Source organism: Chenopodium album, chromosome 16, assembly GCF_948465745.1.
Source record: "Chenopodium album chromosome 16, dcCheAlbu1.1, whole genome shotgun sequence".
Taxonomy (NCBI): Eukaryota; Viridiplantae; Streptophyta; class Magnoliopsida; order Caryophyllales; family Amaranthaceae; genus Chenopodium; species Chenopodium album.
In genome coordinates this window covers 14,198,847-14,270,935 of record NC_137849.1, presented here as the reverse complement: position 1 = coordinate 14,270,935, position 72,089 = coordinate 14,198,847, and the positions used below count along the sequence as shown (strand labels likewise).

The 72,089-nt window shown below is 36.5% G+C and overlaps 2 protein-coding genes across 5 annotated transcripts; one reads left to right on the top strand and one right to left on the bottom strand.

The window, feature by feature from the left end:
• Positions 1–34,039: 34,039 nt before the first annotated feature.
• On the top strand, positions 34,040–44,323 carry LOC145586252 (cystinosin homolog). Its single transcript, XM_081643036.1, has 8 exons — positions 34,040–34,236; positions 34,364–34,496; positions 37,863–37,952; positions 38,067–38,191; positions 42,681–42,723; positions 43,331–43,448; positions 43,548–43,597; positions 43,684–44,323. Exons 1-8 carry the CDS (start codon positions 34,121–34,123, stop codon positions 43,828–43,830), a joined length of 822 nt encoding a protein of 273 aa, XP_081499162.1. The 5' UTR covers positions 34,040–34,120; the 3' UTR covers positions 43,831–44,323.
• Positions 44,324–62,911: 18,588 nt separating this feature from the next.
• Positions 62,912–68,177, bottom strand: LOC145586251 (nudix hydrolase 10-like). Of its 4 annotated transcripts, none has more exons than XM_081643033.1 (5): positions 67,759–68,177; positions 66,409–66,476; positions 66,268–66,318; positions 66,150–66,184; positions 62,912–63,157 (listed from the first exon to the last, which is right to left on the bottom strand). In XM_081643033.1, the coding sequence occupies exons 1-5, from the start codon at positions 67,844–67,846 to the stop codon at positions 63,121–63,123; spliced, it is 279 nt and encodes a 92-aa protein (XP_081499159.1). In that variant the 5' UTR covers positions 67,847–68,177; the 3' UTR covers positions 62,912–63,120. The 4 variants fall into 4 exon arrangements, 3 of the variants coding, with proteins under 3 accessions (XP_081499159.1, XP_081499161.1, XP_081499160.1); XR_014100860.1 differs by lacking the exon at positions 62,912–63,157 and adding an exon at positions 63,829–64,280 and having other exon boundaries at positions 66,409–66,471; XM_081643035.1 differs by lacking the exon at positions 62,912–63,157 and adding an exon at positions 63,829–64,280.
• Positions 68,178–72,089: the final 3,912 nt, after the last annotated feature.

Below are 72,089 nucleotides of genomic sequence, written 5' to 3'. Positions count from 1 at the left end.
TTTATTCATACGGGTCGAAAGTCTTTCAAAGTCCTTCAATTCATGTTTAACACGGTAAATTCCTTTACACGTTCAAACATTTTATTAAGTCTATACAACAGATCTTAATACCCAATATGTACTAAGTATCGTCTTTTTCTTATTCCATTGTCGAAAATACTTTCAAATCTAAGAATTTAGCATTTGATAGTTAATTTACAACAGAGTTCGTAAACTTCTTGTTGGACCTTACAAGATTGACTCTTGCTCCCACTAAACTTCTTATTCATAAGAATTTTTGTGTTTCTTCATAAGCCAATCCTTTTATTAACATTATGAGAAAACACGTTCCAATTCCATTATACAATGCTTCCTTCAATCCCATAATGGATTTCTTGAGCATTCTGATTAGTGAATATGTTTTTATTAAAATCAACTCCGTGAATTTAATTACATCCTTTTCAACCAATCTAGCTATGTATGCATATACATTTCTACATTTGTTAGTTTTCTCCTTGAAAACTTATTTGCAATCGATGGATGTTTCACCCCTCATGCAAATTAATCAAGTTTTAAACATGATTTTCAAACATGGAGTCTATTTCGGATCTTATGGCCTTTAACCATTATTTGGAATTTGGATTTGTCGTAGCTATCTAACAAGGCATTATTCCCTTACTATCTAATAGTAAATAGTATGCTTGTAAGTCTTAGGTATATTTCTAGACTTAATAGAAAATTTATAAGATTCAATCCAAAACTTTGGTGAATTCCATACCTATATGGGGTTATTGCATCAAACACTGAGTTTCAAGGCGCTTCCAAAGCCGTTACATTATGTTGATCTTACTCCAACTTATCAGTAGTTTTGTGAGTAATGAATTCTCTTTTAAGGCACTTGTAAAGTCATTTTGAGTATTCTTGATCAATCATTCTCATGAAGCCCTTTTGAGTCTTTCGAGATTCTCAGTTCTAGTTTGTTGCTAAGCTCGATAGTCATCGAGTTCATTTTCCTCCCACTTGTCGTTTTGGAAATGTGTTACTTTCCAGAAAGACACCACTTAGAGAAACAAATATTATGTTCTCATTTAGGTTGTGGAGGTAATGCCCATAGTCTCACTTGAATGCTTACAAAGAGACATGTATATTTTCTTTGGGTAAAAGTTCATTGTGAAACAAACAGTTAGCTCCCACTTGAGCTATCTTAGCCTTTAATGAGCAATTAAGCTCCCACTGAACCACCTAGCTCTTGCTAAGTCGGTAAGCTCCCACTGAGTCACTTTGCTCCCGCTGAGCTAGTGAGCTCCCATTGAGGCTAAGAGTTTTAGACATATACTTGAAAAGACGTTTAGAAGTTAATTCTATCCATAACTGAATATGGTGTCCTTTCTTTGCTCCGACATTTTGTTTAGTGTAACATTAGTCATTTGTGCAAATCTTTAAGAACTTTATAGGAAGGGATGTGATCCATTATTGTTCGAGTCATTTTTAAATGGCATCGAGGTCTCCGTAAAGACACACTATGTTCTTTGTGGAGATGTTTATGAAAATTTCAATTTCATAACTTTATGATGGTCACGCTTGGCTCAAGCAAACATTGCTCGATCTAATCTAGACGTTTTGATATCTTGCCAAGTCGATTCTGTACTTCATTGAACTCTTGAACTATTCAAGGTCAAGTTTGTTCACATTTGATGAATATAGCCATATTCTTTCAAATTCTTCGTGAAACGTTGAAGTAATTGAATCCTCTTTAGCTTTCGGAGTCAATTGTCTATACCAAGAACAATAGCTCTTTACTTTGTCGGTTTTTAACAAGTAAGACTTTTTTATCTTAGAACAATTCCGAATCGATCAACTGTCAAGAGCCTATATAGCTTTGAGTACGTTCTTGTTAATGTGACATTACTAATGATGTCCAGAACACAAATCATGTCTGTGATTTGAACTTAATGAGTTTTCATGTTAGGGAAATGTTTGTTTATAATCAAGCATTCTTGACTCATGGTTTAGACAACCATGCCATTCAAATAAATTTGCAACTATTGCTCTTTACTTTGAATGTGAGTCTTTTCATGTGTTAATGGATTGTTCGGTGATTATGAAACACAATAACCATTTATTTGTTCCAGCCTTAGCTTAAAAGGTCTTTAAACAAAGCATACGACCTTACAACTGATGTAGCTCTTCTTGCTTCATTCTAAGCTTGTAAGTCAATAACTTAGCTTATCTTCAATAGTTTGAGGTCACTTTCAAAGTGTAACACTCAAGCAGTATCTGATACTTGTGAAGATAATGACTTGCTAAGTTAACATGAATTCTTTAGTAGAAATGGAATCTAATTTCTTTTCTTTGTTCCTTGTTTCCTATATTTCTTATCATACTTCATCTCATAATCCTTAAGAACCATTTCTTTAAGAGTCTTTGACTTTTATACTTTGGTAGGCATGACTAAGTGTAGACACCCAAATGTGTCTCCCCAAAACCAAACCCGGTGATGAATACTTTTCACGTCGAATCATAATCGAATGAAGTGAAAGTGTGGAAAATCTAGTGTTGCGGTTAGTTTTTTATTTCTCTTCTTTCTCTTTGTTTTCGAAAACCTATTTTATGAAAATAGCCAATACATTTTAGTTTGGTTCATGGCAAGAGTCCAATAATAGTGTAGTTGGATTGGGCTCAAAAAGAGCTTTCCAACAATATATTATAAGCCCAATTCCGATGAATAATGAGGAAGTTATGGCCAAAATACTAAACTGAGCCCGGTTTGACCTTTACATGCGGCCCAATGATATAGAGGAGGGCCTATTATGATTCCTAATGCAATTAGGATTGATTATAGTCTTCTAGAATCTTCTAGAAGGTTCTTTTGAATCTTAATGTGATTAGCATTGATAATTGAGTCTTTTGAGTTTTATTTAAAATAAAGAAGTGTTTTAAATAAAATCACGGTTTTACCCCTCGTACGCTTAATTTTATCAAAAAATATGAAAATGTGTGGAAAACCTGCCTACAGCGCCGCACCACAGGCTGTCGCCTGGCGACAGGCCTGTCGCGCGGCGACACGACTATCGCTGGGCGACAGAGGCTTGCGTGGCGACAACGTCGTGTTTTATTCTTCTTGAAACTCTAATTCTTTTTTTATCATATTCCGGCTGATTTTCGTTATAAATGGCCTCTTTTAACCTCCATTTTTAAGAATCAATTCTCACCAACTCTCATCAAGAATTTCTTGATTCTCTCTCTCTTTCTAAACCAACTTTTCACAAACTAAATTCTGCATTCACAAGATCTAGACACACCTAGCCAAGTTCGAAGTTGCCTTCGCCCTAGACGTGAAAGGTTTGATATTTCTGAGGGTTTGGTCCCAAATCTCTATTTCAATTATTTAATTTAATTGTTTAATTTTATATTTTCCTTGAAGTTACCAACGCGTGTATTTTGTTATTAGAAAGAGGTACGAGGCATCAAAGTATGTAGTCTTATGCTCTATGCTTGTAGATAGCATGTTTATTATTTATTAATTCCTAGCATCATGTTAGGATGTTATTATTGCTTTCTAGTATCATGTCTAGGGTGCTTCCTATGCTTTCTAATATAATATCAATAGCACGTTAGTATCATATTAGGGCTAAAGCTTTGATCTTTATTGTTTAGTGACATGCTAGGGTTTGTTATTAGTCTTGTTAGTATCATGCCTAGGATCTTGCTATTAATATTATGCTTTAGCATGATCATTATGATTGTTATAATGATTATTATTATGATGATTATTATTTTTATTATTATTATGTTGCTTGATATATTGTCATTGTTGTTGCTTGATCACGCCTTTTATGCATGTTTAAAGGGAATTTGTACTTGTAATCACGCTTAATAAGATAATTAATAATCTTGTTTAGGCTAATTTGATTATAATTCAAGTGATCGCCAATAATAGTTTTATTTGTGCATTAAATTCAACCAACATAGATAAATAGGTTTAGGGTAAACCTATTGATTGCATGTTAGTCAGAAAGCGCACATGAATACGAGAAGAATAGAGTAGAGGCCTATTATTTAGGGCAGGTTCAATCTCTTTTAGGTTGGATTTGTACCTTCATCCCCGAACACCAGTCACAGTGGGGTTCAAGTTTGGGATGGCTTGAAATATTCCCTACAGTTTTTGGCGACTACACTGGGGAGGATTTCTATTTTAATTCCTAAAATTTCTTTTGGCAATTATTTAGAATGAGTGGATGAGACTCGAAAAGTTCTAAGTATTTCATGTGCGTAATTTTGATTAACATTATTATCATATGCATAAAAAAGGTTCTCATTGGAAAGACCATCCGTAATGAGTAAAAAACATAGGATTTTTTACATGTAGGAAATTTGAGGAATATCTTTCACAACTAGAATCGAAATAATGCTACGAAAAACTGGAAAATTTTACGAACACAGAAAGCTGTTGAGGCATGTAGGAACTGACGTCTAGAAAACAGAGCATGTCGCCGAAGATATGGCTCTATCGCCGAGCGACAATTCTGTCGCCAGGCGACAGGGCTATATCACGGTGACAGTCTCTGTTGGCTGGCGCTGCGTTCTTCCAATACCAAGCCAGAAATATGAGTTCTAATTTCGACCAGTTCTAGCACTGTTGGCTCGATTCTACTTCCTGATTGAGTTTTTCTCACTTTTCTGAAACCCATATATGTTCTACATATGGACATAACCCTCTGGGAATTCATGCTCCATCTACCTGATTGAACGCTCTGAGCAACAAAGGGTACATCCGAGAATGTTGAATTCACCAAACCATGGAAGCGAGTTTAACTCGCGGGGTCCCATCCACACGCGCCAACCCTTCCAAAGGTAAGGCTTCCACGCGGTGCATCCGGACTCATAACCATGGACTCTCTTTGACTAACCCATATCCCGAACTTTAGAGAACTAAAGCCATGGTTATGTTGCAAACTCATTGCATCATATTATGCCTACTTGACTATTTGTGCATTATTTGTTGCGCATACTCTATATGTTTTTCCTAACTGTTTGTTTGACTTGTGTTTAAGTCTTAAATAAATTAATTAATGACTAAAAGGACTTTGCCTAATTAATTAATTAATTTAGGTAATTAAAGTTGAATAATTAATCAGAATTGACTTAGTACGACTTTAGGCCTGTCCTATAGAGTAAAAATACTAAAAGCAGTCCCAGATTAATGCTCCAGTAATGGCGCAAAAATGTGGGCTGCAGTGCCACATGCTGCTAAGCAGCGCCGAGCGACAACCCTGTCGTCTGGCGCTGCACTGTAGCGGGCGGCGACAGTCCTGTTGCTTTGGCGATAGTTCAGGATTTTGCTCGAGTCATCACGATGAGTCTAATTAAACAGTTTGCTAATCAGTTCGATTATTTTGTTAATAACAGTACCCTTGTCTAGGCACTTAGTCCCATGGTCTCACACAAGAGTCAAAGTATGTCATTCACATTCACCACTAAAAGCACACACCTAATATGTCACATTTTGACCATGTCTAGAGAGTCTCGTATGTGCGTCCTTTCTGTCATTTGAGTTGGGGTCCACTTTATTCCTAAATTCTTCCATATATTCCCATATACATCATTTTTTCACTCTCTACATACTTTTTTCATACCTATCATTCTCCCCTTTCTTCCATGATCTCTTCCCATCTATTGCATGTTGAATAGAGTTTGAGTCAAAAATGGAAAACTTACCCTTAACTCTCCTTCCCACAGCGCGTGGTTAAGAAAGGAAGGGCATTTAATCAAGGACAACCTCTTCGTTCAAGTTCAACTTTTTGATAAACCAGTCAGTCGGAAAAGAAAAGCTAAGAAGATAATGGCGAGTCAAGAAGAAGTCAATGAGCTTAAGAAACAAATGGCCAGCGTGACTGAGGTGTTAAAGGCCTTAACCCTTCAAATAAATGACCCTGTGAAGCAACAACAAATGGAGCTCATGCAAGAAAGCTTGAGCAAAATATCCAATGAATATAGATTCCAGGGCATTAGCTCGCAAGGGGTCTCGGTGGACAAGGAGCTTCTTTCGCATAAGTTCAATGCCAGTGACATCCCTAAGTTCAAGGCAACAGATAACCCTTATTTCCACTTAAGAGCGTTTAAAACAATAATGAATATTAAGGGGATAGATAAGAAAATCTTTCATACATTGTTTTCTTTATCACTCGAAACTGTGTGTCAACAATGGTTCTTTTCCCTTGACAAGGAGAAAACCTCTACTTGGGACGCCATTGTAAACGCTTTTATTGACAGGTACAAGTGTAATGTTCAAGTTGAAACTGATCATAGGGAACTTGAGATACTTAAACAAAAAGAAAATGAAGGTTTTAATTTTTTCTTTAATAAATGGAGGGAAACCTCTGCTAAGATGATTGAGGTACCGACTGAAAAAGAATCTGTGAGATTGTTTGTAAAGAACCTCTAAGAAAAATATTCTAAACATCTCAAGTATCAAAACTTGAATACCTTTAAGGCCGTCTATGACATTGGAATTAATATTGAAGACGACCTTACAAAGCAAAAAGCTACTAACAATAGCAACAATAGTGGCTGGAAAGGAAAGAAGAACGACAATCCTTCTTTTTCCGAAAACGCCCACTCTAGTAACAATGTTAGTACCTTTGATCTCAATGAAGTCTTAGCCATGTATAATCAAGGGTCTAAAAAACAACTAAGGAAAGATTTCACTCCTATTGGGATGAGCTATGATGCTGCGTTCGATCGACTCCATGCCAAGGGACTCATTACTCCTATTGGACGTATTCAAGATCCCGTGCCCGAAAAAAGATTGCCCAGTTGGAACCCAGATTCACATTGCAAGTACCATCAAGGTAGGGGTCATACTACTGAAAGCTGTTGGAAGCTACAAGAGGCTATCCAACATTTGATCGATAATAACAAGCTTCCCATACCTCCAGCTAGCAAGAAGATCGAGTGATGATAAAGCAAACGACACAAGACACAAGGCGAGCTTCAACACAAGATTTCATGACCTCTTTTTCTATTTCTTTTTCATTCTTCCCTTCCCCAATAAGTCTAGCATAGACACTTTCTATTTTCCTTAGATTTACTTTGTAAGACTTTTCTTTTTTCCTTTTAATAAAATGAGCATTTATTCTCTTGCATATGATCATTGCATTACATTGCATAAAAAAAATAAAAAAAAAATCATTGTCGAACTAAGCACAAGGTATACCAATGATTTGAGGCACCCCTTGTAGCCACATTATATCTCCTTTCACCCTTCAAATATGCAATCCTTTTTTGATAAACCACTTTGAGCCTCGTCTAACGATAGACCTTTATTTTTTCAACCCACATCTACCTAACCTTGGGATGGGATGGTGTGTAACTTATGCAATTTTCAAAGAACAAAAGCTTGAGTGATTCAAAAGATTAAAATAGCAAAATAGAAATAATAAAGTGTGCAAAAGGGCAAGTGTTCCAATGTCTTTGATATGAAAATATCTTTGATAAGAACACGTCTCAGATTGCGTTTCTTATCGAGCGCTCGGTACCGTGCCTGAGAAACATGAATGCCAAGTGAGTGATAGGTAGACCGCATGATCGGGATTGCCCACACTTATAGAAAAGATTCAAATATGAAAAAGAGCAAAAAGAAAAGAGAGCTAAAAAAAAGAGTTAAAAGCCTCAAGCATACAAATACAAAGATTCAAAAGCAAGGTTGCACACCTTGGGGGCTTATCTAGGGTCTTGAGCCTTTATCCCCTTCTTCTTTTAACCTTTAGCCAAACCACGTTACAACCCGCAAAAGACCTCTTTGAGGAATACACATACTTGTGCGAGGTTCGACTAGAGCTACGTTTGGCCTGATTCCTAACGGATACGTAGGCAACCTCACAAAGGGGTGCGGCCGTAATAAACATGCATTCATATTCACATTCACACACTCACACCATGATCATATCAAAGGATCTCCAACGCTTATCCCTATTCATTTAGAGCTAGACTTGGGGGCTTGATCCTTACATTATTAGCCTACCCAGCCTAAGAGTCACCACCATTTGACTCTTTTCAATATATTTTTCCACCGTTAGCCTTTGCAGCCTAACCTTAGTGTTACTTTCACACACATCACAGATACATGACCAAATAGTCCTTTCCTTAGGAACCCTTTGTCATGAAATCTTAACATAACATTGAAACATACTTTGTCATAACAAAATCACTCATCACTCATCATTGCATCACAAAGTATGAAGTGCTTAGCCTCCGTGCCTAAGTTACCCAAATACTTCATCATTGAGTTAACAATTGAGGTAGCTTAGGATGAGTTAATCCTTGCACCTTGAGAGATAGTATCAAACAACGTTTGACTAAGCTCATTCAACATGCACCATCAAAAACTTCTTCCTTTTTGCGTCTTTCGTTTTCGGGAGAAAGTCGGTACCCTCCACAAAAATGACGGAAATTTTTGTTTTATGCATTTCGAGTCATGTACATATCGAGCTTCATGAGTCAACACTATGCACATACGAGTCACACGAAGTGAGTCTCATTAAGTCAAGTTTATACCTTGAGTCATGTCAAGTCAATGAGTCAAGCAACACTAAGCCTTAGGTCAGCCCTAAGATAACTAAAAATATGAGCAAAGTCCTATAGTCCAAAATATAAATGCAGGTACATCCCAGCAAGCAAGAACATTCCCGGATTTTTTCGAAAAACTACGAATATGACACAAGAGATTCTTCCAAGATGAAAGGACTTTGAGCAAAATTACACGGATTAGTAAATTAGAGATGAAGAGCTTTAATTTACAAAATATTTGAGCGGATTTGGAAACGACCAAGTTCAAAGTTCGGAGCGAAACTGAGCAACGAACAGCAGCAGCAAAAGCAAAATAGGGAAGACCCGACTCCAGCGCCAGATGACAAGACTATCGCCTGGCGACAACATCTGTCGCCTAGCAACAGAAGCAAAGTGCGGCGACACATTTTCCAGCGGACGCTGGTGCGGCAACACAATGCGTGGCCCCCATATTAGATTATGCGAACCTAGTGCAGCAATTTCTGGGTTCCTTGGTACGCCAGTTAGCCCCTATAAGCAATTCGACATGATTAAGTAGTCGGCTTGATTACAATCGCAATAAGTGATCGACCTGACAAAAGATCGTCTCACTTAGCTTAAAGCGCCTAAGCATTGGCTCATCGCAAACACCGAAGTATTGGTTCACAAAGAATTCCTAGGATGGGAGATTTCCACAAACCAATTTGAAGCCTTTAAGAATCTTAGATATGGTTCTTAAGAAAGATTTTCCAAAGATGGAAGGGTCAATTTGAAGATTCAAGATGAAGAAGTCTTCAACAGGGGGACTTTAAGATTAAAGGGTCTCTCGCTTAGATTTGAGAAGATAGCACGAGATGGGCGGTCTTCGACAGCATTCGTTAAGATTGTGGAGGTTGTCACCAAGATTTGAGAAGATAGCACGAGATGGGCGGTCTTCGACAACATTCTCTAAGATTGTGGAGGTTGTCGCTTAGATTTGAGAAGATAGCACGAGATGAGCGGTCTTCGACAGCATTCGCTAAGATTGTGGAGGTTGTCACCAAGATTTGAGAAGATAGCACAAGATGGGCAGTCTTCGACAGCATTCGCTAAGATTACGGAGGTTGTCACCAAGATATGAGAAGATAGCACGAGATGGGCAGTCTTCGACAGCATTCGCTAAGATTGTGGAGGTTGTCACCAAGATTTGACAAGATAGCACGAGATGGGCGGTCTTCAACGACATTCGCTAAGATTGTGGAGGTTGTCACCAAGATTTGAGAAGAGCGGTTCGTGATAAGGCGGTCTTCGACGGCTTTTGCTATGATTGGGAAGGTTGTCACTATGATAAAAGAAAAAAGCTCGAGATGTAGCAGCAATGATAGACGATGTTCCCTAGGATGAGGAGAGTTGTCACAAAACTGAAGATGGCTACAAGCGGAGTTATCTTCAACGGCGTTCCCTAGGATGTGGAAGGTTGTTAGAAGAAGGAGGTGGCTTCAAGCGAAGTTATCTTTGATCATATTCCCTAGGATGTGGAAGATGGTCATAAAATAGCGGAAATTGAAGGCAGCTGCAAGCGTGGTAGTCTTCATGCGGTAGCCCCTAGCTTGAGGAAGATCGTCAAACAAAAAATTGGTTACTCCAGAGACGTGTGCTCGACGGTGCAAGATACACGTTTCTTAACTCTTTTATCTGTTTTAACTAACGCTAGTTTGCAGGTATTGGCGTTACAAGAATGATTTAGGATCGCAGAACGTCCTGAATCATTCTCCGTCCCTATCGCTACTTTGACTTTCGTTTTCGAAACATAAGTTTCTCCAAACTCAGTCAAAGTGAAGGCTTCTGTAAACACCCAAATGTGTCTCCCCAAAACCAAACCCGGTGATGAATACTTTTCACGTCGAATCATTATCGAATGAAGTGAAAGTGTGGAAAGTCTAGTGTTACGGTTAGTTTTTTATTTCTCTTCTTTCTCTCTGTTTTCGAAAACCTGCTTTATGAAAATAGCCAATACAGTTTAGTTTGGTCCATGGCAAGGGTCCAATAATAGTGCAGTTGGATTGGGCTCGAAAAGAGCTTTCCAACGATATATTAAAAGCCCAATTCCGATGAATAATGAGGAAGTTATGGACAAAATGCTAAACTGGGCCCGGTTTGACCTTTACATGCGGCCCAATGATCTAGAAGAAGGCCTATTATGATTCCTAATGCAATTAGGATTGATTATAGTCTTCTAGAATCTTCTAGACGGTTCTTTTGAATCCTAATGTGATTAGCGTTGAAATTGAGTCTTTTGAGTTTTATTTAAAATAAAAGAAGTGTTTTAAATAAAATCACGGTTTTACCCCTCGTACGCTTAATTTTATCAAAAAATATGAAAACGTGTGGAAAAACTGCCTGCAGCGCCGCACCACAGGCTGTCGCTCGGCGACAGAGGCTTGTGTGGCGACAACGTCGTGTTTTATTCTTCTTGAAACTCTGATTCTTTTTATCATATTCCGGCTGATTTTCGTTATAAATAGCCTCCTTTAACCTCCGTTTTTAAGAATCAATTCTCACCAACTCTCATCAAGAATTTCTTGATTCTCTCTCTCTCTTTCTAAACCAACTTTTCACAAACACAATTCCGCATTCACAAGATCTAGACACACCTAGCCAAGTTCGAAGTTGCCTTCACCCTAGACGTGAAAGGTTTGATATTTCTGAGGGTTTGGTCCTAAATCTCTATTTCAATTATTTAATTTAATTGTTTGATTTTATATTTTCCTTGAAGTTACTAACGCGTGTATTTTTTTATTAGAAAGAGGTACGATGCATCAAAGTATGTAGTCTTATTGCTCTATTCTTGTAGAAAGCATGTTTATTATTTATTAATTCCTAGCATCATGTTAGGGTGTTATTATTGTTTTCTAGTATCATGTCTAGGGTGCTTCTTATGCTTTCTAATATAATATCAATAGCATGTTAGTATCATGTTAGGGCTAAAGCTTTGATCTTTATTGTTTAATGACATGCTAGGGTTTGTTATTAATCTTGTTAGTATCATGCCTAGGATCTTGCTATTAATATTATGCTTTAACATGATTATTATTATTGTTATAATGATTATTATTATGATGATTATTATTTTTATTATTATTATTATGTTGCTTGATATATTGTCATTGTTGTTGCTTGATCACGCCTTTTATGCATGTTTAAAGCGAATTTGTACTTGTAATCACGCTTAATAAGATAATTAATAATCTTGTTTAGGCTAATTTGATTATAATTCAAGTGATTGCCAATAATAGTTTTATTTGTGCATTAAATTCAACTAACATAGATAAACAGGTTTAGGGTAAACCTATTGATTGCATGTTAGTCAGAAAGCGCACATGAATACGAGAAGAATAAAGTAGAGGCCTATTATTTAGGGCAGGTTCAATCTCTTTTAAGTTGGATTTGTACCTTCATCCCCGAACACCACTCATGGTTCCAGACGTATTGGAGTTGACGATATCATGGATCGTTAAGGGGTGTAACCTTCACCCTGTGAACGATTTACAAGTTCCTAAAACTTGTTGGCCACTCTTTTGCTCTAGCTTCCTTCCCTTTGGACGCCACCATGCTTAAGTGTATGATCACAGTGGGGTTCAAGTTTGGGATGGCTTAAAATATTCCCTACACTAAGCATCTTGTGCGCCGTATAACAAAGTTCCATCTTTTCCTTTAATTCGTACTTGAATTAATACATCAATGAGTTGTGCTCACCGGCGTATAAAGCGAAAAGATATGTTGGTTGTCAAGCATTGACAATTTTGAGTTTCCAACCCAATACTTCATGTTTATCAAAAATACCTAGTATTTTGAATACATGATGTCCAATCGTCCTTTCGGACTTATAAAAGTCATTTATGAGAATTGTATTTTAGAAATGCCTTTCCTTTCTTTGAGAACTATTCTCAAAGATTTCCTTTACCAATCACGGAAAAAAATATAGTTTGATTTGAAATTCTACAAATATAAGTGCAAAGTATAACCATTTATCAAGAAAATAACATAATAAGTTTGAAATTTAAAAGCATTCATGCAAATTTTCAATTATTAAACGACTTATCCACGCATTAAATTTGTCCCCATTTGGCGAGAATAAGGCGATTCCAAAATACAAAGAAACAATGAGTGGTTAAGCATGCTTTGGCTTGTCTTAACACTCAATCGTCTAAGGTAAGCAACTCTTTGCTAATGGCTCCAAGCCACTCTTGGTTGGATAAATCGTCGCATCTAATGCTCTCTCAACAACTTATCCACTTTGCCACGACATATTAGGACTCCATCACGCATATCGTTGAGTATAACCAAAACCAACATGTATGCGATGTCTTGCTTTGGCAAACCCATCATCATACCTTACGTATCCTAGGGAATAATAGTGATTCCTCGCTTTGGCGTAGCCCATCACTACTCTCAATAGGTCGATAAGTGTTGTTTTGGAATGGCAAGTTTTACTCAATATTTTAGGGATCTAGGGTTTCTATGTTAGTTGATTTAAGGGAACTTAATTAATCATCCCAACATTCGAAATCCTAAACATGCATCTAACATATGAATCACACACATATAAAATCATAAATATATATATCGAAAACATAAATAAAGATGCATTTGGCAACTAGCATGACCCCTTGAGTCTTCAAGTCTTCAAGGGACGGCTTTTGCAACTTCATGGCTTTGTCTTCCAAGAACCTCCGCCTTCAAGACATGACCATAATTATGCAAATACAAGTATCTACGATTAGGACTAATCTAAATATTAAGGTACAAAAATACTCAACGGTTCGCAGACCGTATTTAGATTTACAAAAATACATCGCAGTCCGTATTTTCTATCCTAATCGGGCCCTACTAGTTTCCACTATATAAAACCTGTGAGAGAATATACATTCCATTCATACATTCACTATTTGTGAATGGCCCATGAATTTTACAACGATAAACAAGTAACAATGCATAAAACACTCGTAAACTAGTAAGTAATTTAGATCGTTAATTCAATTATCATGTCTAATTAAAACTAGTCAAAGTTTGTTAAATAGATTATGTAATTTAGCGCAATTAATATTGAAGCTCCCACTAAATTCCGCATCCATATTAATTAATCCAATTAATTAAGTCGGTAAACCTAAACTTTTGTCAAAATTAAATTTTACCAATGCCGCTCAAAACCGAGGCCTAGCCTCAAAATTTTAATTGAAATATTTAAAACCAAATTAATTAAAATAATTAAAACGGCAAAGTTGCAAATAAACATAGCCTTAAAATGAGGCACAAGCGCTAAGTGAGGGGTTGTGCGCACACCTAGCCACACCAAGCAACGCATGCACCACAAGGCTCAACCACACACAAGAAACCACGGGCAGTCGAGCCTATGCACAGCAGCCCATATGGCCGGCGTTGCTACCGCACCATGGTGGTGCTGCTACTTTGGTTGGCAGTCATGCTTGCTGGCTCTGGAAGCAGCCACGCATGGGCTGCACCTTCGTCGAGGCTTCCCTTGGCAGCCACATGCAGCCCGGCTCGTCAAGGGGCATTTTGCCCTCGATTTTCGTGCAACACCCCAGGTTTTTAACCCCAATTTTGCGTGACTAATTAATTAACTCCAAATTAATTTTAGAATTAATAAAATGAGCCAAAATGAAAAATTAATACAAGTCCAACTTAAGTTAAAAATTCATCAAGGTGCACATAACAAATATTATTTCCAAGAACCATTATTTAATAAAATTGGTTTAACTTGGTGCAATAAAATGAATAAGGGTAATAACTCATTATTAATTTAATTAATTTAAATTAATCATGAGATTTTGACAAAATAAAGGGGAGTTAGAATTATGAACACAAATATTCAAATAAAGATTCCAATTTTAACTTGTGATTTTTTGAAAAATTATATCTTCCAACATGAAGATAAATCAAATTTCTATCACAAGATTCAAATTGTATGATTCCAATCAACTTAATACATGATTAAATCAAAAGTTCAACCAAAAAATCATGGAATTTAGTAAGTCAAAGTTTCAATCACTTAAAACAATTAAAGATTGAATCTTTAGTACTTAGAAGCCTCAAAGAACAAATTTTTTCACACTTAATGCAACGGATTTGCAATTATGTAAAAATATGAACCAACCTTTCAAGCACCAATTACTACAAAGTAACCATGCTTATAAAGGTTTAAAATTGCAGAAAAATTAAGGAAAGAACCAAATACATAACCACCATAAATATGCCATTAAGATTCAAGGTTAGAAAGACTTAAAATTTTTCGTCAAAACGAAAATTCCCTCGAAAAAGGCATTTCTGGTCAAATTTTGGCCAAAAACACAGACCTACAGGGGCATCATTTCCAGAACACGTTTTCCGCCCAAAATTCACTATTTTTGGGCGAAAATCTGGGTTATGGGCTGAAGACAGCTCTAATACGGGATTAAAAATAATAAAACCGAGCTACTAATCTAATTAGCAACTTAAAACAAGAAAAATTAAGCCGTAAAAACACCTTGAAAATTATGATTATAAAAATAAATGAGCAAGGCTACGATACCGCTGTTGGGTTTCGATGAGTATAACTCACCGCGGAAGAAAACCCAAGCCAAGACCACACTCACAATTAGTATAATCACAAAGCATAATTAACTTAAATAACAAGAATTAAGAAAAGATTAATACCTTTGACGTGTTCTTCGCTCTCGACAAGAGCTCTTACTTCGGAAAGCTTTTAGCTTCGCTCGCATGAAGACCTCCAATGGAAGTCCACCCACAACACCACCCCGACAAGGTCCAATGCTTAGAGGTTAGCTAAGCCCGACCTAAACTCGAGTAATTATATGTGTTTAAAGGTTTTCTCAATGGAGATACCTTTTCTAACACCTTACTCAAGTAAACAATCCCAAGGTATGCGTTGGCTATTTATAAGGAGTGCTTCCTTGTGAATTCCACTTATTTTTCAATATGGGACTTTTTCACAAAAAGATCCCACATGGAAAGAATGTTGAATTCAATCCTTAGTTAAATAAACCAAGGAATAACAAAGTAACAATGTCACATGGTTAGGTGAGGACCACTTCCTCACTTGCTCTCCAAGGCCACTCACATGCATTGTGATCTAACCATGTGGCACCCAACCTTGAGCCCCAAGTTGGGTTCAGTTGGGCCGCCACCTTTTGGCCCGCGTCCATGACCCGCCACCCGGGTCCGTGGCCCGTTGCCACATAGCATTGCCAACGTGGCACGCTGCCACGTGGCGCGTTGCCACTTAGTGGCTACCAACGTGGCATGCCGCCACCTAGGCATGCCGGCACGTGGCACGCTGCCACCATGTGGCTGCCACGTGTGCTGCCACGTGGCGCACTTCTATTTGGCGCGCTTCCCTAACCTTTCACGCGGCTAAGGTTTTTACTTGTTACTTGAAGCATTTTCCCGTCTCGCCAATTCCTAAATTTTGGCTCGACTTTTAAGATTCGGTTCCGATGCTCTAAGCTCGAAATCCGACGTCTTTGTTCACAATACTCGAGCGACTCATTAATTCCTTCCGAATTAATTCGTCTTGTCGGTCCGTTTGTTGCTTGGGTGTGACCCGAAGGGGTTAGTCAAGATTAAGCTGTAATATTAATTATACATTAATATTACTGATCGGAAGTGGCCTCCACTAGGCATTCCGATCACTTGACCTCACTGAATAATTAGCTTTCTAATAATTCCGAACCCTCTATCGGAATAATACACTTGTTCGAAGGACACCATTCCTATCAGGTTCGTGGTTAGTTCGTGTCTTTCTTCTCTATTGAAGGTTGATTGAAGTGTTCAATCACGACTAACTAGCATTAGTGGAGGTTTAACTTGTGCACGTGGACACCATTCCTATCAGGAATCACGCTTGGGGTTCTTTATCTCCCATTATCCTTGCTCGATCGCACGTGGAATCACGCTTCAAAGGTACAATATATTTTCTTTATGTGTTATGCAATGATCTTGGTTATTAGATACTTATGAATATGATTCATGAAATTCCGCTTAGAGTATCTAAAATCCTATAGGGCTCCGCTTCCCCCTCAACAAGGATATTGAAAGGGTAAGAGCTAGGCGTCTGGTAGCTCACCCCCAAGTCGTGGATAAATATATTAAGTTATATCGCCGCTTGCGAGTTTCAGAACATTGAACCAAGTTTTGAGGCTTTTGCTCACATGCACTACATAAGTCGGGCTCCAGGCGGATGGGGAGCGTGGTACACATTGACCACCCATCCGGAGTATATGATGACTCTAGATAAGCTATCTAAGTGGACAGGCTGGAAGGAGAAATTTTACTTAATCTCCTCTCCAAATTTAGCTCAAAACCAGTTTCTTCGCCGGTACAATAAAGACTCGGCTCTGCTAGAGAAGAAGTGCGCCCTTCCTCACATCCCTGAGAAGGCTTGGGCACAAATAATAAAGCCGAAGCTCTTCAAAATAACCACCGAACCCTTAGACGATGGAACTTAAATAATAGTTCCCAAGAACTAGGTACCCCATTCGGACTTTTTGAAGGATAAGGCGTTTCTCTCCGCCTGTGGTCTGAGTACCATGTTTGGGAGACGTATGTAGCTGTTCTTAGCAGACGTTGTTTTAATATTTGTTTTTAGTGTATCTTTATAACTTATCTAACCAACCGACTTCCTTTTGTAGAAGACTCTTTGAAAATGGTGAACCCTGACAAGACGCTTGCTAAATCGGTTGCTCAACTTAGAAGATAGCAGCTTCAAAAGAAGAAGGCAGCCCTGGATGTCAAAAATGATGAGGTAAGGCCCGCTTGCCCTTTGGCACTTGTTTCAAGTTTATTTAGCCTGTGTTGGCTGTAACCCTTTTGTCTCACTTGTAGAGTGGAAGCAAAACTATTCCCCGCTCCATCTCTAGGATATTCAAGCGGCCAAGGGATGAGCTAGGGAAAACCCTGTCTAAGATAGGGATGAAAAATCCTTCCCAGTCAACTTCAACTGCTAAGCCAAACCAAAAACGACCTATAACTGGCGGTAAAAGCCCGGGTGTGTTGAAGGATCTGAGCAAATACTTAGAGTTGGCCAGAAAGATGCCGGATGCTTCTATGGCGTCAAGGGTGGAGTGCCACTCGATGCTGCAACTTGCATTGCAGCGGCTGGGGATGGAGGGACTTCCTAGCCAAAACACCAAGGTATGGATGATTGCTTTGAACTCCCGTGGCCGCTTGACTATATGCGAGTCAAAACTCAAGCTAACCCATCGGGAGAGTGGCATGCCACTCGATGCTGCAACTGGCATTGCAGCGGCTGGGCATGGAGGGACTTCCTAGCCAAAACACCAAGGTATGGATGATTGCTTTGAACTCCCGTGGCCGCTTGACTATATGCGAGTCAAAACTCAAGCCAACCTATCGGGAGATTCGTCTAGCAACCGGCATAATATCAATGCCGCTTATGCTGCTTTCTCACCACATACTTCTTATGGTGTAGATGCCTCTCCAAGCCAACATAAAATCCAGTAGTATGCCAAACAGATGCTAAGGACTCTCACCAGGTCAAAAAAGACCAGGTGCTTGGGCTACAGACGGTCAATTTTGACCACATCCTTGCCGTGCTGGCTGAGGTAACTTAGAGTTTACTTTTAAGGATTTGATTTCTAAAATACCTCATCCCACCGTTCCCTTACCGTCTGCATTTTACAGGCGATACTGAGGGTAGACGGGCTCAAAACCCCGTTTAGAAAAAAGCAGGAGGAGGTAAATAATGCTAATCAGAGGGCTCTGAATGCTCTCAACTCTGCTCAATATCAAAATAACTTGAGTGAAATTGATATTAAAGCTCAAGAGTTGAAACAGTAGGAGCTGGTCAAGACATTGATGATTGTGGTGGAGGAGGCTAACAACAAGGTCAACCACCTTGAGCTGGAACTGAAAAATGCCAAGTCTGACCTTAAGGCTTTAAAGGCGACAGACAAGGAGAACACCCAGCTAAGGGCAGACAACAACCGGCTCAAGAACGAGATCATCCAACTGTAGAGCGATCACAAAGATCAACTTTCCAAGGAGCAAGACCGGCTGGTGGCTGAAAATGAGAAGGATTGTGAGGCCCGGATGGGTGAGGATCAATAGGACGACCATATCCCGACTAAGACCAACTAAGGCTCTACTCTAGCTGACCCCATTTAACCTCAAGCCCAGGGAGAGCCTACACCAGTCAAAGCCAGCAAGTGCCTTCGCCTCAGCAGACTTAGCTTCCAAGCATTCTATCTTTTTCTTTCAAGGCTGATTGCCGAGTACTTTGTATTTTTACCGATTGGAGAGTCGGGTAACTCAACAATCTTTTTTTCCCTTTTTATTTTGTCCGGATGAGTATCTAGTTGACATTATCTCTCGGCCTTTTGGTCGAATTAATTTTATGAAAAGTACCGTCTGAGTCGGTTTTGTTTAATTTGTTTCAGATTCTGCAATTTTTTGCATTTTTGAATTTTTACATATATATGTTTGAATTATTGCTAACTTATTAATAGCATGCGGCAACTAACAAGCCGGCTGTCCTTTGCCCTTGGGCGGCTGTGTGGTTGGTCTTAAACCTTAATTGAATGACTTGGGAATTTTTTATACTTTAACTAGTATGATATGTTCTTGAGTCAATCAATCACAGTAGTGATTGCCTCAAACCAAGTACACAGCCGTCCAATTTGCAGGCGGGTAGCCCGTGAGCCCAGGCGGTTTATGCAACTTTAATAAACTACTTTTCTTATCGTCTGGGGTGTTTGGAATCCAATTACATACTCTAGGTCTTGCCCCATTGGGAGGACTTTTTAGAGGTACATAATTTCAAGCTATAATCTAAGTAAGAACTACGCTTGATCTCATGCTGTGTCTTTAGACACACGGTTTCGTTATAAGCCCAGTTGCGTTCTTTTTTAGATTACTTAGGTCAGACAGCTATGAGTTGGCCAATTAGGCCGATCAATCTTGGTCGTTTGTATATGCTTATAGAGCTATGTGACACCCAAATGGGAGATGCTCTCTATAAACACCAAATTGTGTCTCCCCAAAAACCAAACCCAGTAATGAATACTTTTCACGTCATTGATATCAAGTAAGGTGAAATGTTGAAGAGTCTTGTGAATTCTTCTGTTTTCTAAAATGTTTTAATAAAAATATATCTTTCTGTTTTGGAAATCATTCATTTCGTATCCTATTTATGAAAAACATCCAATCCAGTTTATTATAATCCATAATCAGGGTTCAATAAATAATTAGTTGGATGGGGCTTGAAAAGACCTTTCCGACGATATATTATAAGCCCAATTCCGAATTATAACGAGGAAGTTATGGTCAAAATATTAAACTGGGCCTAAAATGATCAGTTTGATGTGCGGCCCAATGATCATGTGGAGGGTCCATTAATCTTAATTATATTCCTAAACTAATTAGAATTAATTAAAAGATTCTATGAGTTTCTAAAAGATCTTAATTATCCTTTTTGAAAAGATAAAATCAAAAAATTTGAAATTGAGTAAAACTTCTCTTTTTGAAAGTCCTAATTTTATTTGAAATGAAAGACGTTCAAAGATGATCAGATATTATTTTAGTGCCTCATAATTTTTATCCAAATCTTAGATATCTGGGTAGCTCTTGAAATTATCGTTCCAATGATATATCAAAATATTAATTACGAGTTATAACGAAAAAGATATGAAAGAAATATGAAACTCTATCCAAAACTGACACCCTTCCATTATTTCGGTCACATATTTTATTCTATCCGATTCCAATTGTGTTGTAAAGTAGATTTCAAGAGCTTTCCAACAACATATTATATGACTTATTTCGACTTCTGGATAAAAAGATATGATAAAAACAAAATCCGCAAAGGCGCGATGGGACCATCACGGCGCGATACTTTTTATCTTGCCGCGTCAAAAGGAATTTTATCCCGATTCGAATTCTAACTCTTTTCTAATCATTTACGGATGTTTTTACCTATAAATTAAATAGGGTCGTATTTCCCCGTTTTCAATCATCAACAATCATCTATTCTATTCTTTCTCTTTCTCAAAGCTAGAAGCTTATTCTTTCTCTCTCTTTCTAAGCCTTCCCTTTTCAAAAACACCATTCGTCCATCACGAAACTTAGACACACCTAGCCAAGCTCGAAGTTGCCTTCGCCCTAGACGTGAAAGATTGATAGTTATGAGGGTTTGGTCCCAAATCCCTATTTCAATTATTTAAATTAATTGTTTGATTTAATACTTTTATTAAAGTTACTAACGTGTGTATTGTTTTGATAGAAAGAGATACGAGGCGACAAAGTGAGTAATTTTATTGCTCTATATCTTTAGAAAGCATGCTTAGATTATTTTATTAATTCCTAGTATCATGTTAGGATGTTTTTATGATTCCTAGTATCATGTTAGGATTATTTTATTGCTTTCTAGTATAATGTTTAGGTTTCTTCCTATTTCTTCTATCATGTTAGGGTTAAAGCTTTGATTTTTATTGTTTAGTGGCATGCTAGGATTTGTTATTAATCATGTTAATATCATGCCTATGATCTTGCTAATAATATTATGCTTTGATGAGATTGAATATTATTTTGATGATGATGATTTGTTGCATCAATATTATTGTGTTGCTTGATATATTGTTGTATTGCTTGATCACGCTCTTTCTTGCAAGTTTAAAGGGAATTTGTACTTGAAATCACGCTTAATAAGATAATTAATAATTTTATTTAGGCTAAAATGATTTTAATTCAAGTGATCGCCAATAATAGGTTTTTTTTGCATTAATATTCAACAAACATAGATTAAACAGGTTTAGGATTAATATATAGATTGTATGTTACTTAGAAAACGCACATGAATATGAGAAGAACAAAGTAAAGGACTATTTAAGGCAGGTTCAATCTCTTTTAGGTTGGTTTTGTACCTTCATCCCCGAATATCCAGTTATGGTTCAGGACAACTATGGAGTTAGCGATCTCATGGATCGTGAAGGGGTGTAACCTTCACCCTGTGAACGGTTTACAAATTCCTAAAACTTGTTGGCGACTCTTTTGCTCTAGCTTCCTTCCCTTTGGACGCCACCATACTTAAGTATATGATTACAGTGGGGCTCAAGTGTGGGATGCTTGAAATAATTCCCTACACTCTCTAAGACGAATTCACTTGAAAAGGCGTCGCCGTACTCATGTTGGAACAGGCGGGTTTGTAATTTTTGATGTCATCCGGCCATTTGCCTCCTTTAAGTCAATAAGTTCTTAGACATAGCTTAAATTTGTTTCATGGGGTTTTTTTAGTCCTTCGGGAGAGTTATATCACTAAGTCTGTAGTCTTCTGTCTGTACCTGCAAAATAACGAAGACTCTAGGTGGTAGGAGCTCCGCCTCCAACGATCAAGTTAGAACGAGTTCGGAGAAAGGTAAAAAGTGCGAAAAAGGTAAAAGTGAGATATTCTCGGATTCCGGAATCAGGAGTTTTATCTGATGTGAGAGAATTCAAGTGTTTTTGTAATAAATGAACATGCCCCCAAAATGAGGGAAATCTCCCTATTTATAGGGTCGTTGGAAAATATACCCTCTCTTATGTCACTCTGACCTAGATTTGGTGGGTTACACCTTTCTTGGGAGTTGGGCCTTGAAGGCCGCAATTTCCTCTTGTCATCTGAGGATGACACGTGTTAGCTGGTGAGTGGTCCATGTTGGACTTGTCCAGGGATGACACGTGTCCCTCTCTGATTGGCCACGTGTCTAGGGTATTTTTACCCAGAACAGTACCTAAACCCTAGAATTAAAGGCGCTACGAAACGAAACCCTAGAAAATTGCCGTGTCACGGCAAAATTGCAGTGGCGCAGCAGATTTTGCTGTGTCGCGGCATTTGAGTTTTCTAGAATTTCGTCCAAGTTCATTTCTATCTTTTATTTTGCATTAAGCACGTGATAAATAGGCTTTGTTTCAGCTGTTGTTCCGGAATTATTTTTGGTTTAGGGTTGAATTATTTATTAATCGGGCTTAATTAATAAATAAAACGAAATGAATTCAAAAGGGTTTGGGCTAAAATGATGGTTGGATTGAGTTTGAATAAATGCTTGGACTGATTTGTGGATTGAATATGTTTGACTGAATATGGGTTTTAAGCATTCCCGATATCAAACACTCGACCCGACCAGTAATGGCGGTGAAATGTTGTTCATCATCGGGTTTGTTTTTGGGGAGACATTTTTAGGTGTCTACAATAGTCTTGTGGAGTTTTGGCCCTTGTGGGTACGACATCTTTGAATCGTCTCAATGAATAATTAATTTATTATAATTTTTTCTTTATAATAAGAATGTAATTGGTCAAAGTTTTGCATTGACATACGTGTCAAGGAAAAACATTTTACTTAACAAAATGGAGGGAGTATTAATAAAATATACAATGACATGTATATGACTAGATCCCACATAACTATATAATCTCTTATATATTAACAAGAATTTGTAGGCAAATATTTTGTAATTTGACCAAAAAATCTAAGCAATGAGGGGAAAAAATAGATGGAAGTAGTAATCATTATTTTCTTCGTTTTTTATAAGTGTAACAATTTGACTTTTGGTGAGAGTGAGGGATATATAGCCCAGGTAGTTAGAGCTTCCATCTCGTTTTCAAGAAATTCTAGGATCGATTCTCACCCTAACCCTTTGTGGTTTTCTAAACACAAAAAACAAAAATAAAATAAAATAAAAATAAAAATAATTGATTTTTGGTACTGTTCACCTAGTACACTTTGACTGATGTTAATGATTATAAAAAATATTTAGTCTTATGGGTACTTATTGAAATCTTCTCAGTGAAAAATTCATTAATTCAATTGTTATAATTTTTACTTATTGATAATTACAGATAATTCACTCCGGTTTTAAAAGCTTGAGTGTTTCCCTTTCCTGTTGTGCTCGTATTTTAATGAGTGTTTCCTTTCTGTTTTTGGAAAATTATTACAATAATTTGATAATTTCTTCCCCACTAGTGGTATACATATCATATTTTAATCTCTATAGATTCTCTCTCCTCCTCTCTACTCTTGTATTTTCAATTTTTTTAATTGGGAAATTCTCTCTGGTAACCACAAACTTTTATTTTTTTCTTAGTGGTAAAGTATGAAATTTTTTATCATCAATGGTAATCACGAATCTATATATATATATAAAAAGCGTTCCTAAAACTAAATATGTTCCATGTGTCACATTTTTCAAGTTCGACATATCAGCAATATGCGCCACGTGTGATTATAAACATGACATGTCACTTTCACATGTATTAGGTTTCCATCTAAAAAATGCTTATATCAAGACTTGAACTCAAGACCAATAAGTCTTAAGTTAAGAGTCTTACCATCTTAGCCATTTATTAATTGTTTTTTTTTTATCCAGCAAAATTATATTTAACTTAGATGATTTAATTTGTGTCTTATTATACTATTTGTTTCTATTAGGTAATGATTGACTTTGACAACTAAAAACTGTTTATAGCAAGACATAAACTCAAAACCAACAAGTCTTACTATCTAAACAGTTGAATTTGATTAGCAAATTAAACAAGTACAAACTAGAAACCCGGGGCATCGCTCGGGCCACACACTAGTTAATATTATAAAATCAATGGTAACTTAAGTTAAATAATTTGTTAACTTCTTAACCATGGTTTTAGCTATTGGATGCAAAAAGACACGGGTACACCCAAGCAATTCTTTCTTCTTCCTTTCTCTTTCCTCCTCCCCGCTACACCTCCCTTTCCAGCATCCTCTTCCCCCTATCGGCGTCCAACCTCCCCCACCTTTGGATGGCGACATCCAGCAAAACCCATTCCGGCCAACTAACCAGAAATTCTAGCACTACCTTGCTGTAATTCGAACCGTAAAACCCCAGCGAATTTAACAACAAAACTCCTACAAATTCGACCCAAAATAAAAAAATTCGACCCCAAATTTGACAAATATGAGAAATTTGACCCCAAAAATCAACAAATTCGGCCCCAAAATCAACAAATTTGACTACTAATTTGACCCCAAATTTGACATATTCGACCACTACTTCGACAAATTATACCCCAAAAAATTCACAAATTCAAACCCAAAATTAACAAATTCAATAAATTCGACCCCAAATCAACAAATTTGACCCCAATTTTGACATATTCGACCAATAATTCAACAAATTCGACCCCAAAAATCAACAAATTTGACCCAAAATCAACAAATTCGACTCCAAAGAGCAACAAATTCGACCCCCAAACTAAATCACCAAAAACCCTAGAAATATCAACCAAAAATCGGGGAAGGAGAAGGAATTGGGGAATGAGATCAGAGGGAATCAAGGAAGGGGGGAGGGTGGCTAATTCCGGCAAGGAAGGGTGGCTGATTTTGATTCTGGCATCTCCGAGAAGCGGTTTTTGTGGTGATGAGAGGAGATAGAGGGTGGGAGGGGTGCTCTCTTTGGGATTGGGGTGTCGGTGGCAGGGTCTCCGACGGAGAAGGAGTTGATGATAGGAATGGTGTCCTTCAAACAAGTGTATTTTTCCGATAAAGGGTTCGGACCTGTTGATAAGCTATTTATTCAGTAAGTTCAAGTGATCGAAATGCCTAGGTGGAGGCCGCTTTCGATCAGTAATATTAATGCATAATTAATATTACAGCTTAATCTTAACTGAACCCATACGCGAATAGCAGCGCGCTATGATAGTTGCTGCTACCGTGCTGGGCACCTAGCAGTGTTGCGTTGGGGTGGTGCGGGAGCACGCACTAAGCCGCATTTCCCGGGGCTGCTAGGTATCCTTGGCCAGCAATGGCGCGCGCCTAGCTAGTCTAGGTGCGCGAGCCACTTGCGTGCGGTTGGTTACGTGTTTGCAATTTTTGCCGTTATAATTATTCTAATTAATTTAATTATATTTGTTTTAAATATTTTAATTAAATTTTAGAGGCTAGGCCTCGGTTTTTTTAGCGGCATATGCAAAATTAATTTTGGCAAAATTTGGGTTTACCGGCTTAATTAATTTGATTAAGATGGATGCGAAATTTAGTGGGAGCTTCAATTTTAATTGCGCTAAATTACATAATCGGCTAAACAACTTTGACTAGTTTTAATTAGGCGCGTTAATCGGATTAACAACCTAAATTAGTCACTAGTTTATGCGTGTTTGTGCATTGTTACTTGTTTATCGTTGTAAAATGCATGGACCGTTCACAAATAGTGAATGGATGAGTGGAATGTATATTCTCCCGCAGGTTTTATAAAAATGGCAACTAGTGGGACGCGATTAGGATAGAAAATACGGACTGTGTTCCGTCTCGTATTTTTTAAATCTAAATACGGTTTGCGAACCGTTGAGTATTTTTGTACCTTACTATTTAGATTAGTCCTAATTGTAGATACTAGTATTTGCATTATTTTGAAGACGGAGGTTCTTGGAAGACGAAGCCATGAAGTTGCAAAAGACAACCCTTGAAGACTTGAAGACTTAAGGGGTCATGCTAGTTGCCAAATGCATCATTTATTTATGTTTTCGATATATATTTATGATTTTATATATGAATTATATGTTAGATGCATGTTTAGGATTTCGAATGTTGTGATGATTAATTAAGTTCACTTAAATCAACCAACATAGAAACCCTAGGTCCCTAAAATATTGAGTAAAAATTTGTCATTCCAAAACAACACTTACCGGCCTATTGAGAGTAGTCACGGGCTACGCCAAAGCGAGGCATCACTATTTCTCCCTAGGATACGTAAGGCATACCAGGTATGCAAGTTGGTTTTGATTATACTCAACGATACGAGTGACGGAGTCCTAACATGTCATGGTAAAGTGGATAAGTTGTTGAGAGAACATTAGATGCGACGATTTATCTAACCAAGAGTGGCTTGGAGCCATTAGTAAAGAGTTGCTTACCTTAGAATATTGAGTGTTAAGACAAGCCAAAGCATGCTTAACTACTCATTGTTTCTTTGGATCTTGGAATCGACTTATTCTCACCAAATAGGGACAATTTAATGTGTGAATAAGACGTCTAAATAAGTTTGATTAATATGCATGATTTGAATCTTATTTAAATATTATGAATGGTTTTTCATTTTAAATTCTTTCAATTGTAGAATCATGTCTTCAATTAACAATGACAACAACCTAATGTGCCCGGAACTTCCCAAAAACCATTTTGCTTGAACTTGGTGAACTTTAAGGAGTGGGAAGAAGAACTTTGAAAGACCCTCTGAAATTGCTAACTAGAGCACATTCTTGACATACCCATCCCGAGTTTCTACTCAAAAGGGGTTAAGAGCGATGAGGCTCATGAGGAGTGGAGTTATGATTGCAAGAGAGTCTCACGACTTATGGCAAACTCCATCCCTGAACAATGGAAGGGGAAGTTCTCCAACTATTTTCCGAACATGCTCCTCAAAGCTCTAGAGGATATAGTCAATTTGAGGGTCACCAAGAGCATCAATGGCAACTATGATGGTCTCGTAGAGGAAGTGGCTAGGTCACTCTCCAACATGAAGATCAAGCCACCGCAAGAGGGGTGCCTAGCCAAGGAGAGGCAAGAGGTATGGCACAAGTCTAGAATGCTAGACTAAGACCCGGAATGTCACTTCGAGCTCACGTGCTTCGAATGACACTCACTTAGCGCTCATTGGCAAGCCAGTGGAGGATGAGCAAGCTGCTCTCATGCTATTGAGTTCTCTCCACTCGGGCTATGTCGCATTGAAGATGCGGCTAACTGCCAATCGTGACAAACTCACTTTAATGGAGGTTATCAATGAGCTTCAAATGGCCGACCCTTGCGGAAGTGATAGACTCAAGCTTGCTCTAAAGGCAAAGAAGAAGGAGTTCAAGAACAAGGCAAAGATGCAATGCTTCTACTATAGTAGGCGGGGCCACTACAAGAGAGAATGCAACATGTACCTGGAAGATGAGGCAAAAGGAAGAGAAATCTCCACCTCAGGTATCTTCTTATAAACTACACTTGAATACAAGTAATTCATAAGGTATTAGATACCATTAATGACTCACTATATGCTCCTATTTCAGGAACCAAGTGAGAAGGGCTTACCAAGTGGATGTGGACATACAAGCGGAAGAAGAAGTTAATCTTTCCAGAAGGCTTGTAATCACATAGTTTTTTTGACATAGAACTTGTTTAAGTTTTTGTTATCAACCATACATTGATCTTTTGACGTTAGACGTCATGTTTTTGTTTTGATCACGAGACTATTGTTTTAAAAGTCTTGTTTATCTGTTTATGGTATGACATGTTTATCTAAAATGTGTGCTTTCATTAGACAAACAAGTTTATAATGTAAATAATACCGCTAAGAAAGCTAAGACCATTGAGTCAAATCAAACGTACTTGTGGCATTGTCGTCTTGGCCACATTAACATCAAACGCATCAAGAAACTAGTACAGGAAGGTGTTCTTGACTCATTCGATGTACAATTGTTTGAGAATTGCGAAGGATGTTTATTAGGCAAGATGATAAAGCAGCCATTCTCCAAATTGGGAAAAAGGGCAAGTGACTTGTTGAGCCTAATACACACCGATGTATGTGGACCAATGAGCTCCAGCACAAGAAACGACCATCGATATTTTATCACCTTCATAGACGAATATAGTAGATATGGCTATGTCTACCTCATGTCACATAAATCTGAATCATTTGAAAAGTTCAAAGAATTTCAGAGTGAAGTTGAAAATCATCTTGGCAAGAAAATCAAAGCCCTTTGATTGGATCGAGGTGGTAAATACTTGAGCCAAGAATTCGATGACTATCTGAAAGAAAAGGGTATACTTTCAAAATTGACACCTCTAGGAGCTCCACAATGGAACGGAGTATCCGAAAGGAGAAATCGAACCTTGTTGGACATGGTATGATAAACAATGGGTCTTAGTTCACGCACTTCTAACTGCGACACTAACACTGAACCGTGCTCCATCAAAAGCTGTAGAAAAGACTCCATACGGGTTGTGGACGAAGAAACCTCCCAAGTTGTCTTTTCTAAAGATATGGGGATGCGAAGTATATGTCAAGAAATTAATTTATGAAAAACTTCACCCCAAATCTGACAAGGTTTTTTTTGTGGGTTACCCAAAAGAAACCAAAGGGTATTACTTCTACAATAAATCTGAGAACAAAATGTTTGTTGCTTGTAATGGTGTCTTTTTGGAGAAGGAACACCTTTCCAAAATGACAAGTGGGAGGAAAATCAAACTCGATAAAGTTCGAGAGGACGAGCAACAAAATCAGATTGACAGTCAAAGTGCTCAAACAACATCTGTTGACGCTGGTCAAAATGTGCAAAGTCAAACCGATAATGCAAACGCCCAATCCGTTACCTTGTGTAGGTCGTAGAGGCCGAGGTCGTAACCTAATAGGTATCTTAGTATTATATTAACCGAGAATCAGGACATCTTGGTAATGGATGGAGACGAACCGACAACCTACAAGCAAGCGATGGTGAGCACCGACTCTGCTAAATGGCAAGAGGCCATGAGATCTGAAATGGATTCCATGTTTGAAAATCAAGTCTGGGACTTGGTTGACTTACCCGAGGGTTACACACCTATCGGATGTAAGTGGATTTTCAAATTGAAAACCGACAAATATGGAAATGTATTCATTTACAAAGCTAGATTGGTAGCAAAAGGTTACAGGAAAATTCATGGTATTGATTACAATGAAACCTTTTCTCTGGTCGCAATGCTTAAATCCGTTCGGATCCTCCTAGCAATTGCTGCATATTACAACTATGAAATATGGCAGATGGACGTCAAAACCGCCTTCCTCAATGGAATTTTGGAAGAAAGTGTGTACATGACACAGCCTGAAGGTTTTGTCGACCAAAACAATGATGGGAAAGTGTGTAAGCTTAAAAAGTCCATCTACGGGCTGAAGCAAGCTAGCAGAAGTTGGAATCTGCGATTCAATAAAGCCATCAGTAAATTTGGTTTTATCAAGAATCCAGATGAATCTTGTGTTTACCAGAAGGTTAGTGGGAGTGACATCGCCTTCCTAGTCTTATATGTCGATGACATATTGCTCATTGTGAATAGCATTCTGATGTTAGAGTTTGTAAAGGTCTGGCTTGTAAAATTTTTCTCAATGAAAGACTTGGGAGAGGCTCAGTACATATTGGGCATCAAGATCTATAGGGATAGATCTAAAAGGATGATTGGATTGAGCCAGAGTACTTATATTGATAAGGTACTGGCACGATTCAAGATAAAAGAGGCCAAGAGAGGTTGCTTGCCCATGTCACATGGCATAACCTTGAGCAAGAAGTAGTGTCCAAAGACACCTGATGAGCAAGAAAGGATTAATAAGATCCCATATGCTTTGCTAATTGGATCGATCATGTATGCCATGATGTGTACTAGGCCAGATGTATCGTATGCCTTGAGTGCTACGAGCCGATACCAATCAGACCTAGGAGAGGCGCATTGGACTACGTCCAAGAATATCCTGAAGTACATGAAAAGGAACAAGGATAAATTCCTAATATATGGTGGCTCAGCAGAGTTAGTTGTTGAAGGTTATACCGACGCAAGCTTCCAAACAGACAGAAACAATTTCAAATCACAATCTGGATATGTGTTCTGTCTAAATGAAGAAGCATTTAGTTGGAAGAGTGCCAAGCAGAGCACAACTGCAGATTCTACAATTGAAGTCGAATACTTGGCAGCTGCTGAAGCGGTTAAGGAGGCAGTTTTAATTCGCAAGTTTGTTGGTGAACTTGATGTTGTACCCTCTATTAAAGGTCCAACAGCCCTCTATTGTGACAACAATGGGGCTATTGCTCAGGACAAAGAGCCAAGGGAACATCAGAAGGTCAAACATGTTAAGCGGCGATTTCACATGATAAGAGAATGGAAATCAGAGGGTGAAATCAGAATTTTTAAAGTTGGAACGGATGACAATGTAGCCGATCCACTTACTAAAGCTCTGCCTCAAGTGAAGCACAACAAGTATGTTGAGGCAATGGGAATCAGGCACGTTGGAGATTGGCTTTGATTTCCCTGTTTAGTGTTTTAATTAATTTTGAACATTTCAATGTAAGACACTAAGATGAACCATTCAAGCTTTGGATTAATTTGATTTCATGCAAGTTTATCACTCCGTTTTCTATTTAATTGTGGTTTAGGATTAAATATTGAGTCCATTCGATTATGAGAATATTCAAAATAGGGTATCAAGACCAGTCTTGGATAAAGAAACACCTATAAGTGAACACTGAATATTATAATCGAGAATTATCCCTAATCGAGGTCATTTAAATGATGGACGATTAATGAACGCTTGAGATTAGTGTGTAGTTAGATTTATAACACCATTTCTTGTGCTACAAGGACATGATTGTCATAAATCATTTGCACTGGTATTGGCTTAGAACCATATTGGATCGACCTATGAGAATACTTTAAGAGATTTAAAAATCGTCATAAGTATACTTCTCATTATGACTATTGGAACCTCTTTCCTCGACCATGAGTATTGTGAGTTCTCTTGTTTGAGTACTAGTCCGTTTTGATGTTAGTCAAACGTCTGCCGTACATGAGATTATAATGGCAACACTCGGATGGCTAGGTCCTCTTAGTAAGAGAAGCTTACATTACAAGACTGGGAATGTTCCCTACTAATAATAGGGAACATGTCTTTGTTGTTTACAAGGCCTCTCGAAGAGCGAGACTGTGAAAATGCATGGTCGTGCTCGGATGGATTTTAGAAATCATCTGTTTATTGACAGTCAAACTCAAATTTCAAGAAACACTTCTGGACGTAATAAGGATGACGAATAATCTTAACTTATAGTTCATGAAGAGACATTAAGTGACATAGGAAAAAGGCTATACACTAAAAGCGCACTTGTCCGGAAGGACAAGTAGGAGATTGATAGGAATGGTGTCCTTCGAACAAGCGTATTATTCCGATAGAGGGTTCGGACCTATTGAAAAGCTATTTATTCAGTACGTTCAAGTGATCGGAATGCCTAGGTGGAGGCCGTTTCCGATCAGTAATATTGATGCATAATTAATATTACAGCTTAATCTTGACTGAACCCTTCGAGTCACACCGACGCAACTAACGATCCGACACGACGAATTAATTAAGAAGGAATTAATGAGTCACTGGAGTAATAAATATTTAGACCTCGAAAATCGAGCTAGGAGCATCAAAAGCGAGCGTCGCAAGTCGAGTCAAATTAATTAATGACGAGATGGTAAAATCACTAATTAATCAACAATTTACCGAAATACCCCTAGCATCAGAATGCCCCGAGTAAACTGAATGCTAGGGGAATTTGGTATAGCTAAGGTGGCTAGCATGCGCACCAAGCCGAGCCAAGGTTGGCTGGTGCGTGCTAGCACACCAAGGCTAGCATGGCATGCTCATAGCCGCAGCTGCTATGGCGCGCCAGCAAGCTAGCAAGGCACGCACATAGCAGCAGCAGCTATGGCGCGCCATGGTGCTAGCTATGCTTGTGGGGAGATGCGAGGAAGGCAGGCAGCAGCGCACAACAGCCCGCAGCTATGCGTGGCGTGCTGGCGCATGCTACTGGGCTATGCACACAGCTGGCGTGCCCAGCCAAGGGGCTAGGCAGCCTTGGCACCCAAGGCTGGTAGCGCCAGCTGACGCGCGTGGATTGGGCCATGTGGGTTCTGGCCGGTTTTTCTTGAAAGCCTTGGGGATCAAGTTTAGTCCCCCCCTTCCCTTGTGATCCTTACTTAACCACTCCTCCTAGTTTGCCACTTGTTGATTAATTAGGTGTTGGCTATTTTCTTTTGTTTTTGATTTAAAAATAAAAGGAGAAAATTGATTTTACCAACTCTCCCACATTGATGGGAGAGTGGATTTCTCACTTGAGTTTCCCTATAAATACCCCACTTGGGAATTGGGAAAACTCACTTGAGTAAGAGCTCAATTAGGCATCTCCACTTAAGAGAAAACCTATAAGCTCATTAATTACTCAGGTAGTCTTTTTGGTCGGACTTGGCTAACCTCCAAGTAGTAGACCAGTCGGGTCGAGTTGTGGATGGACTTTGTTGGAGGTACTTGCCATTTGTGAGGCTCGGCTTTTCACAAGTAAGAGCTCCATCTGGTTGAACGAAGCACGCTACAAGGGTAATTTAGTCTTTTCTCTATTCTTGTTATTTATGCATTTTGTTATATTAATTGTGAGTTTTTTCTTGGGCTCGGGTTTTATTTCCGCGGTGAGTCGGACTCATCGAAACCCAACAGTTGAGACGCTGTCAGTCGGGCCGAGTTGAGCGGTGGCGGGAGGGGGGGCTGGCAGTTGGCTGGTGGCTAGGGAAGGGTTTGGAGTTTTTTGTTTTTTTTTTAAAAAAAAATAATAATTTAAAGGGTACTAATGTTAATCTATTCATACTTAACCAAGATTTACCCTGATTAACTGTTTAAAGATGTTTTAGTATCATTAATGTTACCATTGACTTAATAATATTACCTCCTGATTACCATTGATAAGAAAAATAATTTAGATTTTACCACTGAGAAAATATAAAAGTTTCTGATTACTAGAGAGAATTTCCCTTTTTAATTTTTTAACGTACCCCACTTCACTCATAGATTTTGCTTTCAATAATGAACCTTTTAAAACATAGGAAGTACCATTATTATGTAATCCATCTGTTTTTAAATACTTGCTCTATTTTCTTTTTTCGGCCGTTTTTAAATACTTGCTTTATTTTCTTATTTGGAAAACTTTTACAATATTTAATTCATTGCTCTCACTTAGTGGACCAAACATAAATAATATTTTAATAATTTCACATTCTCTCTCTTTCAATTCTCTCAAATACTTTTGCTTTTTAGAATTTTTTATTCTTACTCTACCCCTACCTCCATATTTTATTAATTTATCTAATTTCTCTAAAAACTCCGCACATGAAAAAATGGAACAAGAATTTAAAATGGAGGGAGTATTACTAAGAAAGGAACACTTTTTAAAATACAAAAGAAGTACCGTTATTAAGAAACGTAGGTAGTTATCAAGTGCTCTGTATTGAGCGCTTCTTAAGGCCTCACAGTTAGGCACAAACAAATACATAACGACAATTTTGTAAATAATGACATTTTAAGAGTATTATTGAGAGAAAATATAGTACTACTAAACATTCTTTGTAATACTAAATATGATTTCAGTAGTACAAAATACATTCTAAGTAGTACTGAAAAAACATCTCACTAGTCATAAAAGGACTTTCAATAATATAAAAGATTATTATGTAATTTTGTTTATTTCTAATGGTGATGTACTAGGACTTTCTTCTCCGCATTTAAATGAACCAACCCATGTACTAATCCTTGTTAACAATGTATGTGTCATAAAATTCAATGAAATGAACAAACCTATTTACCCGTCCAAGTTCCATTTTCTGACTTTATTACTTACCAAAGTGGTGGCCCATAATTATTGGTCCTACAGCAGCCCCATTTCTCAATCCATAGATTAGATTCCTGTAAAACGGCAAACACAATCAGAAGCAACACATTCTCAACAAATTCTATTTTAAGATTCAAAAGCAGTAAAAATTAAATTATGGCATGGAATTCATTTCCGTTAGAAATCATATACCAGATATTTGGATGGATTGCTTTCTTCTCTTGGTCTATCAGTTTCTACCCTCAAGTTATTCTCAATTACCGCCGTAAAAGGTTTGTGATTCCTCTATTTGTGTCTTGTATGATCATGTTTAATTGAAATGGGTCCTAATCGATTTAGACGAGATTTGATCTCATGTCTGTAACAATATTTGTTTACTCGTTTAATTTAATGGTGCAGTGTGGTGGGGTTGAACTTTGATTTCGTGGTGCTGAATTTGACAAAGCATAGCACGTATCTTATTTACAATGCTACCCTTTACTTCAGCTCGGTTGTTCAGAATCAATACCGCGACAAGTATGGCCGTGACGAGGTGATCACTCTTTGGCTCTTACTCATTTTGATTCTGGCATGGTTGATTTACCATTTACATCTATTGCCAGTAGGGGTAAACGGTTCGGTTTGGGGTTGGGTTTATCAGTTTGGGGTTAGGTATATCGGTTTCGGTTTAAAACGGATTGATATGATTAGCAGGTCTGTTCGGGTGATCACTCTTTCTCTCCTGCTTATTTTGTTTCTGGCATAGTGGCATGGTTTATTGACTATTTGTTAAATTGCGTCATTGAAGTAATCAAACTTTGTTGTTAAAAAAAATATCAAACTTTTTATAACGAATAGAAAAAAAATATATATATTTATAAACAAAAAAGAAAGACTTACCTTTGCCTTAGATAACAAAAGTGAATTTGGGAGTAGTTTGGCAATGGTAAGATGAATCAAATAATCAATAACGACATTGAATCAAGGATTCGTGGTATAACTTGGAATTTTAGATAATTTTGTAGTATTTGCCTATTTTTGCTATTAAATTTTAGATAGTTTGGTACGTTATGCCAATTCTTGTGGCTTTCTTTACACCAAGAACATCTTGCGTGGATCTGGTCCTCAATAATAATATTGGGAACCTGATTTATACGCACTCAAGTGACGTTATATGGAACATAATGACTATATTTCAACATATTAACCTTATTTTTAGTATAGTAACCTTCCTTTATTCAAATTTGTGTGGCATTTAATATTATTGTAAACCGTACAACGTTATATTAAACATAATGACCTTGATTTTAACATAGTAACCTTTATTATGTATATTGACCTGTATATAAAAGAATTCATTTAAAAAAAAAAAAAAAACCTCTTATAGCCTTAATGATATCACAATGACTTTTATTTCAACATAATATCCTTTATTTTAATATAGTAACCTTTTTTTTATTTTTATTTTTTTTATATTAATTTACAACCATAATGTCTCTAATATTAATGGTGCACAATAAATAATTAGTGTGGACCAGGTCCATTAAAGAGTATGTAAAACACAAAAAAAAAAAAAAAAAAAAAGTATAATCTGTTTAAGGATATGCTCAAAGGTATGGGTGCTAATCGAACAAGCCGAGCCTTAACTATGACCAGCTCGGCTTCATTTATGTTTGTTCAAACTGAAGTGGAGCTTGAAACTTTAAGAATTGAGCTTTGACCAAGCATTAACTAAGCTGAAGTCAAACTATATTATTAAATTTGCTATGAATTAATTTTGTACAATGAAAATACTAACTTATGATTTTATGTGTATACACATAATTTATTTTTTATATGGAAAAGACTATTTGAGTCTATTCACAAACTTGCTTGGTATAACTCAACTTAGCTCATTAAGGTCTCGATCCGAACTCAAACTCGGCCGAGCCACCACGGATCGAGCTTTGACCGGGTCGAGCTCAAATTGTTCAAGAACACGCCTCGCTCATGCATTATCACCCGAGGTTTACAAAAAACTATAGGATGGGATCAAAGTGAAAATTTAATGCTTATCTCGAATATATAGTTTAAACAATTTTGTAGTGCTTTTGGGTGATAAGTTGTTTAGATATTATCACTTATTTCTTAGGATATGAGATAATTAAGTAATATTTTGTTGAAAAAGTAGATGTGACATAAGATAGTTGGGTATTACTTTTATTGAATTTCAGACTTCAGAGATAGTGTAGCCCCAAGTTTTTGGTACTTGGTAGGGAAGTATTCATACTTATTTGTGATGGATGAAAATGAAAAGTGTTTGAATTAGTAGCAGAATCACCTACTCCCTCCTTTAAAAAAGAAAATAGAGGAAATAGATGGACAAGTTATCAATCAATCAATAACTATATATTAAAAGACACACCAGCAATGACACGTGTCATCTTCCGGTGTGTAAGTGTGTTCTTTTTAGTTTTTTTTGTTTTTTTTTTTTTACAAAAAAAAATCAATTATAGTATGAAATCTTATACAAAAATAATTTCCTACATATGTTAATAACAAAGATAATTATTTTAAATAAAAAAGATTTGACATACCTTTTCACACAAACATCTATGACTATAACAGGAAATATTAACATAATTTGCGACATATTTTAATTTACTTCAAGAAAGTATTCATATTTTTTTCCTTAATAAAATAGTTGTTTATTTATTGATTAGAATTCGCATCAAAGTAGTGTCTATATTTATTAATTTTTTTTAATAGATTTTTGTAAAATAACTAATTATATCATTGAAAAGTTAATATTAAATTTTAAAATTACCGTGAATGGCACGGGACCTAAAGTAGTATAACATAATTTTAAGTCTTAATATTAGTTAGAGGAAAAAGCTAGGTTATTATAGTTGCAAGTTTTTTTTATAAATTATACTTTTACCTTGTTTAATATCTGTTATATATATTAATATATTAATAGTTTAAATTAGAAGTTTTATGTTGCAAGTACTTTGAAACCGAGAAAGTCTATGTTCACCCAATTTGTCTTTAGTCTTCTTCTTCTGCTTAAATGCTTTAGTCCCATAAGTAGGGTCGGCTACATGAACCAACATGAGGACTTCTAAGGAGGTCTCCCGTCCTAATACTACTTTCAGTCATTGTGTCTCATGTCAAGTGCGATATGATAAAGTTGGCTGCCATTAGCCTACCGTAACCCTCCTCCTTTATCCAAGGACCGGCAAATAGAAACCTATTGGCTCTAATTTGTTAATTTAAATTATTGTTGTCCTCTGTGCCAAAAGCAGGTTTTTGATCGACCTTCTTTTCCTCTTGATGGATATAAGCTATAGCATGTTTGTTTACTTTCATAATTCGATCCTTAGTGTAAATATAATATTATGCCTCAAATTGTCAATGGTTGTGGTTTTGTTAAAAAGTGTGGCTTATTACTACTTTTTATTTTGGGGTTGGACTTGTGCAAGATGACAATGAAATGCTTCATCTTATACTCGTACAAGTAACACTTAATTCCAATGTTTGTTCTACGTGACAAATCCCTTTATTTTTTGTAGATATCTATGAACTTGATCTCTCTTATGACTCTTACTTGTAATTGTTGGCCCTTATTTGAACTTAATTTAGCTGTGAATACTCTATACAACCCATATTAGTTTTACACTAATCATGACACAAAATTTTAGGTAATAAGTTGTTTGGTTAGAGATAGTGAGTGTTGTTTTATTGAAAAGTAGATTTGACAAAAGACAATGAAGTATCTTTTTATCGAATGTGGAGTAATAGTTGCAGGGCCGGTAGAACAAATGTTGACTTATTAATATATGACTAGATGCTGTTTGTGATACCTTGTAAATGAAATATTGTTTTAGTCCCTCCACCTTGTCGTTTATAATTTGGTCTTTGGCTAATATACATGTTGCAGATGATTCCTGTGGCTGCGAATGATGTTGCATTCTCCATACATGCTGTTTTATTGACAGCATTTACATTGTTCCAAATCTTTATCTATGAGGTAAGTAGCATCTTCTGCGTGTTTAATTTTTATGGTAGATTCTTTGTTTGAGTTATTGGCATGTTTTCTGTAGTATGTTCTCGAATTTAATATTTGTGCATATTCTCTCTTTAGCGTGGAATCCAGAAAGTCTCAAATATCTCATTTGCGCTGGTTATTGCTGCATGGGGTACTGCTGCAGTGTGTGTATTTATTGCTTTACCAAGCCATTCTTGGCTTTGGCTGATCACTGTCTTCAAGTAAGAATTTTTTTTTATTTTTATTATGTGAATATGTCCTGCTATATATGCTGGCTTTTATCTTATGTAAACTTAAAAGGGTAATATTAGATGAGTGGGTAATTATTTTTCTAGCCAAGAAATATATTGCTTCTAAAAAATAATATTAGGATGAAACACAGCAAGAATTATATTGTTTAAAAATATGTATTTCTTTTTAAAACGTTCAAAGAAAGCATGCTGATCAATCTGGGACATTAGTACATAGAAACATATACCAAAGGAGTCTACTTTGGTTGGCTCTAGAAGTTCGTAATACTTAAAATCTAGCATTTAACAAAAATCCTTGATTGAAATGATATGTAGTTTATTGGAGGGGTTTAATTGCTATTATTTCATAATCAAATGGTAGTTTTTTCTAATAATTTCTCGAAGAACAACATAGCAAGAGAATTTTGTTAAGTATATAGATGCGAATTCTGCATTTATGCCATTATTTCTAAGTGATATATTTCTTGCTTGTATGAAAAATGTCTTGCATATCTTGAATGTCTTTCAGTAAACTTTTTGTTGTGGTTTTACTTATTTTTTTTATTTTATAAATTGGTTGAAAATAGTAATGTTCCGCTGAAATTTTCTGAATATGATTTGTAGGACTTAGTAATGTAGTTAGCTTAAGGTTCCAAATTACAATATGTCTATTTCTTGGTATGTCATGTCTCCAAAAAAAATTCACCTTCCATCCATCCTTTCTCAACTGTTTCCTTGATAGGTAGTTAAAAGCATTTCGTTTGGCTGTCTAGATTTGACTTGGTAAATTTTGTGCAAGGGGGCAGGATTAGGACTAGGGACTAGGGAAATCACTGGAAGTATTGAGTTTCGTTAACTCTTGATGAGTGATTTATCATGCGTGTCATCCTATGTGGATAAGATTGTCTTCTAGTGATTAAAGCTAGTGAAGAATTAGATCTAGATGTTTTAAATGAGATGTGAGGATTTAATTGGGAAATGCAATGGTTGATGTGGAGAATCACTTGATATTTGATTAATTTTGAAGAATAGACCATTTATCTTTGTAAAACAAGGGCAAGACGAAATGCTAAATCAAGCTTTAAAAGTAAGACTTGGGTGTTGTTTTTTTTTGGTTCTTGGATTTATTATGAAACTGAGGAGTTCTATGAACTTGCGTAATGAACCAGTCTTATGATGGGTATAATTGGAACTGTACAATGAATCTTGAGAAAAAAGGTATCAGTTAGACGGAAAGGGAAATCAGGAAGTCTAAATAATTAGGTTCTTCTGTGAAATTAGCCATTTTAACAAAACTAAATCTCAAAATAACTACTTTTAAATTCTGATACCTATTCGAACCAAAATATTAACAAGGGGAGTTGATTATTTCATTAGCTGCATATTTTTTTTCCTGTTGAATTGGCATGGTTTTTTTTTTTTTAAAAAAAAAAAAAACTACAAAACTTCCATTATCAAAACTACAAAGTTCTTAAGAAAATACCAGCAAAATGTACATTTAATATTGTTAATATTAACTACACTAGATAACACTTGCAGTTTACAAGCTCTGTCATAAACTTGTAGGTTAGATGCTGCAACCAAATTGATTTGAGAACAGTTGGAAGAAACCTTAACAAATAAATAAATAAAACCTTAGACATAGCATACCAAACATTACCTAACTTAAAATGGTTATCGAGCATAGAAGAGCACAATGCCACCATAGTATTTGACCAGGCTGCAAATACATGAGTGTTCTTCAAATTTGTATTTTCTACTTAACTGGTAGAGTAGTCTAACTTAATACATAATAATTGATAAATATGAACAAAAATCACTCATATGTACCAAATGATTATATGATCCGAGGATTTTGAGCAAAAACATGAGTTACAATTAAGTACTTCCTCTGTTTTTTTTTTTATACTTGCAACACTTCTCTTTTCACGATTGCCAATACATTGTTTCAATTGTTAATATCTTTAATTGTGAATATGTAAAAAGTATAAACATTAGATATTAAAATAGTATAGATTGACACGAATCTAACAAGATCCCACATGACTATATTTTTGTTTAACTATAAATCGTTAAAGCTAGTCAAAGTAGAGTCCATGAATAGTGTAAAAGTCAAACTATTGCAACTATAAGAAAACGGAGGAAGTATGTATTATCAATTTATGAACATGTATAATTTACATTCCCAATAAAATTTATGATTAATAATTTGGAGAAAGTAAAAAAAAAAAAAAAAAACACGAACGATTCAATAGGAAAAATATTGGTGAATGGCTTAATCGACTCCCTAAGTCATTATTTTGGTTATATTAGGAATTAGAATTTAAAAGTTGTCATTTTGATAAATAATATTGTTGAAATGACTACTTTATCAAAATACCTAGATTAATAGTGAAGGGTGGGAAGAGGTGGGATTTGGGATTATGATAAAAATTGAGAAGTTTATTTAGCATTACTAAATTAGTTTTTAGAGAGAGGCAAGTGTCTTAACTACTTGCCATTAACCTTTTATATTCGGCAAATTTGGCCCAACACCTTGAATTATACCTTGGGTGCAGCCAACACCTGACTATTAGCTAGAACACCACAAACTATCGATTGGGGTGCTACGGGTGCCATCAATTACACTATAATTACCAGAAAGGATCTCAGTTTGAGTGCCCAATATTTTCATTAATGACACGCATTGCACCCAATCAATAGTTGATGGTGTACCACATGCTACTCAAAGTTTGGGTGCTGGGTGCACCCAAGCTATAGTTCAGGTTGTTGAGGCAATTTTGTCTTTATTTTCTATGATTTTCACTTTATCAATCAAGATCAGCATTTTTTGCTCATCATTTAGCCAACCTTAATAGGAGTAGCATTGCAATTGCACAATAATTTAGCTAGGTAGCTTGAGGAAAAACTCAAAAACTAATTTAGAGGGAAAGGGATTCAGGATGTCTATATAATTAGAGGTTGGGAAGTTTATTTTGGTTTTACACAGATAACTTTGATGAGAGGCTAGTCTCTCAAATGCTTAAAATTCATCTTTAATTTTATGTAATGTTCACATTATGAATTAACATCACCATTTTAATTTTATGTAATTGGTTACTTAAGCTTGCCAATGCCTTGAGAGTTGTGCACCACCTCACAGGCTTAACATGTGCCAGGAACTTGTCAAAGGCTCAAGTGTAGGTGTCCACTTTATAAGCTAACTTTGACCCCTTAGCCTAGGTTTTTACTCATTTTAGGTCTGTTGGACGTCTGATCCTCCTTTAAAGATGAGTTTGAATTTTTTTTATTCTCTCAATTTCAAAAAAAAAAAAGCTCCAGTCCTCTAAGTTCTCATACTTTTGGAGCTCTATTCGGCACTTTCTCAAGCATCAAATTGTGTTGTAATCACTAAACTTTAAAGCATAATGTGTTAGTCAAGATGATATCATTCAATTAGAAGCTAAATCAAGATAGTTGTGTGTGCTTTTCATCAAACATGCAAATGACAGAATCTTTGGGTTTGGCCATAGTCTCACGCTTCCTTAAACATGCAAATGACTGATTCTCTGGTTTTGGCCAATGTCTCCCATATCTTTAGAAGTCTCAACCCACTTTCCCATGATATCTTAAACTCTAAATTGTGTTGAATTCTTTAGAATTATAGTGCCATGGTTAGATCCTCGTTGCCCTCTCCTTTACAAAATAGTTTCAAAGTACTATAATGGTTGTTCCAAAAGAAGCTACTTTTATCTTTTGAAGGTGATAATCTTGTTTCCTCATCAATGATTGGTTGTTTGGAATTTGGATTGGACCAGTAGTATTGTGTAGCTACTTTTTAGTATGTCATATTGTGTGTATTACAATTGAGGAATCTAAAGACTAGTATGAGAAACTATGTATGTGATTTAAACTGATTTACTTCCAGAATTCCAGGTTAATGTATATCACCAGGTACAAACAAACTTTCATATTACATTAGGATTTGACTTTGACACTCTTTATTGATGGTTGTGTACAGCACTTATTTACCTATTTAAATTTGCATTTAGGTGTAGATTGGAATTGACTACATTGCCATTTCATTGTTGAATGATTTGGCTTCTGCCATTAATTTCTCCAGCTCTTGTAGTTGGCAGCAAGCTATGATGTGCAACGGTGTTGTTATGCACACGTTATTCCGCGACTGAGTGTTTCAGCATTGTAATCAGAATACTGTATAATTATGCATTAACCACTAATGACTTTGAAGGGTTTCGTTTCAATGTTGATTCTTATTATCTTATTCAGGCAAGTGGATATATATATATATATATATATATATATATATATATATATATATATATATATATATATATATATATATTACCATATAAGATACATGTATGCCATATTGCTTCCTGTTGTGGGCTAAATACTCAAAGCATTTGATGAATGATGACTTTCTACAAATTCTCTGATCCCTTCATAACTTGATTACCTTTTTGTTTTAATATTGCAGCACTATTCAGGTTACCATGACTGTCATTAAATATATTCCCCAGGTTGGTATTGGCTTCTTTTACATTGTCTTGTATTTCCGTTGATGATTTGATGATATTTGACTAAATGAATAATTGTTATTGCCTTTTATCTAAACTGTGATGTTGCAAGTCTTAGAATTAACATGATGTCCAGTCATAGATTGACTGATTTGGCCTCTGCTAGGAAAGATTAAAGGTAATAATCTTAGGGGCAAGCGTCGAATGCAAATAATCCATACCCATCTAATCGTGTTTGCAAACCTGAAATCATATATATGTTGCATCAACTCTTGGAGTTACTAGTTTTTTCATGTAGTTAACCACCCTGACAGTATTAGCCTCCCTCCATAGTGTTGTTACTGATGTACATTGAAAGGGATGACAACATGATTGCTTGTTCACTAGTACACTTTACCACACTTTATTTTATAGTATTGTATGATTTATTTCGATAACGAGTTGAGTGTATCAACATCTATGGAGGACTAGCAATAGCTCTTGCAGTTTGTAAAATTTGTGTTGGAGAGTATCTGTGTACCATATTTTCTTTTATGTTGCATTGGTTTATTCAAAAGTAATTTTTCACATTTTGAAAGGGTACTCAGTCTTTTACATTTTTGGACTTTAGGCATTTATGAACTTCTATAGGAAAAGCACGGAAGGATTTAGTATAGGAAATATTTTACTTGATTTTCTTGGAGGGGTGACGAACTACGGACAAATGGCTACCCAGTCTATTGATCAAGGTGAAATCCTTTATATAACAAGTATATTGTTTTTACAAATCTAAATTTATCTTGTAAAGTTGCCAATTTATATATTTTAGTCTTTGTTTTTGCCTGTAGGTTCTTGGGTGAATTTCTATGGAAATATTGGGAAGACACTGCTGTCTCTTGTATGCAGTCCATCTGATTTCTCGCCTTCTATTTACTGACCTATCTATACTTTAAAGCAGTTTTCTGATGTCAAATTGTCATGCAGGTGTCTATCTTCTTTGATCTCCTGTTTATGTTGCAACACTACGTGCTGTATCGCAATAAGCCACTCCATCATTCTTCTAAGTTGGATGAGGCAAACGACGAGGCACTTTTGAAAAGCTCAGATCTAGCAACGTCTGACCTTCCCTAAAGCAAGAACTAGGATGTTCTTCTAAGTTGGATGAGGCAAACGACGAGGCACTTTTGAAAAGCTCAGATCTAGCAACGTCTGACCTTCCCTAAAGCAAGAACTAGGATGTTCCACCGCATCGATGTAACCTTGAGTATGTTAAACATGATGGGTCTAAATCGAACGAGATCTTTATATAAAATGATTACCTAAAATGCTCTCCTATCTGTAAAATACCTCATTCAAGGAACTCCCCACACCACAGTATTTTTTATTCAAAAATTGTAGAACATCTAAGAAAAATTGTACATATTGTAATTAGCTTTTCAATTTGATGGTGCAAAATGTTGGTATCCAGCATTCTAGTTTTAATACAACATACGAAGTACACATGTTTGGAAGAAATAGCATGGGTTTTTCAATTGTAAGAAACAGGCAACACATTTTATTATTTTCTTTTACAATGTCCATTTTCTAGGCAACTAATGAATTTGTAATTGAGGCGATTTTTTTATTTTTTTTATTTATTTTTTATTTTTTAAATGATTCATGGAAGAGATGATATCATTAAATAAGGTTATTTGGCAGAAACAGTCATCCTGTACAAAATCTAAATTCTCAATAAGTATTAAACACCCATAGATTAATGACATTAATTTAGTTCTACTCAAGGGCGGATCCAGCGGGAGTTCAGGGGGTTCAACTGAACCCTGTTAGATCCAGAAAAAAAATTTGGTTAGTGTTTGATGGAGTACCCATTTGTAGTGAAAGATTCTTCTATTTTCTTGAGTTTTTTAGGTTTAATTTAAGGCTTCAAGCTTCAAGTTTCATTAATGGGGAAAATGAAGAAACTAGTGCTTACTGCCTAGTATTTACTGTATAGTAAGTAGTGTACAACTGTGTATTTTTCTTTTTTATAAAAAACTTTAAAAACTTTAGGGTTCGTTTGGCATCATTGTAGTGTTTTGTTTTTTGGTTTTTTGTTTTTTTAAAATCATATGATATATGTCATATAATGAATCAAAAATTAGTCAAACTTATTAAAATCATGATAATTTTGAAAACTAACAACAGAAAAGTGGAAACACCTTTTTCTTGTTTCCTGTTTTTGGTTTTTTGTTTTCAAAAAAAACTGAAAACTGAAAACAAAAAATAATGCCAAACAATCCCTTAATTCCCTGTATTGAGAAAAGGATACGCATGGGTAATTGTAAAGTCCAAAGAAAGTAAATATTGTAACAAGTCTATTAAAAAAAGAAAATTCTAATTAAAAAATAAAATTGGGAACTCTATAACCATATGTACGGTCTTTAGCCTACGTTCCGCGTTCCCGTTCCCGTTCCCTTACCACGTTACCAATCGTCCCACGTATCGTGTAACATTGGTATCAGATCATTTTATTTTGCATTTTTATTGGAATTTGGACTTATTTTGTTGTGTAATTATGTTGGTATTTATTTGAACACTCTAATTTATACTTAAATACCCGATTTATATACGTGTATTCAGATGTTGGGTGTTTGATGAAGTTCAAACCCCCTAGGTACAATTCCTAAATCTGCCACCGATTTCTACCCCTGAATAGTTTTAGGGAAAGTGTTGTGTGAGTTTGACCACATAAATATGATTTTACTCATCTCTTCTTCACCTTTTGCAACAACAACAATGAAGTTTGCCATTTTCTTCTCCAAACCCTCTCCCACCACAATCAAACCAGCCACTCTCTCCCTTAAACAGCCCTAATCGTCGTACAAGGTTGTCATAAGAGTTTTACGGATGTACTCTCTTGGGTACTCTTCAAAGTCACAATGTCGACGTCAATGGCTAGGTGGGCAAAGTCTTATTCATTGAAGAACTTAAATTTGAAAGTTATTCAGATCATTTGTTATTCTTCTTAATCTTTCAACATATTTAATTTCTATGAACCATTTAGTGGCGGATCTACATGGGTGCATGGTGAGTCACATGACTCAGCAGTGAGAAAAAAAATTAAGTTTAACTAAAAAAAAGGGAAAACGCGTGAATGAAGCGAACAACCAAACGATATAAATTTTGGTGAATTTTCAGAGGAAAGACTCACTTTTTATACAAAAGAAAAGGAAAAAAAATGAAATGGTGAAAAACTCCATTAAAACCGATGATTGAGTTCTTAGATCTGGTCATCTAGACTAAAAGAAGAGAGAGAAGGTGTTGTAATACCCCGGAATTTCCCTTATTTTAAATTACACTTTTTATTCTAATTAAAACTATTTTAAGGAAATAACCAAAATATTACCGCCACCTTGATAACGGTTAAGGCTATTTTTCAACGTTACACAGTGGAAGTCTAAAATAAAAACCAACTTTTAAAAATAGAACTTGAGTTCACAACCTCAAAACGAAATAAAAGTAATTAAATCACAAGTTGGAACCATTCCAAACACGGCCCTTTTAAAAATTCAACTTTTAATAACACATAAAGGTTAGTCCATAATAAACTAATTTAAAACATAAAACTAGGAAAGCATAATAAGTAACTCTCGACACTCATTCCCATCATGCTTTTCATGCTTCAAGTACCCGTCACTTCCCCTTTATTTCAACCCTCTACTCACCATATAAATGGGTCATAGTAGGGCCAACCAAAGGAAAACCAAACACAAACACAAAAGTACGAATCAACTTACCTTTGACTCATAACTATCAATATTCATTATTAATTAATATATTTGGATTACGCATCGAACGAGTTTCCTTCCTTAAAAATATAGCCCATTAAAAATGGAGCTTCCAACCAGGGAGCTATCTCAATTGGCACCTACAATGTCACACCTTGGTGACGGAATTGCAACGCATAAATAATAATAATAAAATAAAGTACAGCGTCCTGTACCCCTGTAGAAACTATGATTAAATATAAAACCGCATAACTCCCCCTCATATGTTCATACTCAAGGTATATACGTTCCAAGAGTTTTGGTGCGTATCCTCTTACACTTTACGTGATTTATCAATTTAACATGTGAAAACTCCAACCAATCAATCAAGAATAAACATAATAATAATCAACACATACTTTCAATTAATTAGTGAGTAGAATTAGGGTTCCTTGCCTAGTTTAATTAGGGTTTCTTGCCTAGTTTTGTGCACAAAATTGCACGATTACTACCTTGGTGCATGAATGCACTTATAAACTTTCTTGACCCAATCTCAATTTACTTGAGTGAGCAAATAAATAAACTAACTTCCTTGACTCTACACCAATAAATAATGGGTGAGAATAAAATTCATGAATCATGTCCAATAATTCTAATTATAGATCTTTTAAACATACATAAGCCTTGCTTATTAATTTCATGCTTTCTTGATGCTCATAAATAAAACATACTTCCATGATTCACATATATTCAACTTGTATCATGCTTCAAATATTATACTGATATGTCTATTTTATGTAGTAAATTACCCCCGTCCCTTGGTTATAATTGGTAGTGTTTTTGGCTCTTTAGAACCACTTTTATTACTAATTTGTGTTTTCTAGTATTTTCGTAGTTTTGGTTGAGTTTTGTAGGGATTTGCACTTTTGGAGCATTTTCCCAGGATTTTATGGAGCAACTACGAGCATTGGAGGAGCACGACCACTTTTCATGGCCCAAGGCCGGTTAGAGTCATCGAGCCGGTGATTAAGGGCTCGACATATGAGATACCGAGTATTGGACACCGAGTATTCAAGCCCCAAAGTGGAAATCCGGAATGGGCTAAGAAGTGAAGCCCAATCGAATTCCAAGCAAAGCCGGGCCCGATCGGGCAACCTTTGGCTCGATCGAGCGGCTGCCCTGAATCAGAGGGTGAGGAAAAAGGCAGGCCTTCGCCCGATCGGGCGCGTGTTTCTGGAGGGAGATTAGACATCGTTTTACTTTTTTTAACTTAGGATTTTCTAGATTATTATAAGTACGCTTTTGTTAAGCGAGTTTAGGACTACTCCTTACTCTCTTTCTCTCTCTAACTCTTCTCTCTCTCCCCTTAATCAAACTCTTAGATTTAGTTTTCAGCTTTATTTCTCTTGTTTCTCTCTCTACACTCTTGGTTTATGCAATTTTATATTTCTATCTTTTGGTATTAACTCTTCTCTCCTTTATTACTTATTTTCTTTTCTTTGATCCTTATCATGTCTCCTTTACTTGCTTCGATTAGTTTAGATTTAATTATGCGTGAGTAGTTTTCTTTCTAGGGTTTATGGGGATCCATAAATAATATGAAGGGGTAATTTATTGTTGTTGATTGTCAATGATTAATTAATTCCCTGTTGATTGATTTAATGCCATGCAACTAGATTTGCGCAGGTCTTTTATGTATGAGTTTAGCAATATTGATTCGAGATTCGAGAGATGAGAATTGATGTTTAGGCTTAGTTTCAATAGGTAGGTTAATTTATAAATGGTTAAATCGAGATTCGAGAGATGAGATTTAATACCGGTAGATTAATTATGTGATTGTAATATGTAGCGAAAGCCCTTTATGATCTGGTTAATTGATGCATTGATGATTAGTTATTATGTTTTACCCTGGAATATTGTTTGTTGGTGAACCTATGCCCTAGGTCTTTTATTCATTGATTTTCTTTATTCTTATTCTTCCCTACTTTTACTCTCCTTAGTTTAGATTCCTTTCACCATAATATTATTTTGTTACTTAATAATTTAGATTGCTTAGATTAATTAGGAATAGAAAGACTTGTTTCCCTGTGGATTCGACCCTACTTCCCTATCTGCATTAGTTAGAGGATTTAGGAATTACTTTTGATTGGGTGATATGACTTCAGCTTGTCATATACTCACATGCTTGCATAATAATTCATGTTCAATGAACATCAAGTCCAAGCATATAATCAACCAAACATACTTCTAATTCATCACTTCAATCACAATTCATAACTCTAGCATGATACTACGCATACACAAATATTCTTGTGCACATATATACCTTGAATAACGACTAAACTCGGTCACACTTGCTAGAAATCACCTAGCTCGAAACTTCCTACAATTAAAAGTACATAACTATAATTAATCCATTATTCTCACAAATTTCCATCTAGCAACTATAATACTATTTAAACCATACTAATCAGCTCCTTTTAATGACATAAAAGCCATAAAACCTTTTCTTTATGTGGGTACTTTAAATCCTTCAAAGAGACTTATATTTTATGACTTAAATAAAATTCCAGCATACTTATTAAGTATAAAACATCTCTTTTAGACTAAGAAATCATATATAAATCATTAAAACCTTTTTCCCTATTATGGGTAATCAAACCCTAACTCAATAACTAAAAAGTAGTGTGTGTAAATAATTTCCAGCATTAAATTGAAGGCTTTAAACACATCAAAAACATGATTAGACCATGAATTAATCAAGAATAACAACCTAGCCTCAATCCCTAACCAACTATGCAAAATCCCCAATTTCTAGGGTTTATAATTTGGGGTTTTTAATTAAATAAAAATCTAAAATTTATATCAATAAACTAGCAACATCAAAATCTCAAAATCAACACCAAAACATAAAAAAAATCATTCCTTTAAAAAAATAAATCAATAGAATTAATTTTTAGGATTAAAGAAGTGTTATATACACACACACACACACACACACAAACCAAAAAGAGAGAGAGAAGGAGGATGGAGGCGCTGGCCGGCTGGGCTGCTGGCGCTGCTATCGCCGCCGGTGGGCAGTCGGTGGTGGTGGTGGCAGTGCCGGTGGCTGGGCGTACAAGTGGAGGGAGAAGGAGAGAGAGTGCGTGGGGTTTTTGGGGAAAAAGAAGAGGAAAAAGGAAAGAAAAATAAAGGAAAAAGAAGAGAGAGAAAATAAAGAGAAAACCTTTGAATTTTTGTGAAATTTGATAATTATGAACTTGTGTGGAAAAATCTTGAGGTTTCAAAGTATTTATACTCTCCTTTTAAAATTAAAACTCATATTTACAACTTTTTCATTACTAATTCCTAATCTCTTACAAATTCTCCCTTTGGGCCAACTTATTGGATCCCTAAATTCCCAATAAGTTGGTCCACCCTTTTAAATAGAATTGACCCAATTAAAAATACTTTTGTTGCCCCAATTCATGATCAATTTTATTTACAAACATATATAATTTATTTAAATAAATAATTTCATTTCAATAAATAATTTCATTTTAATAAATAGAATAAATAAAATAATTAATTTTTATATATAAAAATACGGAGTATTACAGGTGTATTGTGGGACTGCTATAAAGAAAAGTCAGTAAGTCACGTGTAAAGATTGAAGTAATGAGTATAACTATCCTATTATACTAGGTTAATCCCGTGCGATGCACAGTTTAAATAATTAAAAACTTACTTGTTTGTGTGTAACATAAAATATTTTAAGAAAAACGAAGTAAATCGTGATTGATCCCTTTAGTTAGATTAATTAAGCTAAAAATTATTCTAATTAACTTCATACTTATAATGAAAATTTAAAATGTTAGCATTCGTTTTTGATTCATTATAGAAAATTTGAAGAATTAATAAAGAGGGAAAAATAATCCAAACTCTACTAATCACTAATAAATTGTGTAATTAGCCATTTTAGTCATAAAAGCTTTTAGAAAAATGTATAATTAATCAACAATTTTAAAATATTAGCTTTATTTTGAAAAGGGAAAAAAAAGAAAAAAAAAAGAGAGAATGATGTCACAAATAGTTTAGGAGGGAAATTTTTTTTATAAAAAGGTGATACATGTACAATGGTGATGTCAGCGGTAATTACTTTAATATTAGTTATAAATAAATTTATGTGGGGCAATAGTGGGCCAAAGGTTATGACAAGTGGGCTTTTTTGTCAATGGATATATAAGCCATAAACAAGCTTTGGTGTAATTTACGTATAGTTTTGGTTTAAAGTCATAAATAATACGGAGTACTCCGTATTTATTTAATTTAAAACTCAAATATAAATTAAATTTAAATTCTAAATTATAATACTTAGATTAATAAACTTTAATAAATTCTACCGCTACAACTGCGACCCGGTCTACGACCAACGCATCAATACCGTTATCGTGACACCGTAGCCGTTTCCGCGATCACGATCGATACCGCATTTTTATACTATGCTCCAAATAGAATGCAGAATAAAATTTTCTTTTTGTACTTTTACAGGTGATCAATAATTCAGGGTGACTCACAAAGCTCGGTGTAAGGAGGGTGTTCCCATCATAGGGGATCCTTCTCCTTAAATGCCCATGGCCCTTTAAAAGCCTAGGAATTTACACTTGTTAGGGTGTATTAGGATTTGAATTCCTGACTGTTTAGGGGACCTTGAATTAGAATTGATCCTTTCATCACGCTTTTTTATAAGAAACAAGTAGGAGTCGCCAATGAGTTTTAGGAAAACTCATAAACCTCGTTCATGCCTTTCTCCTAAGTAGAGTTCAAGGGATATTTAGCACGAATCGTAATTTTATCCATGCCCAAATTGGTCTACATGAACCAGAAATGAGTTCGGGAGCGAGGGTACCAAGATACCGTTTTCTTTAGAAGGGAATCACTATCCTAGCTCTAGTACGTCCTCTACTAGCTCTTCCTTTTTTCACAATTTCATCACCAAACAATACATGCAACGTGATACCTAAAAAACTAAGTTAGTTGATTTTACTTACACACGTTAATCATGTAGGACTTACATTGTAAAGTCGTTATTCTTATTTAATCAATATTCGTGAAAAGAACAAAAGAAATAAGATTCGCCTTGGCTTAAGTGGACAATCAACAATTAATTATTCAATTCTATTCTTTATTTAACACAAGATACTATGTGGAATTGATTAATTAAAAGTTCGTTTAAGGTGATCAAATAACACTAATTAATTAATTAAAAGTTATTTTAAACAAGAAAATAATGCTGATTGATCTAAGTGCTCGGGAATTTACCACTTCTCCTTGCTAGATCTTCGTTTAGAATACTTATGGACTCCTTCTTGTTCGGGAACCTCCACAGTAGTAACGATATTGAGGGGGTAAGTGTTTAGGACAAGAGGGTTTGATAGTTCACAAAGTTTCTGCCAGAGTTTTAGGCTAATCACTAGCAATTGCGCTGGGTGTCGCGCGCAATCGATGAAGTTGCGCGTGCCAGACCAGCGCGACTCATTGAGATGCACACGGATTTCACTGCGGCAACATTGATTTTTAACCTAGGCGCCTCTAAATCTGTCATAATTAAGTTTTAACCTCGGGCTTAAGCCTAATTATGATCGGGCTTAGTTGTTTTGGACCTTAATTCATTTTATTTTGGGTTAGGCTAGTTATTTTGTGTTCTTGCGATTAAATCAGTTGTCCATAAGCATTCTTCACGTTGATCCAACACAAAGGTGGTTTTATTTAACGTCATAGCACTTCCTGTCGGGACAGGAGGCCAAAAGTAGGTGTCTATAGTTAGCCCCCACTTTGATCGAGTCTAGAATAGACGAGGATTAAAGTAGTCAAGGAAATAAATCCGAGACTCGTTCTGCAAAGTTCCTTAAGAACAGAGAATCTTTCAATAATGTTAAGGATGTCGAAACGATCCTTTATTCACTAAGTGTTTGAGACAAGTAGCTATTAAGGCTAGAAGAAAGCATTCTCTAGTCTTAATACGCTAAAGAATTTAAATTGATCCTTTGCAAATGTAGAACGCTTTTACAAGTAAAGGTTGTCTTGGGTGATGTCAAGTCATAAGAAGAAATCGGTTTAAAAAGGATTAAAGTGGATGATATCCTCTCAATCATGGCATCGTTGATCTAAAGCCTCTCGATTTTCACTGAAACTTTACCCTGATTTTAACAAGTTAAAAATATGATAAAAGGGAGGCGTTTAGGCATTCGCAGCCTAACATGTGAATAAAGTTCTTGACACTCGCTTGTCAAAACGCAGTATTCGGTGTTCATAAGATAGAATACATGTCTCAAGACTGGAAGCATATATCCAAATCCAGTGAGAGAGAAGGAAATCGGCAACTCTCTCAGTAGTTTTGTCCACAAGATGAAAACACGTGTCTCGGGACTGGGGGCACGTGCCTAAATAGATGCGACATCGCATGTCGCTCTTTATACAGGGGGTGGACGGACACCCTAACTGTCCGGTAAGCCATTAAGCTCACTAACTACCGTATTTGCGTCCAATCAAGAAGTGTCTGTTCTCGAATGGTTCGGCGCGCCAGTTGACTTGTTTTAGCTAACGCCTAAAGAAATAAAGGAATTCTACCGTTTTAGTTATGAGAGGTAGATCACGTTGGCTAGGAAGAGGTGAAATTTTACGCAACACCTACGCCATACAATTTTACGCTGTATGATAATACCATCCTTTTTGCTGTGACCGCCAAAAAGAAAGAAAAGAACGTGAAACTTCTAAAGTCAGTACAGTAAAATGACAAACCTATCTACGAGAGCTTTTACATAAAGCACCACTACGGAACGTCTTAAGACACGCTCACGAAAAACGTCCAAAACGTATGCTTAGGGCAGGCACAAAGCACAGTGTACATGCAGGATGATGCAAAAAACTATCAAAGAAGAAAATAAACTACAAAATGCAAAGAAAATAAAACGATTTCGATAATTTGCGTGCCATTACGTCTAACAACGAGCAAAAACCGTTAAAAATTAATCGAAGGGATCGAAATCTAAATTCCGGTCTTTTAAGTGACCAATATCTGTACGCAACTCAGTGGGTCGCGCTAGCCAGGTGCGCTCATCGTTCTGAGTTGCGCTGGTCTGTCATGCGCAACTTAATCAGTTGCGCGCGTCGTTTAAATCAGCAAAAGAAAATCGAGGAGCGCGATTTTTCATTTCGCTCTCTCTCTCTCCTTCCTTCACTGTTTTCGTTTCTTTCTCTCTCTAAAAAGCTCGGATTTTCTTGTTTTTCGAAGGTGAAGGAAGTAGATCTCGTCCCCTATTCATATTTTCCATAATCCAATGTAAGTTTTTATTAGTTTTGTTCCATTTTTGGCTGAAATTGGGCAATTTTCGAACTGTAAAACCCCAAAATTCGAATTTGGGAGTTTTTTATTTTGGCCATAATTCTTGAAAATGTTTATTCCATGTTGTCATACTATGTTTAAAGAGTGTTTTGCAACAAATTTCATGAAAAATGGTTGAGTATTGAACCTTGTATGAGCATTTCTTTGTTTAAGTACGTTCTTGTCTTTTTTTCTTTGAATCTTAGTTCCAATTTGTGGTTTTGTTTCTCATTTTGGTTATACTTTTTGATTATGAAGTAAATTATAGTATTAGAACTACTATTACTTTCATGAGTCATGTTTTTTAAAAATTTTGAATCCGAAAAAATGGCGCGAAATATGTATTTAGCTTGTTGTTGCCATGTTCGAACCTCAAGATTATTTGGTAGATGATAATTATGTTTATGTTATTATTATTCGTCTAAAAGTAGTTGATTCTTTGAGATTTAGGAACATAATCTCTAGAATACTTTAGTTGAAACAGGTATAGGATGACTTTTGTGGGTGTTAAAAGCCCCCATTTACTGAGTTTAAGTGCAGGCATCGTAGCCCCCAAGCATGGGTGGCATTCGAATTTTGTGTTTTTCCCTCTCGCCAGTCGTTATGTTGCCAAAATGGGTCTGAAACACGTGTATTAGTTTTTTTTTTTTTTTTTTTTTTTTTTTTTTTAAGGAAACTAATAAGGAACTTTATCCGTTATAGCATGGATTCTCCTCCGTTTAACGATGCTGAGGAGGACCTAGGACTCGTGCCTGAAGAGGCAGTTAGCCCTCGAAAGAGGGTGACACGTCCTCGTGAGGAGGTTCGAGAGCGACGCATCGGGGCCGATCGACGTCGCTAGGAGGATGTGGTCTGGGAGGCTCCTCCCAACTAGGACCCTCAGGTCCTTAAGTGGGACCCAGACCATCACGTTTCGATTCGGAGTTGGCGCGGCATAGTGAGTTCTTTTCGCGTTTTCGTCTTTTTTTGGCATCATTCTTCTTTTTTCAAAGTCGTAACCGTGTTTTTGTATATATCTTTTTAGTGCGAGCCTAGCATGTGTTTGTACGGCTCGGGCGACTTGAAAGACCGTTCGAGAGGTTACCCGATGTGGTAAAGGATGTAGTGGAGCTTTCGGGGATCAGCCCCCAGCTGGCTCAATCGAGTCAGCCTGCGTCGTCAGCTTTCCTACCTGGGTTGCTGGAGTTTTGGTGGGATTCCACCAACACTTTCCACTTCCCATGGTGAGAGATGACGGTTACCCCTTTCGATTTCTCTATGATTACGGGCTTTCCTTTCGGAGGTGAGCCTGTGGATATGGAGATCGTAAGGGGGTCAGACGAGAGACTGCGTGACCTTGTGGGGGACCATCTTGCGGCAGCTCTTCATCTTTACGCGCAGTCTTGTCCGTACTCGGTTCTTGCCGATGAGCTGTCGGCTGACGAGGTTGATCGGCAGTGTACACCTGAGCAACTGGCTCGGATATACATTGTTCACGTTCTTTATGTCACTGTCTTGAGTAATCGGGGAGAGCGTTTCACTATTGGGTTACTTATTTGCCTCACTGTTTTGGGGCAAGTAGGTAATATGAGTTGGGCGGAGGTGTTGTATGCCCGTATGCTTACAGCCATTGGCAAGGCGACCCGGGTGATGGATTCCACGGCAGCTAATGAGGTGCCTCGGATCTCCATTTCATGGCATGGTCGTATCTTCGAGGTGCGTATTCACTTTAGTCCTTTTATCTTAATCACCATTTTGGCCTTTTGATCTTATTGTTTTGTTTCTTTTAGGCTTGGGGGTACTCGTACCTACCTTTCTTAGCCCCCATGATACTTGGGGAGGCTCGTTTTCCTATCGGCCATCGTCTGGTCATGATTAGGAAGAAACGAGCGACTTCAGCCGGCGACTTTCGCCAGAGGAATCTTTCGGCGACTCGTGCATCGGTGAGTACTTTGACAATGCACATGTCCATATATATATATATATATGTGTATATATATATATATGTATGTATATATATATATATATATCTATATTATATATATATATATACATACATACATATATATATATATATATATATATATATATTGAATGTCTTTCCTCATGTGGTTGTATTTTGTAGATCGATCTCTGCCCTTGGAGTTTGATTGTCTGGGTCCCTGAGGCTGTCCGGTCAGGCATGATTCGCTGCCATTTCTGGGCCCTTTATCAGGGACTCTCTGTGCTCCAGAGGACAGACGCTTGGTTCTTAGGCGAGCGTGTTCTCTAGTAGTTTTCGTCCGAGGAGCCTTTGGTTCTTGTGGATCCTCCGATCCGGATGTTGCATCCGGACCTGCTGTCTACCGAGGATCGAGCTCAGGCGATCCTTAGTTATCTAGCGGAGCAGTTGGTGCTGCCGGGTGCATCTTACCTGACATTTGTTGCATCCAGGCTGACTCCTTTTCCAGCTTTCGTTCCGGTTAGTATTCTTTATTATTATTACCTTTCATTTTTCCTTTCTTTTCTCCCTTTATATATGTATATATATATATATATATATATATATATATATATATATATATATATATATATATATATATATATATATATATATATATATATATATTCGGAACCCTGACTCTTTTATTATCGTATTTTCAGCGAGTCGAGCTGGGTGGTTGGGTGCCTCCCACGGCAGAGATCACGTATACTGACGCTTTCGGGTCGATAATTCGCGAGATTCTCCCAGCAGCGGAGGATAAGGACATACCGTTTGCACCAGAGACGGTTGAGTCGGTATGTTTATTTTGTACATGTATATTTTTTATATATCATATACATTTGTTTGATAATTGTCCTTGTATTTTTTGGAACAGGTTCCGCAAAAGACCATGAACGGCATGGTGAGGACTATGCGTGCTTTTCGAGCCGCTTATCGGAGAGCCCTAGTAGCTTTGTCATGCCGTGATCATCGGATAGTTGCGGTAAGTTTGTTTGTTCTCTTTTTTTTTCTTTTTTTTTATCAAAGTTATTACACGTTTTGTGTATTAATCTTTGTTTTGTATTTTGCAGGATGTACAGCAGCCTTTCGGGAGTCGCCGAGTATCCAGACTTCCATTTTTTTTTTAGCTTATGGAAAAATGTACATATGTATTTTTTTTTATTATTATTTTTTGTTTTTGTACATATAACACACATTTTTTGTATATATATCATATTTTATTTCCATAAGTATTTTAAATCGAAAAAAAATTTCGAGGAGGGAAAGGGTTCCCGACTTACCCCCCTTGAAAAAAATAACAAAAAAGAAAAGAAAGGGAAAACGAAAAAGAAAAAGACAACAAAAGGAGAAAGGAAGGAAAAAAGGGTAAAAGGAGAAAAAGAAAATAGAATAAAAGAAAAAAAAATTAAATAAAAAATTAAAATTAAAAAAAGAGTCAGAAGAAAAATAGAAAAAAGAAAATAAAGAAAGGAAACAAGGCTTAACAAAGGCAAGCGTATGGATTAGTCATAATATTTCGTTGATACTCTATTATTTCGTAGTCCAAAATATGGAAATAGACCAAATAACATGTTGCGACAGAACAGGGCGCGCGCAACCGGGAAGGTTACGCATGGCAGTCGCGCGCAACTCGTGAGATGTGCACGCCACCTGCGGGTGAACTTTCCTTTGGACGAAAATTGCTGAAAAAATGCCCCGTTTGGGTCTTTTTAAACGTGGTTTTGTGTAGGCTTTTGATCATCTCGCATTCATTCATTATTAGTTTTATAAAGAAGAAATATTATTCTCTCTATTCTCTTTTTTTTTTTTCAATGGCAAAAACCTTTGAACAACGTTTGAAACAATGGGTCACTTCCCTTTCAACCGAGGATAAACTAGCTTTTAAAATATACCACCTTGACCCCCTATTGAGTTATATGCAACTTAATATCAACTTTGATTTCCTCCATGCCGCAGTTAATCATTAGGACTCGAACCACCATCTTTTTCTTTTTAAAGGGGATGAAATTGTCCCATTACCTGGCGAGTTTGAGGCTTTACTAGGCTTCCTTGCAAATACTCTCCCCGTGACATATGCCCCTAACTTGTCAGATTCTAAACCTGTATTTCAAATATTTTTTGGTGTGAATGACAATGAGATGGCTAATATTGGGACAGAAGAAGGTGTGAATTTAATTCAATTTATTGAACACTTCGTCGCTCCTCGTGACAACTTGACTAAATAACGTTTTAAAATTCGTGCTTTATGTTTTTGTCTTGTTGTCAATTGTTTGCTGAGGACAGGTAAAGAGTGTGGAGATTATTCCTTGGTATCCATAGTGGAGTAAATACAGAGGTGTCACTCACCTGCTCCCTTAGCTTTGGCGGAAACTGTTCTTTGCTTGAATCGCCTTAGAGGAGACCCTAACGAGAACGGCTTCACGGGAAGTCCACTATTACACGTACTTGTTTTTTTTCGTTGTATTTCAGCGCAAACCATAAAGTTGCGCTGGTCAGACCAGCGCAATCTTCTAGGATGCGCGCAAGTGGTGCGCGCAACTGGTTGTGATGTGCGCGCCACCTGCTTGTGTGATGTCGCAAATTAATTTTTTTTTTCTTTTTCTTTTTTTTTCAAATTTGGCTTATAGAGCGTTTGCGAATCGTTGATCAGCCGTAAAATCTTGAGGCTAATGGAGTGAGAATATTCCCTGGTCGTCGAATTCTCTACAAACATAAGAATGAAGAAGAATGGACGTCGTTTTTCTGTCACGGGGTTCCTAACATACGCTTTGTGATTACTTGTTGGAACATAAGTAGTATGATTGGGAATAGTTTTAATTGTCCCTACATTAGGCTTTTGGGCCTTTCTAGTACTACTTACATCTTTCCTTGCAGGGTGATGAGACAATATGGGATGAAACAAGTTATTCCCCCCCCCCCCCCAAGTGATGCCCCTAAGACGTGATCTTTAAACCTAAACGAATTCCTCGTTGGATGGAATATTGGTCTAGTCTTCCTAGGTGGGTAGTGCAAAATCCCACGGCTAGCATTGTACTATCTTCTTTTTACAAGGCTTGGATGAACGTGGCGAACAAAGGAGAGTTTAACAAGGCTCGATCACAAAATCAAGCAGCCTCGGTTCGCAATCCAGCCAAGCCTGTGACTCATTCGGCCACTACTACTCCTAATGGCCAAAACAATGGAGTGAGAAGAAAGTTAGATTTCTCCTCATCACTTAAGGCTCGTTCAAGGGAACCTAAAAGGAAGGGTCCTTCTAAACCCGCGCAACAAGGCGTGAAGATTAAGGAACCTTCACCGAATGCTCGCATAAAGGCTCCAACAAATGCTAAAGACAAGGGAAAGAGAATTGAAAAGGCCCCAATTCCTAAGTTGAAAAATAACGTTTGGGTCAAGAAGAAGGGCGAAGGCGAAAGTTCTAAGGTTAATGAATGAACTAGTTTATCAGGATTTTCATATGTAATATTTTTTAAATCAATCAATGTTTAATAATTGACGGATTTCATCGCCACCAATATCCATTAATCTGACAGTTGACCTGATAGAATTTCAATTACACGGTATGGTCCTATCCAATTAGGTTTGAATTTCCCTCTTGGATCAGTTGGTGGACCCCTAACCTCTTTTAGTACAAAGTCACATTCTTTAATATTTCGGGGTCGTACCCTTTTATTAAAGTGCCGCTCGATGCGTCGTTGTTAGACTTGTACATGATGCAAAGCTGTTAATTGTCGTTCGTCGAGAAGTAAAAGCTCTTCATACCTTGCTCGTACCCATTCAGCTTCTGGTAGCTTACTTTCGAGTACGATGCGTAGGGATGGTATTTCTAGTTCAACTGGTTGAACTGCGTCCATTTCGAAAACTAAGGATTATGGGGTTACCCCTATTGATGTTCGTATGGATGTTCTATAACCCCATAGGGCGAAGTGTAGTTTGTTCGACCAGTCTTTAAAATTTTCTACCATTTTCTTAATGATGACTGTTATGTTTTTATTTGCCGATTCTACAGCTCCGTTCATTTGAGGCCTATATGGAGATGAATGATGATGTTTTACTTTATAACGGGCTAAGAGGGTCTCAACTTCTGCTTTGAATTGAGATCCCTGGTCACTAATTAGTTCATGTGGAACTCCATATCTACAAAATATGTTTCGTTCGCGAAACTTTGCGACATGTTTAGAAGTGATGTTAACGTAAGAAGCGGCCTCAATCCACTTAGTGAATTAATCGATGGCTACTAGTACGTACTCGTGTCCTCCTGCTCCTGTTGGACAAATTTTACCAATTATGTCAATTCCCCAAGTCGAGAAAGGCCAAGGGGAAGTGAGGTTATATAGTTCGGATGTTGGAAGGTGTTGTAAATTAGCGAACATTTGGCACTCTGGACATTTCTTGACATATTGTATGCAATCATGTTCCATAGTGGACCAAAAGTACCCTTATTGTGAGATTATTTTAGCAAGCATTTTTCCATTCTTGTGAGGTCTACAAACACCTTTGTGAGTATCTTCCATAAGGCGTGTGGATTCGGGTTGGTCTATACACAATAAGCTTTGACCATTGGGTCCCTTTTTGCTTAATTGACCATTTAATAAACCGTATTGAGCTGCAAGTGTTCTCAAAGCTCGTTGGTCTTTTGATGAAGTATTCTCAGGATATGTGCCATCAGTAATGTATTGGAGGATATGATCATACCAAGGACTTTCTCCTTCGATGTCATTTATTTCCTCTATTGCGTTGCAATAAGTTGGTTCTTCTCTTCTATCAACGCATAATGGCATCATATTTAGGTGATCTGGAATGTTAATCATTGAGGCTAATTTTGCTAGCGTATCGGCAAATTGATTCTCATCCCTTGGGAGATATTTGAAGTCAATATAATCAAAATGATCGATGAGTTGCTCTAGGTGTGCTTGGTATAATATCATTGTGGAGTTCTTTATTTTCCATTTCTTAAGTATACGATTTATTATTAAGCTAGAATCTCCATATACTTTCAATTTTTGCACACCTATGCTAGCTGCTGCTTCTAATCCAATAATACATGCTTCACATTCCGCGGCATTATTAGTAACCTCAAAGTCTAGTTTGACAGAGATTGGAGTATGTGCTCCCTCTGGACTTATGAGTAACACTCCCACACCACATCCTTTTTGACTGGATGCGCCGTCGAAATACATTACCCATTTGTCATCTTGTGTCACAATAATCTCCTCATCTAGAAGATGAGTAGTTTCTGCATGACTTGTTTGAATATGATATTGGGCCAGAAAATCGGATATTACTTTTCCTTTTATTAATTTTTCAGGATTATATTTTAGTTCGAATTCGGCCAACATTACCAACCACTTGGATATTCTTCCTTGTATTATCGGATTTTGTTGTGAAATCACATGAGTGGTGTGGGGTAACATATAATGTCATAGTTTTTTAGTTGCCCACACTAATGTTAAAACTTGTTTTTTCCAAGATGCTATGTTTTGTTTCATATTAGATGGTTTTTTTGCTTATATAATATATTGCATGCTCGACTTTTTCTACCTCTTGTGCTAACAGGACCCCTGTGGCCGTGTCTTGACTGTGATGTATAGCCTAAGAGGTAGCTTAGGTACTCGTGGTGCTAAAACTGGTGGACTTTTGAGATAATCTTTGATTTTCTCGAAGGCCTCTTGGCGTTGATCGTCCCATTCATGTTTTTCCTCTTTTCAATTTTTTAAACATTGGCTCATAAGCTATTGTCAACTTGTTGATAAATCGACTAATGTACTGTACCTTGCCAAGGAACCCCTTAATTTCTTTTTTTGTTTGAAGGGGAGGCATATCAACGATTGCCTTTATTTTAGAGGGATCGATCTTAATACCACGTGTGTTTACTACGTATCCGAGCAACTTGCCAGAAGCTACTCCAAAGGCGCATTTTCGTGGATTCAATCGTATTTTATATTATTTTATACAAGTGATGAATTTGCGTAAAGCTTTTATGTGTCCCATTCTATCCTTGGACATCACAATCATATCATCCACATACACTTCTATTTCTTTATGCATCATATCATGCAAGAGAGTCGTAGCCGTTCTTTGGTACGTAGCTCCTGTATTTTTTAGACCAAATGGCATGACTGTATAGCAATATGTACCCTAAGGGGTGATAAAGCATGTCTTTTCTTCGTCTTCTTTTGCCATTAGAATTTGGTTGTAACTTGCGTATCCATCCATAAAGGATAACATCGCATGTTCAGCCGTGTTATCTACCAATATGTCAATATGAGGTAGAGGAAAATCGTCTTTAGGGCTAGCCTTGTTGAGGTCCCTAAAGTCGACACACATGCGAACTCGTCCATCCTTTTTAGGTACTGGGACGATGTTTGCTACCCATTCTGGATAATTACATACGCAAATGAAGCCTGCGTTTAATTGCTTTTGTACTTCCTCTTTTATTTTCAAAGCGACATCAGGTTTCATTCGTCGAAGTTTTTGTTTTAGTGGTTTAGAAGTGGGGTTCAAGGGAATGATATGTTCCGCAATTTCCCTATCTGTTCTAACACTAGTAGAAAAGCTGCTATTTGTAACTGGCGAAATTGACTTTTTGTAACTGACATTGTTGGTTGCGAATGCCACCGTACAACTAGTGAAAATTATCCGTACCGGACTAATGTTAGTTACAAATAATGTACTATTCGTAACTGGCTTAATCTTACGCCAGTTACAAAAAGTCTATTTCCCAAGTTAGAAACCATACTATTCGTAACTGGCATTAAGTTACGCCAGTTACAATTAAAGTATTATTAGTAACTGGCAAATCTTAACGCCGGTTACTAATATTTTTTTATTTTTTTAAAAAAATACTATTAGTAACTAGCATTAGATTACGCCAGTTACTAATAATAAATATTTGATTCGAATACAAGAATTGTAATATATCCTACCAAACGACCCATCGTCAAATGAGTTACAACCTGTTACAATTCAACCAACAAAACACGTTCTTCGAATACTTCCATATAACTTAAATTACCCACAACATACAATACAAACACTCCAAATAATTCCACACAACTTGAATTATTCATCCACAACAATACAATGGAACAAAATTAACTATACTTTCAAAAAAAAAAAAAAAAAAAAAAAAACAATTAAAACTTGAATAAAAAAAAATCATTGATTTATAATTTAGAAATGTAAAAACAATAACCAATAGGCTAAATAAAAGTAGATATATAGAAAAGTGTTATATTGTTTTATTAAGCTAAATGCAATTAATCATAACATCGATTAATAAGATAACTAGTCTTTTGACAAAAAATTAAGCCTAAAAAACATAGCTCATTGTTCTTGAATCTCATCCAATTCTACATCGTTGTAGGCTGCAAGTCTTGCCAAATACTCCTGCAAATATATATATATATATATATATATATATATATATATATATATATATATATATATATATATATATATATATATATATATATATATATATATATATATATATATAAACGTGTCTATAATACTTTGTAAAAATAAAAAGCTCAAAAATTTATAAGTTTGGCTAAGACCTACGGTGCCTGTATAACTCAGAGTCATCTTAAAATCTGTCTAAATGCAATTGCAGGATAAAACGGAAGCCATGATACATGATCAAAAAGCTCAAACAATTCGCAAGTTTGGTGAAGACCACTATGGGGCTGTATACTAACTCAGAGTAATCTTATGAGTGGTCTAATGCAAATTCCAGGGAAAAAAAGGAAACCATGATATACAATTAAAAAGCATAAAGAATTTGCAAGTTTGATTCAGACTTATTATTTTTTTATCAACAAATCTATTCAAAAATTCAAATACAAAGCATAAAGAAAATGTGTTCCTTACAAAAGGAAAATGTTTCAAACCCTTGAGAAACTACTCTTCCTTAAAACTGTGTGGAGACCGTATAACTCTTAATGAACATCTTTATAAGAAATGTGTACGTATTTTTAAGAAATGGAGGGAGTAGCATAAAAGGCAAATACACGATGCCAGCATGGGGTTTTCCTTCCCAGCTGACATTACTAAAATGATAAAGCTAGAAAAACCATATTTAACTCTTAAATTCATGGGGGATCAATTGATCATAAAATTTCTGTAGTATACAAACAAGTTTGAAGCACAAAAGATTGACAATTTTCCTGACAAAGCTCCATATGTTGCGCAATATCAGATTTTCTTAACACATACTGATACTCCAACACAATCCCATTAAAAAGTACTCTTACAAGTTAGAAGCAAGCAGATTTTCTCAAGGCACACTCCAATATGATCCCATTAAAAGTACTCTTAGAAGTTAGAAGAGTAGATAGGAATTAAGGGAAAAACAAACAATAAAGCAAGAGCACTTATAAAGATACGTGGAACTACTACACATGTTTTAGTTAGTACCCGAGCTGCCTCAATCTCCAATCCCATTAAAAATGCCTGGCTCTATGGCTCTCCTCTGATAAACTCATCCAGCTAATATATGCACAATACTGAGCTGACAAGGCAGAGGAAAACCTTTACGTTAAAATATAATGCTTCATATTTAAGAATGATAAGTTTGGGCAGAAAAAAATCCATTTATTAGGTGAGTTTTACAGGTTTCTTGTTCTTTAGTGAATCACCTTCTTAAAGTACCAATTATGTGACCCAATTTAAGAAATCTAAAACACCCATTACATTCATAACGCTCCTTTAACAGAATCCAGATTAGGCACCCCATATTTGAGAATTATACAAAATAAAAAATTTTGAGACAAAGACTTGGGTTATTGATATGTCCATTTTATATAGTATTTTACCCCCGTCCCTTAGTCATAATTAGTAGTGTTTTTGGCTCTTTAGAGCCACTTTTGTTACTAATATGTGTTTTCTAGTGTTTTCGTAGTTTTGGTTGAGTTTTGTAGGGAATTGCACCTTTGGAGCATTTTCCCGGGATTTTATGAAGCAACTACGAGCATTGGAGGAGCACGACCGTCGTTGAAGCCCAAGGCCAGCTAGATCCATCGAGCCGGTGATTAAGGGCTCGGTATCTGGAATACCAAGGTTTGGACCGAGTACTCAAGACCCGAAGAGGAGATCCGGATTGGGCCGAGGAGTCGAGCCCAATCAGAAGTCCAAAGCCTCGAGGAGCCACAAGGGCCCGATCGGGCAAGCATAGCCCCGATCGGGCAAGGCAACGCAGCACCAAGCCTCCAGTGCTAGGCGCGCCCGATCGTGCGAGGCCTAGCACGATCGGGCGAGGTGCGCAGCAAAGGGCATCGAGCAAAAGGCGCGCCCGATCGGGCGGCCCTTAGCCCGATCGGGCGCGTGTTTCTGGGGAGCTGAGTTGTTGAGGCATTTAGTTTCTAATTAGGATCGTTAATTATTTTCGTTTAAGTACGTTTTAGGATTGTAATTTATGACTCACTCTTTCCTTTTACTTTCTCTCTCTACTTAATATTTTCTCTCTCTAGACTTTTCTCTCTACCTTACTCTTGTTCTTGAGTACTTTGTAATTCCGCCGTCTTTGGTACGATTTCTATTTCAATTAATTTGAGTAATTTCTTCCTTTCAATTCCTTATGACTTGTTTTATTACTTTGCTTACTTTAGATTTAATTATGTCCGAGTAGTTTAATTCTAGGGTTTATGGGGATCCATAATTAATATGAAGGGATAATTTGTTATTGTTGATTATTGATATTTCATGATAATTTCTTATTAAATTGTTTTAATTCTTTGCAATTGGATTATGAATCGAGCAGATGTAATTTGATTGTGAATGTTTAGCAATATTGAATTGATGAATCGAGCAGATGTTAATTTAATGTTAAAGACTATTTTCAATAGGAACTTAGATCTAATAAATTGCGAGAGCCTGTTAGATCTATGTTGGTTAATAAATTGCGAGAGCCTGTTAATCATGTTATCCGTGCAATGTTAATTAATTGATTGTTATGTTTTATCCCTGAATATTAATTATTGGTGAACCTATGACCCTAGGCCTTCTTATTATCGACTTTCTCTCTAAACTTAATCTCCGTAGTATAATTTCATATTAAACACAATAAATTGATTATCTTAATAATTTAGATTATATTAATTAATTAGGAGTAGAAAGATCAGTTTCCCTGTGGATTCGACCCTACTTCCCTATCTACTTTAGTTAGAGGACTTAGGTATTACTTTTGATTAGGGGATACGACTTTATCCTGTGAGTTATCGATTGTTCCACAATGGCTAAGTGAAGATAGCATCATACAATTACAAGGAAGCAGAAAACCAGGGAGCCAACATTTCTGAAGCACCTTTGAGACAGTATAACACATCACAAAGTGCAAAGCGTAAACCACATGCAAGTTTACAAAAGCATATGATGGGCATACCTGAATGCTACTATCTCGATGAATTCTGCATCAATCTAAAGAGGCAGAATCACATTAGCAAAACATTGGATGCATCCTCTTCCATAATTGGAATAAATGATATTGAGAGATCACTTACTCCTGTCTCTTCCTTCACTTCTCTGACAGTTGCTGCACATATATCTTCTCCCTACATGATAAAGAAACCTATAGAAACTTACAATATGCATAACGCAACAATAAACAGGAAGCGGAAAGTAAAAGTTTCTTAGAAATATACTTCATCCACGACTCCAGTAGGGATCTTCCAGGTACCTAATCCTCGAAATCCCTCACTCTTCTCCTGTACTACAAGCAGTCAAACTAGCATCAATGCAAAACATGACATTTAGAAAAGGCAAGCAAAAAAAAAATAAAAATAAAAAAATAAAATCAAAGTTAAATCACAGAAAACAAGACTTCTAAACTATGACTTATATAAAAAGCATTTGGTACTCAGCATATTATTGCCTGCCTGCGTAAATCTCTGAAATATCGAACACAAGACTGTGTACATCATCTCCAAAATTATATTTATGCTGCCTAAGAAATTCATCATGTGATATTTCACAATACTGAGGCACTGAAACAAAATTAATACCCACAAAGAACATTAAACAAAGAGCAAAACATTAAATTTTTTTACCCATTATCCATTACATAACCTATCATCACAAGCGAACAACAAATATAACTCACTCATAAAGTTGTGCAAATAAAAACCAATACAGCAAGTACAATATAGCTTAACTATAAAATATGAGTCGTACACTCGTACCCACAATAAGGATAATTACATGAAAATTATGTCAAAGAAACAAAAGATACTCTTATACAACTAATTATGATAACCTACTAGTGAAATTTAATAAAGTATGAAAATAAACTACCATAACAAAGATAAAAGAGATCTAACAAAGTATGAAAATTATGTCAAAGACACAAAATTACTACAGTACTATTTAAGAAGTGAAAGTAGGATAATAATTGAAATGTATACACACATCATAACAAAGATAAAAGAAAAAAAAAAAAAAAAAAAAGAAAGAGTAATCTCTTATAACAATAGCAATTGCATATGACAAATCTGTTGCCCACTCACTACCCCCTCCCCACCAAACATTCGAGCACATATATGAGATTGGCAAGAAAAATTAATCAACTCACGCCTAATTAACATATCAATTTATCTTAAACTTGACAAAATTCAATGATTTTTATTAAGAGATATTTTATTGTAGAGTAAAGGGGGGAGGATGTTACTAATAATTACTCAAAAATTACATTCAATAAGATGAAAGTATGAATGAATTGTTAGAGCATTCGATTATCTATACACATGATTGATAGTTTGAAATCATAGCGTAACAAAATCAAATTGTAAGCAAGCCTTCACAATTGGATTTAAAAGCAAATTAAACAAGCTTATAATAAATTGTAAAATTTTAGTGATTTTTTTTTTTTAAAAAAAAAAAAAAAAAAAAAAAAAAAAAAAAAAAAAAACTAGCAACAGATTAAAATCACAAGAAAAATCACCAAAAATGCAAATTCAGAAAAATTTTGATATCAAGAGAGAGGAAAGAGAAAATACCATTGCGGCAACTCGGCAAGGCACGCAAGGACGACGACCAGATTAACCGGATCTCTGACATCAAAGCGCTCGATGTACTTCTAAGCATTCAAATTTTGAGCAATAACCACCCACAAAAACAACAAACTATCTATTTTGCAGAGCAAACTATCTACTGAATCAAGAAGTTGCCTTCTTCGTTTCCCCAAAACCTAGGGTTTCATCCTATTTTGCAGAGTCTCTATACTAAAGTTCTATATAAATTCCATATAGAAGATGGATAAATACAATCAAAAAAACAAAGAAGCGATCTTACGAACTAATGACGATTGAGAAAAGGGAAAAGATTGAGAAGGTTTTGAATGAGGGTGGAATAGAGAGAAAATAGGGGCTAACTCACGATCTGCTAAGGTAGGAGAAAAAATAAAACGGTGGGCCTCAATTTTTGATCAAGAGGCATTAGTAACTGGCTTTTCTAAAGCTATTTACAACTAATAACGTCAATCAAGTTTGACTTAATATTTGTAGTGGACCTTTTCTACGCCAGCTACTGATCATTGGTCAAACAATCTTTGACCAAGTATTTGTAACTGGCCTTAATTATGCCAGTTACTAAAGTTAATTTATTTGTAACGTACACCAGTTTGTCGGTTACTAATATTCTTATAGTAACCAACATAACTTACGCCAGTTACTAATAGGGCGTTACTAATGAGGATTTTTCTACTAGTGCAGGCATGTCCTTGTATGACCAAGCGAACACGTCTTCGAATTCTTCGAGCGTCGATATGAGGATCGATCGCTCTTCTAGATTTAAAGTTAAGCCAATTTTGACTTCCCTTTTGTTTTCATTAGTTCCTATATTGATTGTTTCAATTTCTTCAATTATAGGATTCTTTTGTTCTCGTTCATTCATTAATTCAACCAATTTGTTAATATTATCATCTTCATTAGATTGATTATTATAGCATTCAAAAGATTCAAGAGAAAGCATATACTCGGAAATAGAGTTAATATTATTGAAATCAAAAGAAAGTACATCAAGAGAAGAATCCTTTTTGGGATCTTCGTCCTTAGAACTAGAAAATAAAGACTCAGCAATGGCCACAAGGCCTATACTTTCAGCTTCCTTGAAATCTAAACTAGACTCATCGTCAGATTCTTCAAACTTCTTCCCTTCGCCAGTGATGATTTCCAGCTTATCACCTTTATGGTTAATCCATTTGAAAGATTTCCTCCATCCATGCTCAAAGGTTTCATCAGAAGAGGTGATCAACGAGGTTGGGTCAAAAACTTTATCTTGGATGGCGTTCTGATTAGTCATTGTAGCAACATGGTTTTGCTCTAGTCCAAATAGCAAGTTGAATGCTTGCCTATCATAGCACCCTGGAGTTGAGTGTTTTGATTGAACGATTTCGAAATCGTCATTCAAGAAGTAGCAATCGTGGAATACTTCAAATCCAGGCTTCTTGATACCTTCTAGAGCTAATAGTTCTGGAAAGTCATAGCATGGGTAATCTTCTCCTTCCCTAATGAATTGTGCATTAAGAGTTTGATTGTAGGATGGGAGTAAAGTGATTATCCCTTTCTTATTGTTGTCTCTACGTGCTTTAATTTTAGCATCGTGTGACTCTAGTTCTTCTTTGGTTGGTTTATATCCCAACCCAAAAGAGAAGCTTTTCTTAGGGATAGGAAGTAAAAGAGATTTCTTTATTCCTATTCCCAAGGGCATCCCAAGAAAGTAACTACTCTTGAATAAGATGTTGTTTACAAAGGCTTTCCTCCATTTCTGTGTGCAAATTGCCTCCGCGGCGAATCCCCACATGTCCTCTTCATCATTATCATGATTTATTTCTAAAAGTGATGATCATTTATTGCTATTTTAAGAGGAGAAGCATATATAGTCATAGGAAGACCTTGATAGTTCAACCTAATCATTTGATGCAGCGAGGATGGTATCGCTCCAAGCTCATGTATCCAAGAACGTCCAAGAAGAAGGTTGAATGTAGGTTTAATGTCCATGGCATGAAATTCAACCATCTTTTGTATTGGGCCTGTGGTAATTGGTAGCTTAATAGTTCCACACACCGATCTCCTTGAATTGTCATAGGCCCTAATGCTTTGTATTGCTTTTTCTGGATTAAGGCCTAAGTATTTCGCAGTTTGTAATGGGCACACATTTACAGCAGACCCATTGTCCACCAAAGTAAGAGGGATGTTGTATCCCTTGCATCCCACAGTTAAGTATAACACATTGTTGTGGGTAGTGCCTTTTGAAGGCAAATCATCACTAGTAAAAGTGATTGATTTGTCAGATTTTTCGCTAGTAAACAAGCTAACGAGATTCTAAGGAGTTGTGTCCATACTTACAGACAAAGCCGTTAGAGCATTCATAAGAGAATTTCTATGTTCTTTAGAAGTACTTAGGAGTTCCCAAATGCTAAAATTCACCTTAGATTGGCGAAGTTGTTTGACCAATGGATCTTCCACCTCAAGTGGAGGTGGTATTGGATTTTGAACCTAATTTTGAGTTTGTTTTTGAGTGGTCAAAGATCCATTTGGTTGTGTTTAATAAACTTGCCCAGAACGAGTTAGATGATCTATCTCGTTTGGGTTAGTTGTAGGACTTATGAACCAACTTTCTTCTAGAGGCTTTGAGTGCGCCTCCATTTCAAGATGCTCCATGAGTTGTGCTTGATTCCATTGTTCGTCCAAGGAGAGATTTGACAAGTCTTGTGATTTCCCCAAGAAATGATCTTAATCAAGCGCTCCACTTCTTTTGTTTTGTAGACAAGGTGGAGGTGGGACGGCGGCATACTTAGAAACGTATAAGTCTTGGAAGTCGTCGTCCCATAACCCACACACTTCATTAGTTGTCCTTATGAGTGTTGTGGTTAGAGGCTTCCCTATGGGAGTGATATAATCCAAAGGATTGAACGTATCACTTCCCATATGATCCTCATCAATATGAAATGTTCCTAATGGGGATGTATTGTTGTTGGGTTTAGGCGTGGGAATTCTCCCATCGTCTATTAGATCTTGAATCTTATGCTTTAGGAAAAAGCAACGTTCAGTATCATGCCCAACATCTCTATGTTAAGGACAATAGGCATTGCCATCCCATTGAGAATTTCATTTTTCTAGAGGAGTGGGTGGCGTTGGCCCTGTTGGTGCGAGCAATCCTTTTTCGTTTAATTTTTCTAACAACTCTTTGTAGCTCACAAGAAATTATGTAAATCTTCTTTCTCTTGTCCATCTCCTTCGAGGGTCATTACGATGATATTGACTTGTGCTATTATATTGCGTGGAAGTTGCAAATACATCAATAGAGGATGAAGTGTTATCATTCCTGTAGGGAATATTTCAAGCATCCCACACTTGAGCCCCACTGTGATCATACACTTAAGCATGGTGGCATCCAAAGCGAAGGAAGCTAGAGTAAAAGAGTCGCCAACAAATTTTAGGAACTTATAAACCGATCACAGGGTGAAGGTTACACCCCTTCACGATCCATGAGATTGCTAACTCCATAGTGGTCTGGAACCATGACTGGATATTCGGGGATGAAGGTACAAATCCAACCTAAAAGAGATTGAACCTTCCCTAAAAATAGGCCTCTACCTTGGGACATCGTCGAAGACCGCTGCTTGTAGCCATCTTCAGGGATGTGGCTGTACCTCGCCACGGCAGTACCTCGCCGCTGTAGACAATCTCCTCTCTACCTTGGGACATCATCGAAGACTGCTACTTGTAGCTATCTTCAGTTCTATAATGATAACCTTCCTAGGAAAGTTATCGAAGATCACTGCTTGTTGATCCTCAGTGCTAATACTTGATTTTTCTATTTGTTGTTACTTCGTTGTGATTCCTTGCTATGCCGGTACCTCGGCGTATTTTGTAATGAGCCGGTACTTTGGCGCTTGTGCTTGCTTGTGAACCATTATCTTGGTGATTATAGTAGCTTTGTGAACCATTACCTTGGTGCTTATTCTCACTTTGTGAACCATTACCTTGGTGCTTGTGATGAGCCAATACTTAGGCGCTTTAAGCTAAGTGAGACGATCGTTGTCAGGCCGATCATTTATTGCGATTGTGATAATCATGTCAATTTGCTCATATGGGCTAACTGGCGTACCAAGGAACCCGAAATTGCTGCATGAGGTCCGCATAGACGAGTATGGGGGCCACCTGTTATGTCGCTGGGCCAGCGCGCGCAGAAACCTGTTGTCGCCACACTTATACTGTGTCGCGATGCGGCAAGAATCACGCTGCGCGTGATTTCTGTTGTTTGGCGACAGATTCGGGTTTTCCAGATTTAAACCCCTTTTCCTTCATTTCGTCGCTGCTATTTA

What these genes read in the sequence shown, in the direction of transcription:
- LOC145586251 (XM_081643033.1), bottom strand. Translation starts at nt 67,846, where the DNA reads ATGCTTAGAAGTACATCGAGCGCTTTGATGTCAGAGATCCGGTTAATC. An exon ending in CTTGCCGAGTTGCCGCAATG is followed by an intron (nt 66,477 to 67,758) that starts GTATTTTCTCTT and finishes GACTGCTTGTAG; the next exon opens with TACAGGAGAAGAGTGAGGGA. An exon ending in ATCGAGATAGTAGCATTCAG is followed by an intron (nt 63,158 to 66,149) that starts GTATGCCCATCA and finishes ATATATTTGCAG; the next exon opens with GAGTATTTGGCAAGACTTGC.
- LOC145586252 (XM_081643036.1), top strand. Translation starts at nt 34,121, where the DNA reads ATGGCATGGAATTCATTTCCGTTAGAAATCATATACCAGATATTTGGA. An exon ending in TCATTAAATATATTCCCCAG is followed by an intron (nt 42,724 to 43,330) that starts GTTGGTATTGGC and finishes TTTGGACTTTAG; the next exon opens with GCATTTATGAACTTCTATAG. An exon ending in GGAAGACACTGCTGTCTCTT is followed by an intron (nt 43,598 to 43,683) that starts GTATGCAGTCCA and finishes ATTGTCATGCAG; the next exon opens with GTGTCTATCTTCTTTGATCT.